Source organism: Vulpes vulpes, chromosome 2, assembly GCF_048418805.1.
Source record: "Vulpes vulpes isolate BD-2025 chromosome 2, VulVul3, whole genome shotgun sequence".
NCBI lineage: Eukaryota > Metazoa > Chordata > Mammalia > Carnivora > Canidae > Vulpes > Vulpes vulpes.
In genome coordinates this window covers 22,638,471-22,705,173 of record NC_132781.1, presented here as the reverse complement: position 1 = coordinate 22,705,173, position 66,703 = coordinate 22,638,471, and the positions used below count along the sequence as shown (strand labels likewise).

The window sequence follows — 66,703 nt, the reverse complement described above, 5'->3', positions numbered from 1 at the left end:
ACTTTAGGGCCTCTTCTTCAGGGAATGGAAGCAGCCGACTGGACCGGGATCGGAGTGTGTGTGAGGGCTGGTGGAGGGGGCGGCGGGCTCCGGCAGCTGGCATTCTTCGGGGGCAGCCTCAGCTGGCACCTCGGGGGGCACCAGGCAGTGGCCAGAGCAGGGGGTCTCCAGGTGCCCAGGGCGGAGGCTGCCCCCACTGTGGGCTGTCCGCTCTCTCACTCTTCTCAGCGGCAGCCTACCTGAGGGCGCCGGAGGGCAGGGACACCGCTGTACTCAGGTCTGCCACCAGAGGGCAGCAGCCTCCACACGTTGATTTCTGCTCCCCAATCCTATCCCGCCCCCCTCCCGCCCCCCACACTCCCCTGCCCCGCCCCCCGCAGTGTGGGTCCAAACCCGGTCCAACGCTGAGCAAGAGAGAAGCTGGTCCAATGCATGCAAGCAGTCTTCTACTCGCCTATCCTGATTGCAATAAAGGTGGCAGTACAGAGCGAGAACTCTGGAGTCTGTCTCCTGTGAATCCAGTGAACCCTCTGGGCAAAAGTTCTGAGTCTCAGTTGCCTAATCTGTAAAATGGAATGATACTAATGAGGATTAAATGAGATAATACATATAAAAGGCCTAGATCAGTGCCCAACACAGAGTAAATGCTCCATATATGTCACCCATTGACAATCTCTATGACTTTGTATTCACCCATCCACTCCTCAGTCCATCCCCCCACAGCACGTAGTGCCTCCTGTATTCTGGGCGCTATGGCAGGCAGGTGATGATGCAAAGACAGATGGTGGGAGGGACACTTCTCAAAATAGTGTGTTAAGAGTTATGCAAAAGAGAATGTTTTGGGGTGATGAAAATGCTATCTGTGTTGACAGTGTATGTTGTTTAGAAATTTCAAAAACTCATAGAAATGCATATTTTAGGGGCTCCTGGGTGGCACAGTTGGTTAAGTAGCCGACTCTTGATATGGCCTCAGGTCTTGTCTCAAGGTCCTAGTTCAAACCCTGTGTTGGGCTCTGTGCTGGAAGTGGAGCCTACTTAAGAAAGAAAAAAAAAAAAAAGAAGAAAAAAAGAAAAAAGAAAGAAAGAAAGAAGAGAGGGGAGAAAGAGAAACCCCAGAAGACTCCGAAGTGAGCATGGGGTGGGAACTAGAGCTTGATCCCACAATCCTGAGATCACGGCCTGAGCTGAAACCAGAAGCCTGAGGCTTAACCAACTGCACCCCCAGGCGCCCCTAAATGTATATTTTGAAATGCTACATTTTATTGTATAAAAACTCTAATCCAATAAAATTGATTTTTTTAAAAAGCACCCTATGTGTGTTTATTCAGTGGGCAAAGGAATGGGTGATGGATGAATGAATGAACGCATGTGTGAATATGTGTGAATGACTGTCTCAGATGATTGCCCACCTGTCCTGATACCACTGCTGTCCTGGCTGAGACGGTGCCCTTGCCCTCTCCTCTTCGTGTCCAAGGGTTTCTCCAGAGGCGGGCCCTGGAATTCGTCCCTCCTCCCTCTCCTGTCTCCCCACCACCAGCTTGGGCAAGAAAAGATGCCCCAGTGTGCCCAGCTAGGGCTCCCCGGCTGCTCGAAGGTTGGTTCCCAGGGCTTCCGGGACCTCCCTTCCAGCTGCCACATGCCAACCCGGCCAGCTCTGCTCAGCTCCGTGGTGCCAAGGTCACGGGTGTGATGCCCAGCTACAGACCCACAGTGCCAGCCGCTCAGCTGCCCAAACCCTGGCCGACTCCGCCACCTGCTGGCCCTTTATGGAACCGCACCCCTGAACTTCAGGGAAGCTGGAAAGGCCTGCAGACCTACCAGGAGTACAGCACCGGCCTGGGGGCTTTACTCGTTTTATCTTATCCAATCGTCACAGCTACCACGTGAGGTGGGCTTTGAAACACGAGGAAGCTTAGGCACAGAGAGGGTAAGAATTTTATCTAAGGTCACACAGCAAATTATAGATGCAAGTTTCCTACCCAGGTCTGTCCAACTCCCAGTGTATGTTCTGTCCACCTGACAGTGTCTTGCTTGGGGGAAGGGAGGGAATATTCTTGATCATCTGCTCTCCCCAACTCCCAGAAGGGAGGCAAAGGCCTCACACTTCCCTTCCAGATTCACCTTCCAGAAAAGGGGAATGTAGTGCCTCTTGTATGCCTTGTATGTGGGGCACCGTGGCAGCAACCAAGCAATGACATGAAGAGACACCATGAGAAGGACATGTCTCAAAATAGTGTGTTTAGACCTATGACACATTAATAGACACACTACAATTTTTTCTTAAAGATTTATTTATTCAGAGAGAGCGAAAGAGAGGCAGAGACACAGGCAGAGAGAGAAGCAGGCTCCATGCAGGGAGCCCGATGTGGGACTCGATCCCAGGTCTCCAGGATCACACCCTGGGCTGCAGGCAGCACCAAACCGCTGTGCCACTGGGGCTGCCCCTACACTACAATTTTTATTTCCGCCTGTCCAAGCAGAAAGACCCGTAGTTCAATCAGAGTTAAGTCAAACAAGGTCTTGATTTTGTTTCTTGGACCCAACTGCCTGTGCTTCTAACTCAAGAATAATAACCGAGGAGTGGCACTTATTTTTACATCTCATTTGCATATGATTAATTCTAAGTCAAAGAGAATGGAGGTCACCCTGGCCCCTTGCTTCTCAGCGCCCCCTCCACCCTGCGCCAGACCCTGGCCACAGCATCCAGATCCCACGGGGCTCCACCACCCTCACTAGTCCTACCCCCCTCCCCTTGCCCCTGACCACATCCCCCCAGCTCCCAGAAGTCCCGTTCCCTTCCTCCTCTGTCACCCACGCAGCCCCCGCCACCTGGCCGCCCACCTGAAAAACTTTTCCCCAAGTTCTTGAGAAGTCGCGTAGGATCCAGGAGAGAAAAATCAAAGTAATAAAACCTCATTTAATTCCTCACGGAGGGCAGAGCTGTGAGCTGCAATTATCTTAATGCTGAGCTATTTTTACTCTCTTTCCATCTCTGTCTCCTGCCTCTCTCCATGGTGAGGCTTTCTTTCTCCCTTTGTCTCTCCATCTCTCTCCCATGTGTTTTCTCTGTCTCTTTTCACTTTTTCCTGCCTCCCCACCTTCTCTCTCTCACCTCTCTTCTCTGCCATCCTTCTTCCCTTCCTCCTCCTTCCTGTCTGTCCCCTATGCTTGTTCCTCTGTCAGCCAGGCTTCCCCACCCCTCCTCGCCCAGGTTTTGCAGCCAGGAGCTGTGCAGACCTGGACAAAGGCTGGGGGAAGAGGGTACAGACCCTCCCCTTCACTCCAACATCATCCCCATCGTCCAGGCCTACTCTGAGGGGGAGCCTGGATCAGGGGAACTTTTCCCTCATGGCCTCCCAGAGTGAGTGCCAATCCTTTTGGCAGCACCTTCATAGAGGAGTCCTCCCTGGTCACATGAGCCTAGTCGAGGGCCTTTTCACCCTGAGGGGCTCAGAGTTGTGGCTGGTGGTGATGCCTCTCTGTCCCTGGCCTCTTGTCACCCACTCAGCTGTCCTCTGTCCCCTTCACCCCGCTCCAGGACTTTCCTGCTTCCCCAGGCACTGGAAACCACAGGCCATTCCCCTTCACCTTGGCTGAGCAGCTTGGCTCAGGGCTGTAATTTCCGGTGCCACTTCTGACTTCCAGGACCTCCTTATTTACCCCCTCAAGGCACTGTCAAAGCTGCTCTTTGCCACTCCCCAGCACGCTCCACCTGGAAAAGGGGTCTAGGCCACGCCAGGGGCTGTCACAGATGCCCACACCCTGGGGTCACAACCTGGCATCTGGCTGTTTGCCTGACAAGCATCTAAGTCAACAAACATGGTGGGTTTTGAACCAGGCCTGGGATGGGGGGGAATGGATCTGAGTGGCCAGGACTCCCAGCTGCTAGAAGCAAAGCTTGGTTCTCCTGCCCCCCTCTGGGTGACACATCACGCCCTTGACCCCATTTTCACAAGACTCCTCTGGTCTCTTGCTCCCTCCTGCCAAGGACCCAGCATGCCAGGGCTAGGAGTGGAAAAGTTGCTGGAGGGGGCGGGGTAGGGGAGTGGTCCTGCCTGTTCCAGGTCTGAGTGTGACCAGGAGAAAAGGCAGCCAACACAAACAGAGCCCCAGGAAGACACACGCTTGTGTACACGTCTACTACACATGCACCCTCTTGGCGCTACAGAGAAGTATTCAGATGCTCACCCAGAGGCCTGCAACAATACTCAGGGCCTGGACAGATAAACAGGGACACTAACCCATAGGGCCAGCTCCTCCCTTTTCCCTTCCAGAGACACACAAACGCCTCTGCAGAAAGAGAGAGGCTCACACCTCAGAAACAAGCACACACACCTCTCCCCCTAGCTCTGCTCCTGAATGCACCAAACTCACACACACGTGATGGCACGTGTACTGGTACAGGCAGCCCCCCAACTCTGTCCCCCTGGGCTGGCTCTGTCTCCCCCACTTTAGATCCCGGGAGAAAAGACAGGAGACACGTGAGCCCAGGGTACATCAGGGCAGGGACACATCACACCCCCCCCACCCCCCAGGATCACAACCTCATCCTCCTCTTCTGCACAGGCTAGAGCTGTGGATACAGCCCCTCCACCCCCTGCAAGCTGCCACACACCAGCCCATCACCTTGACAGCCTCTGACATCCTCCCCCACACCCACACCCTCCCCCAGCACACAGTCTTCCCACACCCTGCCACTCACACCCGCATCTTTGACACTCTGACACACTTACTCACATAGACTCACACACACTCATGCCACACGGAGCCCCCCCCCACACACACACTCCCTAGCTACAGGCACCACAGGACCCTGGCACTCACACACACTCCCTGCCATGATGACTGACACGTGTCCTCCCACACACACCCGCTCTTTCACACTCGCTGACTCTCCAGGACACCCCCATTCACAGCGTGACATGCTGGTGGTAGTTTCTCTCGAGGACCTTCCAGGCCTCCTCGTGAAACTCCAAGGACCCAGGCCACGAAGGGTTAAAGCCAGAGTCCCGTCTCCCCGCGGCCCCTCTCCCCCCACCCCCCCGGCCTCCCCCCATTATCCTCCCTGCTGGACTCCATCAATAATGCAGCTTCAAGTTCTCGGGAGACGGCAGGGGGCCCCCAGCCGGCTCCCCGGGTCCTGGCTCACACTCCGCACCCTCCTCCCGGCCCCGGGAGAACACGGTTCTCGGCGCTCATTGGCCACTTCCCTCTGGGCCCTCCCACCGAGCCCCCGGGCGCCAGTCCCAGGCGGAGGGGAGGGGACGGGCCGGGGGACCCCGAGGCCGGGGCCAGAGGGTGAGACCTGGGAGGACGGCGAGCGGCTGACACAGACCGAATCGCAGCGAGAGGGAGGGAGGGCGAGGGAGGCGGAGACACCCCCGGAGACCCTCCGAGAGAGCGAGCGAGGGAAGGAGCGAGAGGGAGACTCCGGGCGAGGGCCCGAGCCCGCGAGCGGGACCCAGGCTGCAGGCGCCCGGGGACCCGCGCAGGGGGCGCGGCGCGGAGCCCGAGGGCCGGGAGCCGGGAGCCGGGAGCCGGGAGCCGGGGGCGCTGCGAGCCGGCGCGACCCCCTCCCGCCTGCCGCCCTCCCCTCGCGGCGCGCGGTATTTTTATCTGAGCGTGAGCCGCTCGCCTCCCCCTCGCCGCGCGCAGCCCGCGCTCGCCGCCGCGCCCAGCAGCGCCGGGAGCCGAGCCGGGACCGCCGCCCGGGACCCCTGTCGCGCGCCAGCGCCGCCGGCCACCCCGCCCGCCATGGACCCGAAGGACCGCAAGAAGATCCAGTTCTCGGTGCCCGCGCCCCCCAGCCAGCTCGACCCCCGCCAGGTGGAGATGGTAAGGGGCCGCCCCCCCGCGCCCCCCCGCCCCCCCGCGCCCCCCGCGCCCCCCGCGGCGCCCCTCCCGACACCGGCCCCCGGGCTCCTCCCGCGGCGGGGCGCTGCCGGGGCCGGCCCGGCCCGGGGGTGGGGGGACGCGGCGGCTCGGGCCGCCTCGGACACGCGGGGGCGCGGGGCCGCGCGTCAAGTTAGCTGCGCGCTCGGGCAACTTTTTCCCGGGGCCGCAGGAAGCCGGGCGGCGAGCGTCGCGGGCAGGGCCGTCCCGGGCCAACCCCAGGGCGGGCGGCAGGTGCCCCGGCCCCTGCACGGCGGGTGGCCTCCTGCCCCGGGCGCCCACCGGGACCGCGGCGCCCTGGCCCGGCCGGAGCCGGAGGAGGTGAGACCCGGTGCACGGACCCGCCGCACGGAACCGACCCCCGCCCCGCCGCCCCGCGCTCTGCCCGCCTCGGGCCCCCGTGTGCGCCGGGACCGGGCCGCCAGGGCTCGTTCCCACCTCCTCCTGCTGCCAGGCCCTCCGTGGAGCCGCAACATCGGGGTGGGGGCGACCGGTCCTCGCCGAAGCCAGACCTCTTCACAGAGTCCTGAGTTCTCTGCAGAGCCTTCCTGGGGGTCGAGAGGCCTCCAAAGTGGTGGGAGTGGACGGAGGGAAAGAAGAGCCCCCCCCCCCCCAAGTAGCACGTTCACTTGTTGCTGGGCTGCAGCTGACACCCAGCAGAGCAGTGAGAGTGGGGCCAAGTCACCTGGGGGAGAGATGGGGGGGTTATGGGGAGGGGGAGGTTGGGTCCTGGGCCCAAGCAGCTTTGGGTCTGCAGGGCAGTTTGGAGAGCTTGGCAAGGGGGGGCGGGTGGCAGTTTCAGCTTCATTCACCTGATTCTCTTTGTGCATTTCCCTGGAGCTCAGAGGGGACCTAATTAACTGACAGTTGATCTGATTGCCAAGCCCCAAGCGGAGGTGGGGGGGCAGCTACTGGGAGTGCTCAGTGCCTCCCCTGCCCCACACTCTCACTGTTCAGTTTGGCTCTTGGACCAAGGAGGGCAACTTTTGGGGTTTTTTTTTATGAGCACTGGGCCAAGAGTTTTACAGCCTGAGAGAAACTGCTAGTGAAACATAGCCTTCCAGGGACACCTCCAGGACCTGGTGGGTCTGGGGCTCGGGCGCACACCTGAGCCTCCATGTGAGGTTGCAGGTGTCTGCAGAGCCCTGGCTCAGCCTCCCTCTGCAGTGGGATCCAGTTTCTTTGGAGCCCTTGAGCTGACCTTAGGTGGGCAGGGCCACGTGGGTCCCATGGCCTGTGGGGCATCTTCCACAGCCAGCTTCTGCTCCTGAGGTCTGATATCTACAAAAGCAGGAGAGGATGGGCCTCCTTGATAGGGAAAGATAGAAATGGAGATGCCCATTCTGGAGGAGCCATGGAGTGGGATAGGCATGGGCTAGGAGTCAGTGATGGGCTTTTCTCCTCCTTTCTCTGCTGTGATGAGCTGTGTGGCATTGAGCTCTTGGCTGAACCTCTTTGAACCCTGGGTTTTCACCTCTGTAAAATGAGGGGGTTGGGTGATCTATGGAGTTCCTTTCAGCTCTGACAGTCTTTGATTTAAAGGTTCCCTGAGGATTTCAAAGCACTGTTTGTTCCCTGCTGCCTGGGGGATGGGGGTGCAGGTGTCTCTCCTGCTCTCCCCCCCACCCACTTCTTTCTCCATCTCCTTAGATCCGTCGCAGGAGACCAACCCCTGCCATGCTCTTCCGGCTTTCAGAGCACTCCTCTCCAGGTGGGCCCTTCCCTGCCACCCCAGCCCTGGCCCCACCCTAACTCCCATGTCTTCTTGGGGCCCTTGCCAAAGTCCCATGAGTAGGAGACTGAGTGGAAGATGAGGAGGGTGGGTAAGGTCTGGGAGGCCAACTCTGCTGGGTTCATGTATTAACCAGGCACCGTCCAACACCCAGAAGAAGGAAAGGGCACACTTTCCCTTTCCCCAGAGCTTGAGCCTTTGGGGAAAGTAATTCAGATTCTCTTTCTCTCTTCCCTTTCCTCCCCGTCCTCTCTCTTCTTCTCTCCGTTTCCCTTGGTTCATTGGTGGCCCCCCTCAGAGGAGGAGGCCTCCCCTCACCAGGTGAGTTTCCAGGGGCAGCTGGAAGGAGGGATGCTGAGGGCCCTTTGTGGTAGGCTGGACAGGATTATTCCCCACTGGCACAGGGGGCCACCCCCGAGGACACATTAGTATATCAACTGGCAACTTGGTAAGAGTGTCTGGTGCCAGGGTTCCACCAATACCTACGCCTCTGCCCTTGTCTTTCCTCCGCTTGGACTCTGGCTAGGCCTCTGGATTCTGGCCTGAGCCAGGCCATGGCTTCTGGGGGACCCTCCTAGAGCAGGACCTGAGGGGCAGCAGTGCCTGGACCCATCAGTGTCAGCGGAGGCTAGAGCAGTTGGCTTGGGTTGCCAGGGCTGGGGTGGAATGGAGGAAGGGTGAAGGGAGGGGCCTCTGGTGAGCCTATTTAACCTAGCACTTACCCTGGCAGAGAGCTTCAGGAGAGGGGCACCACCTCAAGTCGAAGAGACCCAACCCATGTGCCTACACACCCCCCTCGCTGAAAGGTACTATTCTCCCCACCCCTACCCCCGCCATTAGTCTGGCTGGCCCCTTGACCCCTGGAGCTGGGCTGACAGTGGGGGAGGGAGGTGAAGTGTGGAGCATTTGTCAGTGGGGAAGGATTGGCTTCTGTACTCCAACCACTGGTTAGGGACCAGCTCTTTTTAAATTCAGCCTTGTAGAGAAGGGGCCTAGGGGCTGAAAGGGGTGGCCCTGGGCCTTATAATCAGGTTGCAGGGTTGAAAGAAAAGAAATGGCTGCCTTAAGTGGCAAGTATCATCAACGCAAAGACATTCAGCTCTGTTCCTCCTCTTTGCAAGTGCGTGGCAGACCACCTTCCCCACTCACCATCCCTCCCCAGCGGGAGCACTTTCCCCAGGTACAGCACTTGCTCCCCTCTCCCACTGGCATATATTTGCACAGGTCAGCAAACTGGACACTTCTCGAGTCCTGCTTCTTTCTACATTAAAACACAAGTCTTTCCTGTAGTACTCATTTGCTTTGTGTGCCAGGCCTCACTGGTGGCATTGGGCAAAATCGGAGGAGTAAGTTTATGTGCTGCCAAAGTGAGCACAAATTGGAGTAAGATTTAGCCCAGACCCTCTTGGGGCCTTTTGCCTCAGAGGGTCCTCGGTGAGTTACAGAGGAGAGGCTGGTTAAGCCTGGATTTGAAGGATGAGGAGGGATTCAACAGGCAGGCAAGACATGGAAGGGCATTCCAGGAAGGCCCTGGGCACAGGGAGAGGAGGTATGAAATCACAGAGTCTCTTGAGTCAGCCCGAGACTTGGCTTCCGGCAGGAGGCAGGCAGTGGAGATGGGGTATGGGAAGGATCTCTAACTAAGCCAAAGAAAGCCTTCCACACACACCCCCAACCTCAGCTCTGGCCTGAGGCTCTTCCTGCCCAGGGTGGGAGGAGATCGGAAGGGCTGCTGTGAGCTCCCAATGGGCTGGGTTTAATGAGTTCTCGGCATGGGCCAAGGTCAACAGGCACACCTGTCAGCCTACCTGTCAGCCTGCCTGCCAGGGTTAGGAGCAGAGAGGAGAGGCTGGGAGGAGAAGAGAGAAAGCCAAGGGCATCCTGTCTCACCCCAGGAAAGAAAGAGGAAGGGACAGTCTGTGGGCAGCGGGTAGGGCATGTAGAAGGACTCCCCACCTGTGGGGATGTGGGATAAGGCCAGCCCCCAAAGGAGGCACAGGGGGGTGGTGGCATCTTCTCTGAGAGAACAAAAGATCTCCCTCCCCGCTACTCTGGGCTGGGGAGGGCTGAGTGGTGGTGAGGAACGAGAACAGTCCTTCGAACTCTTGGTCACGAGCCTGGGGCCAAAGGCTGGGGTGAAGAGGCTAGGGCCAAGGTGCTTCCTCGGCACCCTGCAAGGGCTAGGGCACTGCCATTGCCCCTTTGGGCCGCACTGTAGCCCAGTCTATGTTGGGAGAGGTGGGGCAGTCTGGGCCTTCTGGCTTCAAAAGAGAGACTTGTACTGGGGAAGTCCATGGCCCCAGAAATGGGGACAGATAGAGAAGAAGACAGCTGGGAGGGCCAGAGAAAGACCCCAGAGAGCCCAGAGAGGCATGAGGGGAGCACTCAAGGAAGCCAGCACACCTATTGTCATAATGCTCAGAAACTAAACTCTCCTCCCCCAACCAGGGGGTGGGCGGGTGCTCTAGCTGCCACCTCCTCTCTTCCCTTCCCCCCAACCCTCAGAGGACCCTTCTGTCCCTGGAGGGCACTGTTTTGCAGGCTTCAGCCCCTTTCTGGGCAAGGGACAGCTCCTGCTAGGGTTGGGGCTTTGTAAGGGGAACAGCCAATGGCCTCCAGGGGAAAGGTGGACAACACTGAGCCTGAGCTGGGGGGACTCTCCGAGGCCGAGCTCTCTCACACTTGGCTCAAGGTGAAGCTTTGCCGCGTCCCCAAGGCCAGGGCAGGGCGGTTTATTGCATTTTTATTGCCTGGCTAGCTTACCCAAAGCCAGCGGGAGGCACTGGGCTGGGAGCCTGGGGCAGGGCGGGGCGGTGGGCACACACAATGCACCCTCTGTCCCCGTCCCAAGTTGGCAGGAGCGTGGTGCCCTGTTCATTGCACCAGAGGTTTCCAGCCTGGATCTACTCTTCTGGGCTTTCTGAGGCGGGGGTGGGGGGGGGAGTGGGGGTGCCTGCCTACTGAGAAGGAGCAGGAGCAGAAGCAGGAGCAGGAGCAGGAGCAGGAGCAGGAGCAGGAGCAGGAGCAACCCCAGCCACTTGCTTGTCAGCTTCCTGTCTGTGAGCTGTGAGTTCTGCTGCCCAAATGCTCTTAAATCCCACCAGCTCCTGGTGCCCCTGCTGCCTCTGCCCTAGCCACTCCTCAGAGCATCCCCTCTACCCCTGCCATTCCCCCAGAATCCCCCAGCCCTGGCCCCTTTCTCCTAACTCCCTGGGCCTTTCCATCTCTTGGAGACTTCTCCCCAGCTGCCCACACTGTTCCTTTCCTGGGCCCTATCCCAGCAGGCCTTGGTGGTGTTGGGGGGGTGGGTGGTGTTTGCTGCTTTCTAGGTCACCACAGAGGGAGCTGGAAGCTTGGGGATGTGGGTCAAGATTGTGGGGGCTGCGTCTGAGCACGGCACATCCTCAGGCACAACTTCACTGGCTGGAGACCGTTATATTCTCTGTCTCTGAATTGTTTCTGCCTCAGAACCTGGGGCAAAAATGTGTGGAGTGGCATCTCTGACAGGGGCAGAGCCAGGGAGTGGGAACCGAGCCCGGCACAGAGAGGGGGACAGGATCAGGGTAAGCAATGAGCCCTGGGCAGTCTGAGCACCCTGCTAGAAACTAAACCCATAGGCCCTGGCCCCATGGGTACTGTGCCTTCTACTGGGGCTGTAGCTGGTGGACACTGTCTCCAGTGCCGGGTCCTTGGCGAAGCAAGCTCCCCAGTCATGGAATGTTAAGCTGCTGCTGCTGTACCTGCCTGGTCTTGTCTGGTTTGGCACCCTATGGTTCGAGGGAGCTGCCTGGTGCCAGCCTCTGAGGAGGTCTGCATCACCGGACAACCTAGGAGCCAAACATGATTAAGGATCTAACCCCTGCTGCTTCTGCCCTGGTATGGCCCCCAGCAGACTGGCCTGTGACTATTTTATTTTATTTATTTTATTTTAGATTTTATTTATTTATTAGAGAGCAAGCACAAGCAGAGGGGGCGGCAGAGGGAGAGGGAGAAAGAGAGGGGGAAGCAGACTTTCCACTGAGCAGGGAGCCAGATGTGGGGCTCTGTCCCAGGACCCTGGGACCATGACCTGAGCCGAAGGCAGATGGTTAGCCAACTGAGCCACCCAGGAGCCCCTGTTCTGTGACCTTTAGCTTTTGAATTAGACCTCTGAGGGGGTGAGCCATGGCCCAGGCTGCAAGGAGGTTGGGGCTGGGCCACATGCCTCTCCAACTCCATGGGCTGCTTCTTGGCCTGGCTCACCCTTGCCTTCCGGGGTCCCCCTGTGCCAGCCGTGCAGCGTATTGCTGAGTCTCATCTGCAGTCCATCAGCAACCTGAGTGAGAACCAGGCCTCAGAGGAGGAGGATGAGCTGGGGGAGCTGCGGGAACTGGGCTACCCAAGAGAGGAAGATGAAGAGGAGGAGGAGGAGGATGACGACGATGAAGAGGAGGAGGAGGACAGCCAGGCTGAAGTCCTGAAGGGCAGCAGGGGGTCTGGTAAGCTGAAGGGGTGGGGAATCCTGGGTGATACCAGCATGGGCTAGGCGGGGTCCTCCTTGAGAGTCCTGGGGCACCCCTCCCAGGTCGTCCTTCACACATGTAAACTACCATCACACGGTAAGGGCCTCCCCATCCTCCCACCCACAGGTGCCTTACCTGATGATACCTGGGCTGCCCCTATCCCAGTCAGGGTGTCCCTAGTAATTCCTCTCCTCCCTAAGAATTCTGGCAAGGCCACATGAGGTTTGAGGCTAGACCGAAGAGAAGACTTCCCATCTATGGCTGTGAAGGGGGTATGAGGAGGTGCAGAGATAGAGAACTAAGAGGCCCCAATGCCCTGTTACCTGTGTTTTTAAACGTAGGATGTGGTTTCTGCTGGGAGGCAAAGAGCTGGTTGCCAAGTCCTCCCCAGGACCCTGTGGCTGGTTCTCCCCAGTTTAGTTCCTTGGCTGGAGGTGAGAGGGTGCCCTCTAGTGTCTAGATGGAGAATCCAGGATTCAAGAACCAACTTGGTCCTCTGCACTTCCAACCCCAAACTGCCTGGGAAGAGAGGGGCCAAAGAGGGGGCTTAAGACCGCTACAGAAGGCCCCAGATCCAGAAATCTCCACAGAGGGTCCCAAGGCCCAGAGAATTCCTAGGCAAAAGATCTCTGTTCTTCCCACAGCTATTTTTTCCACACTTAGCTATGGAAGGTTGTCACCATATCTATCCCTTCTGATGCACATAAAACTTTTTGGTCTCACTGTTTATGGGGACAAAAAACAGTCGACCACCCCTGCCTGTAGACTTCAGCCCCTGCATCCAAACAAAATGCCTTGGACCTCCTCTCTGCATCTCTGTCAACCCTGGAGCAAAAGCTCCTGTTGGAAGTTGAGTCAGCTCCCACTGAGACTCTTAGGACAGGTAAAGAGGAAGCAAGAGGAGACTCTTCCCTCTGAAAAAGCATCAGGGCAGAGAATCAAATGACAAGACTACCAAGGAGCAATGCCGGTTGCCACCACTCCTGGAGTGCCGCCTCTGGGCTGGTCAGCATATTAACTATTACCTTATTTAAGGCAATCTACAAAAAAAAAAAAGGCAATCTACACGTTTCCTCCTTACCGTCCCCTTCAGAGAGGCAATAACTTATAATAATCTAATAATAATCTATAATAATCTAACTCATATAGCTAGTCACTGGGAGCGCTATCTTGGTCCAGTGTTCTCCATTATACCATGATGCCCTCAGAAAACTTAGCCTCGGCCAGCAGGGAGCCTCAGCTCTTGCTCCAGGACGCCTGAATGGTTACTTAGAGGCTATGTTTTAATCCCTTCATCCCCATCCCCAGCTGGGCAGAAGACAACTTGTGGCCAGGGTTTGGAAGGCCCCTGGGAGCGCCCACCCCCTCTGGATGAGCCCCAGAGAGATGGAAGTTCCAAAGAACAAGTGGAAGACCTGGCACTAAATGGTGAGGCTAGGTAGCGAAGGATGGGGAGGCGGGGCTGGGATTCTGTGGGCGTGGCCAAGCCCTGAGTCCCTCTCCTTGCCTTGCAGAGCCTGGGGAGGGGCCACAGCGCCCCACCCACCCCGAGCCTGGCACATAGGCACCCGGCCTTGCATCTCAGAAGGAAGTGGAGGGGGCATTGCTGTTCCCCAGAAACCCACTCTGCCCCCACCCTCTTTTGTACCCTTCCCTCTCATTCGCTAGGGCTGTGGCTTCTGACTTCTAGAAGACTTAAGGCTGGTCTGTGTTCGCTTGTTGCCCACCTTTGGCTGATGCCCAGACTCCCTGGGCACTTGCTGCCTGATGCCTACCCCTGCCAGTCATTCCCCCATTTACCCAGAGGGAGGCGAGATGTGAGAGAGTTTGCATTGGATAATCCAATAAGGGGGGGGGGGCAAAGGTTTATCCGTCACAATTCTACTCCCCAGACCCTTCTCCTGGGCACAGGAAACCCACAGGGCAGGACCCTAAGATCTGGGGAAGGAGGGTACTGAGAACCTGTATGTGCCCTTAGATCCTTCTCCATCCCCTCTCCAACGGGGGATTCCAAGTTACCACCCCTCTCTCTGGCTCCTACCAGGGCCCAGGATTCAGGCATCCTTCTCCTCAACCTCAACATTTTGGAAATCTTCCCCTTATCACCCCTACGCCCCAGCCTGGGTGCCTGGAAGACAGGACTAGCAGAGGCTGCTTTGTTGCGTTTTGTTTGTGCTTTGATGCCAGGAATGCTGCCTAGTATACGTCCTTAGGGGGGCACACGGTGGGGAAGCCAGGTTCTCCCTGTCCTCCAGCTGCTCTGCCCCCTTCCTCTCTTCCCTGATTCCAGGCCTTGAACCACTCCTGTGCCGTAATAAATAAATCTTTGTAAATAACTGTGCTGACACTTCTCTTTCAGGGGGGAGGAGAGGAAAGGGAAAATGGGTCCCCCTGTGTGGAAGAGCTGGTTGGTGGCTACCTCAACCCTAGTGTCTGGTCCTCTAGCCTGGGTCTTTCCTGCAGACAAGTTCAGAGCACAACTTGGAAGGACCACAGGAGTAGTAGATCCTGCTAGGGATGGCTGAAAGAGGCAGGGAGGGAAAAGAACTTTCTTTTTTAAGATTTTATTTATTTATTTATTCATTCATTCATTCATTCAATCATTCGAGACGCAGAGAGACAGAGGTAGAGGGAGGAGAAGCAGGCTCCCTGCAGGGAGCCCGATGTGGGACTCGATCTCAGAACCCCAAAATCACGACCTGAGCCGAAGGCAGATGCTCAACCACTGAGCCACCCAGGTGCCCCAGAAAAGAACTTTCAGGAGTAATTGGATTTCTCCAAAGGGACCCCTCCCCCAGCCCCAAAGGCCTCCCCTCGGCACGTTCTTTTTCTCCCCTACAGTGACAGGCCTCGGTGACCCAACAGTGATGATGCCCCTGGGCTTCCTTCCCATTTCCCCCTCCTTAAGACCCTCTCAAGCAGTCCCCACGCCCCGCCCCCGGGTGGGGCCCAAGGACTTGGGGGCGGGGACTGAGGCGAAGGGGCGGGGCTGCGCGCTAAGCACATCCCCGTTGGCTCTCGGGGGCGGGCCCAGCGGCGGAAGTGGCGCCGCGGGGAGATCCTGTTCCGCTCGGAGGCTCGGCCGGGGCTGCTGAGCCGGCCTGCGGCTGGGGCAGGAAGACCCCGGGCGGTGGCTGACATGGGACAGGTGGGTCCGGGGGGTCCCTGGGCCGGGTGGTACGAGGGCTGTGTCTTGTCAGCAGATTCCGGCTCCCTGCCCGGTGTCCGTTGTTGGCTCCGTCCGACCCTTCCCGCACCCGCCGCGTCCCAGGTTCCGCCCCCTTCCTCGTCTCGGCCTGGCTCCGCCCCGCGCGGAGTTGGGGGGCGCTCCCGCGCTGACCCTCCGCGCCCTCCCCCCGGGAGCGCCGGGGCAGGGAGTCCGGGATCGCCCCCCCAGCCTCGCTCTTCGCTCTTAGGGGAGAGGCGAGGCACGAGATCGGAGTGTTAGGGGGCAGGAGTTGGCGTTGGGCCGGGGTCAGGGTCTGTGAAAGACGAGGAAGCCCATCTACGCGGTCCGGGAGCTCTGCGTCTCACGGTCACCCTGTCTCCCCCAACTTCCTTTGAAAACGGCAGTGGATGACTTTCCTAACTGACATCAGAAGGACCCTTTAAAGAGTCTTTCTTGAGTTTTTAGAGGGGCGTAACACCAGTGACACTGGTTCCTGGTTGACATAGCTGGCCCGCGCCCCCACCGCCCCCGCGCACCTGGGCGTCTGTCTGCGTCTCCTTGTGTTTTCTTCCACCTGTTCTGACGGTAGAGGTACCGCTTCACGCTCTCGGCTCCTGCCCAGCTCCCACTCCATACACTGAATTGTGATGGTCTCGTCCCCTCTCATGGCTTCAGCTTTACATCATCCAAATACCCGAAAGGCGCTCAGACCCGCCTCTTCCTTCAGCGCAGTCCCTCCCTGGAGCCCCAGACTTGGCCAGCCAGCTCCCAGTGGACAGCACCTCAGCTGCAGCTCACTTGAAACTGGCCAGCACCCCCCCCCCACCTCACCCCCGCAGCAAACGCATTCTCCCTCTGCCATCCCATCCCAGCGTGAGACCGGGAAATTACATTTCCTCTTCTCCCTCAATTCTCCCATCTGTGAGGTGGCCGATCCAGCTGACTTCCTGAACGTGCTGCAAACCTGGTCCTATGCCTCCACCTCTTCTGGTACCATCTTGATGTGTTTCTCACCAGGATCAACTGCAGTGGCTTCCCAGCAACTTCCAGTCATGACTGCCTGCAACCCAGTCTCCAAACTACCTCTTGTGATCCTTTTTTTTTTTTTTTTTTTAAGATTTATTTATTTATTCATGATAGACATAGAGAGAGAGGCAGAGACACAGGCAGAGGAAGAAGCAGGCTCCATGCCGGGAACCCGATGGGGGACTCCATCCCCGGTCTCCTGGGCCAAAGGCAGGCACTAAACCACTGAGCCACCCAGGGATCCCCTGATCCTTTTTTTTTTTTTTTTTAAAGTAAACTCCTGACTGAGCCAGCCAGGTGCCCTTCTTACTCTTTTAAAACTCAGATCTCATAGTGTTACTTCCTCGCTTAAAACACTTTGTTGGAGTCCCATTGCTTGTGGAAAAAGGCTGAATCTTTAGCACAATTTACAGAGCTCTGTGTTCTGATCTCTTTCCTGCCAGTCGCCTAAGTGCACCCTAAAGTCCAGTAACATGGCACGGAAGGCTATGCTTGTCCACAGCTTGCAATTTTGTGTCTCCATACCATTGCACACCAGCACCTCTGCCTGGGAAGACCCTTCTGCTCTTTATCTGCCAGGCTACCTTCTAATTTTCAGTGCTCAGCTCAGGCAGTACCACCTCTGGGTTGAATTCCTTGTTCACCCCATCCCCCGACTCTCACTCCTTCACTCCCTCCAAGACTTACTACTGCCCCCTGTGTCCCTGCAACACTATCCATAATAGAGCAGTGGTTGAGAGTACAGACTCCTGATTCAAACTTTGTGGGTTCTGATACTGTTTTATGACCCTGATGAATAAAGTGCCTCGGTTTCCTCATTTGTAAAAGGAGGTAGCAACATCCCTACCTCAGAGAGTTACTGTGAGAATCAAATGAAATAATGTATGCATAGGGCTTAAATCACTGAGCGTGTGAATGCTCAAAAATAAATGTTAGTGGTTATTGCTTGTGTAAGAACGTTTTAGAGCAGCAATTGTAATTTTTAATTTTGTAAATTGCTTGAGGACAGTTGATGTGTCTGGCTTCTCATTCTGTGCCAGAGCCCCCAAACCTGGCTTTTTGTCAGTAAATAAAATGATGTGTTGGAGAGCATGGGGGGCAGGATCTGGATTTATTGAGTGAGGATTCAAGAACAAAAAAGACTCAGACCTGATGTTAGTCTGCTCAGGAAATGACTCTGGAAATGAATGAATGTTACATGGCAAGCATCAATTCTATGGAAATGTACACAGAGCTCTGGGAATCCAGGGGAGAGAAGGGCCAAGAATGGCTTCCCAGAGGAGCTGACAGTCAGTGAGGGACCTCAGGGCAAGAGAATGAACTTACCAGAGGGAGATAGAGACCAGGGTGGACTCGGAGAATGGGCAGCTGGGTCCTCTGGACAGAGTTCTTGCAGGAGGAGGGCTAAAGTGGGTGGAAGGGCAGAGGCAGCCTCTTCTGCCGAGGTTAGGGGTTCCTTTCCTCACTTGGCCATGAGGAGGTGTCCCCTTGTTTTCAGAGCCTGTGGAGACCATGCCCAGGGGAGGTCTGAAGGCGTGGTGCCTGGTGTTTGGGGTCAAGGCCCCTGGGATAGATAGCCAGCTAGCAGGCCTGTGCTTTAGACCAGAATCTGGGCCTTTGCTCAGGCTATTTTGCCTGCCCGGAATGCTTGACTTCCTTGCCTGTGGTTGATATGGATTCTTCAAGGCCTGGGTCAGATGGCTCCTCCTCTCTGTGGCTTTCCCACCCTCACCCACTGCAGCCTGGGTCAGATGCTCCCTTCTCTGAGAGCCCACGGTCCATTGTTTGTTCCTCCCTGAAAGCGCTGATTACAGTGAGGCACTTTGTTTTATTTATGTGTGAGCTTCCCTCACCAGACCGAGAGCCTCTGAATGGCCCCCAGGGACTAACAAGTGTCTGGCATGCTGTAGGCTCTCAGTTCATATGCTGCATGAAACTGAGCTCTCGTGTACCTAGAACAGGGAGGAAGTGTAGGGGAGACCTCATTTGTCAGCTCATACTTGCTTCCTTGAGTGGTAGAGATTGTTGGCTCCATTTACAGATGAGGAAGCTGAGACTCAAGTAAGGTCAGTGTCACTCAGCATGAATTTCAGGAACTGTCTCTTGACTCCAGGTCCACAGCTGTCTCTGAGAAACTGCCTCGGTCTCCCAGCCCCCCAAGGGGCGGCTCCCACCTCTGTAAGACAAGGGACAAATGGGGCATCCCATCTGACCAGTGTGTATCCTCATGAACTTTTTCTAGCCGATCTAGAGGCTGATCCTGGCATTTGTGTGGTCAGATCTGGTGCTGGGAGGGGTCTGTGCTGAACTCCCTTCTGCCCATGGAGCCTTCCCTTGAATGGGCTGACAGGACTGAGATCTCTCCCGGAAGATTACTGACCTTTTCCAGACTGACCTTGAAAACTTAACCTCCTTAACTCCCAAGTTTTTTGCAGTAGCACTATGGGCGGGTGGGGCCTGACTCACCAGCCCCTGAGTAGGCAGGAAGTAGGGAGAGGGGTCTTGTCATCCCAGAGATGAGGCACCCCCGACATTTAGCAGGGCCTGGCATGTGGAGGCGGCAGGAGGGCTGAGGAGATCTTAGTCTGTTAGGGTTTTTCAGTAAACTGTGCTGCCAGAAAGTCTGGGCTGGTGGGGGCACTGTACAGTGATGAATGTAGTTTCCATTTTGGCTTGACTCTTCCCCTTTCCACTCCTCCAGAAGGAAGGGAGAAATGAAGCCTGTCTTGTGTCATCCTCTCCTTAAACTCCTCCTTCTGCAGGGAACTTCCCAAACTCTCTGTCAGTGGGTTAGGGTAGGGGCCAATAAGCCAGCTGGGCCAGGGCTGATGGCATGGGCCACTGAGCCCAGAAATACACTAGAGCCTGCTCTGTGCTGCCCTGGGTGAGCTCTCTGAGGCCAGGGCCCATTCTTCCATCCAGCAGTGTACGTGGGACCCTTGGTTTGGGCAGAGTGCCGTGTTACACATGCCTGGCCCAGGCCCTGCCTTGAACACTGTACCCATAGCCCCTAATAGTAGTCCTATAGCTGCTGTTAATTGAGCATAGACACTTTGCATGTATTCTTTCTTTCTTCTTTTTTTTTAAGATTTTATTTATTTATTCATTCATTCATGAGAGACCCAGAGAGAGGGGCAGAGACACAGGCAGAGGGAGAGGCAGGTCCATGCAGGGAGCCCGATGTGGGACTCGATCCCAGGACTCTAGGATCGCGCCCAGGGCCAAAGGCAGGCACTAAACTGCTGAGCCACCCAGGGATTCCCCCGCATGTATTATTTCTAACCTTTAGTGGTTCTGTGAAGTGGTCACTATACTATCCCCATTTTATAGGATGAGGAGACCGAAGTTTAGAGAGATTCGGTGATTGAATAAAGGGTTCAGAGCCTAATAATGAATGGTCTCAGCTTTTGACTCCAGGTCTGAGGCCCAGCTGCCAAACTCTTGCCTTTTCCCTCATTCCAGGGTGGACATTATGGACCCATAGAACAGTTAACCTCCTAGAGATGTACTGTGGCCATACACTGTGACCCAGGCCTACGGGCTCCAGGAAAGATGACTCTGAGCCTCAAGTCTAGCTGCTTGATGAGGATAGTGCTGAGCCTAAGTCCTGAGAGCTGGGGTTGGGGGAGCCTGGAGGGTGAGGGAGAGCTTTGGCCAGGAGGTGGCATTAGAAATGGACGCTAGAGAGTCGGTGTTCTCTCCTGGGGGAAGAGGTCACTCTAGAATGCAAAAACAGGGAAGTGAAGGCACAAAAGGGAGACCTGCCAGCCATGGTGTATCCTGGGAACAGCCAGTGGTCAGGAAAGTATCAGAGGAGGGCAACCCCGGTGGCATAGCGGTTTAGCGCTGCCTGCAGCCAGGGGTGTGATCCTGGAGACCCGGGACCGAGTCCCACGTCAGGCTCCCAGCATGGAGCCTGCTTCTCTCTCTGCCTGTATCTCTGCCTCTCTCTCTCTCTCTCTCTCTCTCTCTCTCTCTGTCTCAATAAATAAAATCTTAAAAAAAAAAAAAAAAAAGAAAGTATCAGGGGAGGGGATGAAGGATCAATCCCCATAGCAAGAGAGGAATGCAGGAGGGAGCACGTCTTTCCTCTTGACCTTCCCTATCCAAGGAACTTAGCTTACATCCAGTCTTTTCCCTGTAAGTTGGTGCTCAGGAAAGGGAGGGGAATGGCCCCCATGCCTGAGGTTGTCCAGGAAGCCAGTTCCCCTTGCCTGCTGGTTGGGAAGGTGCCTGGACTCCACATGGGGCAAGACACCAGTGGAGGGTGGATCCAGCTCTGGGAGAGACAGTTTGCACAGAGAGGGGCTGCTCCTTCACGGCTAGGCAGGACTATGTACCCCTGTGCCTGTGCTCATGCTGCTTTAGGGAAGGGTGTATTAGTTCGACACATTACCTGAGTATCTTCTGTGACCCTGGTACCGCTCTGGGTGCTGGACACACAGCATGGAGCAAAGCAAGAGTGTTCCTGCCCTTGTGAAGTTTGCGTTATAGAAGGAGAAGACAGGCAGTAAATGCAGACTAGTAAACGTATACTATGTCTGGGGTGATAAGCTCTGTAAAAGAGAATAAAGCAGGGTGAGGGGATGAAGAGTGGGAGCCAAATAAGTTCAGGGAAGGCTTATCTAAAGGGACATTTTTTTTTTAAAGATTTATTTATTTATTTATTTATTTATTTATGATAGACATAGAGGCAGAGACACAGGAAAAGGAAGAAGCAGGCTCCATGCCGGGAGCCCGACGCGGAACTCGATCCCGGGACCCCAGGATCGCGCCCTGGGCCAAAGGCAGGCGCCAGACCGCTGAGCCACCCAGGGATCCTAAAGGCACATTTACAGAGACCAGAATAGAGGGAGCACTACAGAGACCTGAGGGAGGAGCTTCAGACAGGACAGTGGGTGCAAGGGTCATGGGGTGGGAGGCTGCTTGATGTGTCCAATGAGCAGAAAAGGACCAGTGTGGGTGGAGCAGAAGGTTCCAGGGGAAGAGGCCTGGGAAGAGGGGGCTTGTAGGCTATGATGGAGACTCGGCCTTTACTCAGGGTGAATTGGAAGCCATTGGGGGTTTGCGGTACTGGGGAGCTGTGGTCTGACCTACCAGGATCCCTCTGGCTGCTGTGTTGAGAGCAGACTTGACGAGGGCAAGGAGGTGGTCAGGAAGCTGTAGCAGGTAAGAGGTGATGATTTGGACACAGTGACGGCAGTAATGGTGGTGAGCATTGGGCAGATATACTGGCTGGGTTTTGAAGGAAGAGCCAGTAGAATTTGGTGATGGTTTGGCTTTGGAGGGCTGGGTGCTGGACTCTCTGCGGTTTCTCACTGGGTGGCCAGAAAGCTCTTTGGGATCTTTTGACATCTGGCTCCTTGGCCAGCAGAGGCCCTGGGGTCAACTCTGCCCCATCCTGCTTGGGGAACTGTGGACAGGCCTCTTCCAACTTTCTGTCTCCTCCGCCCCATCTTCATCTCCGCAGCTCCTGGTGGGGGTTGTGAGGAGTAAAAGAGAGGTGTCTGCAGGGTGCCAACGCAGGCTACTGCTAGACCAGATTTGCATCTTGTGTGCTGGCTCCTCAGGATGACCCACAGTCCTTTTTGATCTGCTATCCTACCCTCCCTGAACAGCTCCCTCCCATGCTGATCAGTGGCAGGACACAGACCAAAGCCACCATCTTCCACACCCAGAGCCTCGTCCTCCTGCCCATCTGTGGATTCTCCACTCACCTGGACATTGCAGGGGTGGCTTGACCCAGAACTGTCCTAGTCCTGGCCTGAAGCCATGTCCTGGTGGCAGTCAGAGCTCAAGACTATGTCTTCCTCTAAAGAAGAGAAAGGAATGTCACACTAGCCGATCCTTATGCAGTGATCACTCTGTGTCAGGAACTGTTCGAGGCTATTGTATTTATTAAGTTATTTAATCTTTATAATGTCTGGAAGAAGCGGGTGCCATTGTCACCCCCACTTTACAGAGGAGAAAACTAGACACAGAGGGGTTCAGTGAAAGTACAGCAGGAATCCAGGGTTTGAAGTTTCTCTGGGCTTGGAGTCCAGTTCTTTCTCAGCTTTACTGATTTCTCCTGATTTGTACGGAGATAGGGACCCCACTGGGAAGCCTCCCTGGCCAGTAGGGGTCTAGTTGCTCACATTCTTGAGGAATACAGAGTGAGGGAGATGTTGAGAGCCTGTGTCCACTGTCCCATTGACCTCGAGAGAAGGTTTGGAGAAGCCACACTGCCCAGAAATGTAGGTCATTTGTGGATACAGATGAGACTTGGTCTCCCTACCCTGGGGTCACAGCCTAACTTTGCAGAATAAGCCCTTGCTGGACCTGGTATGGTTTGGCCTGCCTTCTGGAGGTCAGGGGATGGGAAAGGGCAAGGAGCCTCAGAGGCGACAGTGGTAGCAGTAGCCAATATCTGCTAAGCCTTTACTCTGTGGTGCCAGGCCCTGTTCTAGACATTTCAGATGCATCTCTATGGGGCATCCCAGGTAGCTCAGTGGTGCGCTGCCTTCAGCCCAGGGCATGATCCTGGGGACCCGGGATCGAGTCCCACGTCAGGTTCCCTGCATGGGGCCTGCTTCTCCCTTTGCCTGTGTCTCTGCCTTTCTCTCTCTTTCTGTGTCTCTCATGAATAAATAAATAAATTAAAAAAAAAAACAAACAGATGCATCGCTATGTCCTTCGATGCCCCAGATAGCGGGCTCAAGACTGGGTATTCCCAGTTTCCAGATGTAGCCTCTGCAGCTTGTATGGTAAGTACATGGCATAGTTCATATTGTAGGCTTGCCATGGCCAGGTATGAACTGCAGGCAGGCAAGGTGTTGAGCCATAGAGGTGGCTTGAGCTTCTGGTCTGGGCTGTGACAGAGCTGGCGCGGACCCCATCTGTGCACCTGTCCCTTATGAGCTGGGGAAATGGGGAATGGAGGGTGACTGCAGTGGGGCCCGGCACTAGTAGGAAGCAGTAGTGTTGGAGGTCGGCCCTGGTGTTTCCCCTGAGAGCCTGTGCAGGGAGCCAGGACGGCCCCTACATCCTGTTCCCCGCCCCCTCCCTCCCCCCAACTCCTCCTGCAGCCTGGGAATTCACCTGTGCCTGGACCTAGAATGACTTGGTCCATTCTATCCACAGACAGGGAGCCCGGATGCTAGACTTGAGAGAGCTTGCTGGTCACCTGGAGGGGGAATTGTAGAACTCACATTTGAACTCAGGCCTTTGATGATTTCATTATATGTCATTGTAGTGTGTAAGCCCCCCAACACACACACACACACACACACACACACACACACACAGGCACAATGTCCCCCTTACCTGAATGGCTTTACCAGCTACTTGTTCCATCTCAACCACCACTCACCAAGTACCTACCATAATTCTTCTTGACACTTACATAAATGCCAGCCCTGGGAGGTAGTGGTTGTTGCTTTTTTTCTTTTTTTTTTTTTATTGTGGTAAAATATACAGAACATACAATTTATCATTTTAACCTTTTTTTTTAAAAGGATTTTATTTATTTGAGAGAGCCTGAGAAAGCATGAGCGGGGAGTGGGGGGCAGGGGTAGGGGAGAGGGAGAAGGAGAAGCAGACTCCCCACTGAACAGGGACCCTGAGATTATGACCTGAGCCAAAGGCAGGTGCTTAACTGACTGAGCCACCCGGGCTTCCCCCTCCACTCCCATTTTAATTATTTTTAAGAGCATAGTTCCAAGGCATTAAGTATATTAACGTTGCCTTTATTTAACGCATCTGAGGAAACTAAGTCTCAGAATGGTTATGTTTGCTCCAGATTGCTCAACTCATAAGGGCAGACTGAGATTTGAACCCTGACCTCAGAGTCCAGCACTCTTGCCATGATACCAACTGCCTACTGTTGTCTGCCTTGAGTCTGGGACCTACCCGAGAGCTCCTCTTGCAGTCTGGCCAATACTGGCATTTCCTGGGGTAAGAGAAGGCCTGGTGGGCCTGGGGGCCCATGCCCACCCCTCCCCTTTGTCTCAGGAGCTGAGAGAACAGGTGTAATCCACTGTGCCCAGAGTGGACTGCTGCCTCCCCCTCACCTCTCTTTCCCTTGCAACCTGGAATGATAAAACCTCCAAATGTCTCACTCCCTTCCCCAAACCTTAGCAGCTCTGCTTCTCCTATAACACATGTCAAGTGAGTATCAAGTCTACGGCCAATCCCACGTGGACTCCTTCACCCCACTCTTGCTGTTCCACTCCCGACACCTGTGAAGGTGCTTAGGTGGGGCAGGTGACAGCAGGGGCTAGGCTCCATATGAGTATGAGGTGCTGCTCCCAGGGCACCGGGGGTGGCCCTGCTGTCTCCAGCCTATGACACTCATTCCTGCCTCCTTCTCAGGATGGTTGGCACGGTGGGGTGGAGGCCAGGCCTCACTGTTCTGCTAGCAGCTACCACCTTCCTCTGTCAAGGCCAGGGAACCAGAGAACGGGTGCTTTGGGGACCGCTAAGGGCAGTTCCAAACAGATGATTTCCACCTCTTAGACCGGCAGGTGGTCTGATGGAGCTCAGGGACCTTTTGAAGTCATTTAAGCAGAGAGTTTTCAAATGAGGCCCAAGGAGGTGCTTCCGGGGTGACTCTGGGGTTTGAGGAATGGCTGCCCAGTGGGGCTGTCTGTGGCTTCCTTCTGTGGCAGGACCTATAGCAGTCCCGTTTTTTTTTTTTTTTTAAGATTTTATTTATTTATTTATTTATTTATTTATTTATTTATTTATTTATCTATCTATCTATCTATCTATCAGAGAGAGAGAGAGAGAGAGTACAAGCAGGGGGAGCAGCAGAGGGAGAGAGAGAAGCAGGCTGTCCGGTGGGCAGGGAGCCTGATGTAGGGCTCAATCCTAGAACCCTGGGATCGTGACCTGAACTGAAGGCAGATGCTTAACCGACTGAGCCACTTAGGGGCCCTGACAGGCCTGTTTTTTTATCTTTTTTCTATATTAAGGTTCTAAGTAAGGTGTTCTTTTCTATTTTTTTTTTTTTTAAGTTTCTCTTGTTTGATAAAGGGGGTTGGAAAAAAACACTGACATTTTCCCCCAGATAAAGAAACAGGGACTTGGTAAGGATTTGCCCAGTTACTCAGGGTTATGGCTGCCCCAAGACTGGGGCTCAGGTCTTCATTTCACTGGTGCTCCTTCTACTCTACAAGCTCTTGCTTCTTTGGATTCTGAGCAGCTTTTGTGGTGCAGGGTGATAGAGAACTGCCACCCCGCTGCCGCTTGGCCAGCTGCCCCCAACCCTGCTTCAGAGGCCCAGTTCCTGGCTCCCACACACTCCTCTGTCTGCAGCTCTCCCAGGCTCCCCCAGCACCTTTGCTCTCAGCCCCCATCTGTGTCTGTCACTTCAGCAAGGATGTCGGCATGTGTGAGTGTCAGTGCTATTGCTGCTCCAGGGGCATCTCACACCAGGCTCCTGCCAGCAGAGTCCTGTCCCCAGGGAGGGAGGGAGAAAGCTAAGGGAAATGCCAGGCAGACTTGGGAGCAGCCTGGGAAGTAGGGAAGCCACGGCATCCTGCAGGCATCCTGCAGTGAGATAGAGAAGAGGGAGAGAAGAAGAGGGAGAGAAGCAGAGGGGGAGAGAGAGAGAAGAGGGAGAGAAGCGAGAAGAGGGAGAGAAGTGGAGGGGGAGAGAGAGAAAAAGAGAGAGAGAGACAGACACACACTGGAGGAAGGGAAGGTGAGACTGAGCTGGTGGCACTGGAGACAGACTCACAGATGGGAGAGGCTTGGAGAAGACCCATAGAGATGGACGCGGGAGGGGGGCAAAGAGACACGAAGGTGGAAAGGTGGTTTGTGAGAGAGACAGGAAGGAGGGAGAGAAATGGAGACAGGTCTGGCAGCAGACAAGAGGGCTATTAGAGACAGGGAAATGTCACCCGCCCTGGAGCTGTGGCCCTGTCACAGTGAGAGATGCGCTGAGTGTTCTATCTGGCACTAGGTCCAGCTGATGGATGTTGGGGAGGTCCTGTTGTCGGCAGCCTGTCACATCTGCTTTCTGACTGCCTCCTTCCAGAACTGGGCTCAGCTTTCCTTCAGTACCCGCCAAATGAGCTAGGCATGGCGACCCCAAGAGTGTGCTTTGTGGGGGTGGTCTTGTGCTGATGCCTCTACTGAGAACAATCAGCACCTGTCTGTTGGGGCTTGCACAGAGGCAGAGGGATCGACAAACTGGCTTGCTCAGAATCCCCTCCGAGTCACAAATGGGGAGCTTGTTTGGGACCTGAAAGATGGAGGGGCCCCAGAAGGTGATAGACCTAAAAAAGGTATGAGGGGATAGGAGATGGGGGTGGGCGGGTAGAGATGGATTAGGTCTTACCTTCCTGGGATCAGAAACCAACATCCAGGATTTCCCTCCCACTGGCCCCCAAACCTGCCTCCTGGTGATGGCATGAAAGAAGATTCAGGAAGACTCCAACGAAGCCCCAGAAGCACAGGCACCACCACACTGAGCCAGCTCCCCTCTGGCTGTAGGCTGAACCTTTTCTTCCTCCACCCAGGGGACAGGGCCTCTTCAGGCTCCTTGCCAGCACATTGGTGGAGCAGAGACCTTGGGCCTGGGGGCCACATGGCAGGGAGGGAGTCCTCTGGGCCACTTGCCTCTAGAGTTCCTAAGAGTTTTGACCCCATGGTTGCACAGGCAAGGAATGGTTCAGTCTGCTCCCCCTTCAGTCTTTGCTACCTTATCTGTGAAATAGAATGAGCCATCCTGGGACACCTGGGTGGCTCAGTGGTTGAGTGTCTGCCTTCGGCTCAGGGTGTGATCCCGGTTTTCTGGGATTGAGTCCTGCATCGGGCTCCCTGCATGGAGCCTGCTTCTCCCTTTGCCTGCGTCTCTACCTCTGTGTGTGTGTGTGTGTGTGTGTGTGTGTGTGTGTCATGAATAAATAAATAAAATCTTAAAGAAGGGAAGGAAGGAAGGAAGGAAGGAAGGAAGGAAGGAAGGAAGGAAGGAAGGAAGGAACCTTGGAAGGAAGGAAGGAAGGAAGGAAGGAAAGAAAGAGCGAGCCATCCTGCCCTTTGTGGGCATGGGTACAGGATTCTGTGGGCAGTGGAGCTCTGGCCGAGCCTCAGGCAGTGGCTAGTTCTCTTTAAGGTTTGCCCCATCTCTCAGCTGCATAGCCTGGAGCTGAGGACCAGGAGAGCCTCTGGAGCACCTATTTACTCAGCAGGCAATTATTCAGCACCTACTAGGTGTTAGGCATTGTGCTGGGCGCTAGGAGACAGCAGTGACTGTCTAGTGAAAGCCCCACATCTGCAGTTTGCAGAACAAGGAGTAAGACCACTGCAGAGAGTGACAAGCTCAGGAAAGCCCCTAATAGAGCAGGACTACTGCAGGAGGGTGGGGGCTCTGAGAAAGGGAGGGTTTTGGAGCTGATTTTTGGAAGGACTGAGATGGGGAGAGCTAGGGGCGAGGCCTGGAGGCAGGACCAGGCTGCCATATAGAGAGACCAGGGTGGCTGTGCTGGTGACCCCGCCTGTCTTGTGAGAGGAGCCGTCAGAAGAGCTGGCAGGGCTTGGACTGGAGGGCTCAGGCATGGTTAGGCCAGTGTTTGGAAAACCTTTCTCTGGCTGTTGGGAGAGGTGTTGTTGCATTGCAGGGTGAGAGAGGCAGCCTGGAGACTAACCCGTTAGGCTGGTTGTAGCGCCAGGGAGAGGAAGGTGGCTGGGCCCATCATGGGGGTGGTGGGGGTGGAGGTAGAAGGGATTGAGATGTCCTTCCCCTGTAGCTGTCCCAGGCGGTGCACTCAGAGACGCTGCTCTAGGAAGTCCCTCCCAGTTGCCATGGATTAGGGGGTGGGAGGGTAGGGCTGGCTGCTGGGAGGGAATGTGGCTTTGTGCTTGGCAAACAAAGAACAGAGCTTGGGGCCCTCTTCTCCTGGGGGTGGGGGCAGGCCCGAGAGGCTGTTGACAGGGCCAGAGGCTGAACCACGGGGCTGGGCTTGGCAGGAACAGGCGGTGCCCTCGAGCAGCGGGGAGGACCCCAGACCCCTCCAAGGGTGAATTGTGGGGTCGCTGAGCTTTGCAGGTGGTGGTGGTGAGGGGGGATGAGGAAGAGGGATTCTCAAACCCCTCCAGCTCAGAAATGGGGCTGCTGGAGAGAATTTGGGCTTACAAGACCCCAGGCTGCCCTGGGGTTGGGATGGGAGAGAAGGCAGATGTGTTTAGGAGCAAACAGGGTCCTGGGGGAAAGAGGTTAACGGGACCTCCAGGCCCTCAACCCCAGAGACCTGACCCCACTGCCCCGCCTCCCCCAGCCTTGCAGCTGAGGCCCCGCCTTCCCCGCCTGGAGGTGGGGGCCCAGCAGGATGAACAAACTGTCTGGGGAGCTGGCCCGCGACTTGGAGCGCAGCCTGCCAGCCGTGGCCTCCCTTGGCTCATCGCTGTCCCACAGCCAGGGCCTCTCGTCGCACTTCCTCCCACCACCTCCAGAGAAGCGCCGAGCCATCTCTGATGTCCGCCGCACCTTCTGTCTCTTTGTCACCTTCGACCTGCTTTTCATCTCCCTGCTCTGGATCATTGAACTGAACGTGAGTGGGCCCAAGACTGGGGTGGGAAGGGGTGGGATGGGGTGGGGTGGGGGAGTCACCGGGGCCTCACCTACTCTAACTGCCCCCTGGGAGGGTGCCACATGGGCAGGGTGGCTTTCCCAGTAAAAGGGAGAATGGGAAGATACAATTAGCTGTTCTCATCTTCCAAAGAAAGTGGAGCTCAGAGGGCTGGAGTCATTTGTCTAGCAAGTATGTGAAGAAAGGTAGAATTTGAACCTAGACCCTCAAGCTGCAGAGTTCACACTCCTGACCTCTGCGCCAAACTGCCCTCTAGTGGACACTCCTGAGGAAGGAGGAGAGAGCCCAGTGGACTGTGGCTGAACTATTGAAACCTTTGCCTTCTTTCTGGCCGATGTTGCTCTCTGGTTTCATTTATTCATTCATTCATTCACCCATTCACTCAGCAGTTTTCGAATCCCTGCTGTATCCCAAGCACCATGCTAAAAGCAGAAGATATGGTGGGAGGGAACCAGTAAAAAAAACCTCCCAGGTCCTGGTGGTGCCTAGCTCTCTCCCTCCCCATTTTGGACAATCATCCAGTGCACCCCGCAGTTTGGCCTCAACAGTCTTGGTGAGATGCTGCTTAGCAGCCTGGAGATCGAACACCCTCTCAGTGCTGGGTCAACACCCTGCTCCCCCTGTGCAGTGCTTGGCCAGCTGGTGATGGGACCTGATCTCCAGGCATTGACAGGCTAGAGCAGAACCTGACCACAGAGGCAGGAGCCATGAGAACAGAGCATCCCAGGCTCGTCAAGCCCAGCTTCTAGTCTGTATTCACTGTGAGATCACAGCAGGGAACTCGGCTTCTCTGAGCCTCCCCTTGTTTTCCTTCTGCAGAATGGGTCAGAGTTCAGGATAGCAGGTGCCCTTCCTGCGAGTCTCAGTCTCAAGCTCAGGTGACAGGAAAATGATGACTTTGTGGATAGAACTGAGGAGTTTGGTGGAAGGGCTGGTTTAGGGATGAAGAGGACAAGTTTGATTCTGGACAGGCTGAGCTGGAGGGCTCTGGGGGTGACTGTCCTTTGTGCAGAGATGAACTGGCACCTCGCACTAGATTGAGCCATGGGGGACCTTAGGGGCCATCTTTACCAATGAAAAAGCTGCGGCTCCACAAGGTCCAGGGCTGTTTGAAGAGCTTCTGATGTCTTAGGCATTCTTTTTTAACAACAAAATTTTTTTTTTAAGATTTGTGTATTTATTTTAGAGAGAGAGACACACACACACAGAGACGGGCAGAGGGGCAGAGAAAATCTCAAATAGACTCCACGCTGAGCATGGAGCCCAATGCGTGGCTCGATCTCATGACCCTGAGATCACGACCAGAGCCCAAATCAAACAGACACTCAACTGACTGTACCACCACCCAGTTCCTATCCCCCCACCCCTGAGTTAGTCATTCTTCCTTTTGAAGAGTCCCATCCAGCATCAAAGCAAGCACTAAAATTCACCCACAGCTCTCATTCAATATATATTTTCTTGCCAGCAAACAGCTGGAAAAACTTTGGTAATTTTACTTCTGAAATTATCTGGATGCACTGGCTGTAATAGCTCAGCAGTCATCATGCATACTTGGGAATTCTTGCAAATCGGGAAAAGTCTAATCTCCAGATTGTTTTCTTTTCTTTTTTTAAATTTTATTATTTATTTGAGAGCAAGTAGGAGAGACAGAGCAGAGCAAGAGAGCACAAGCAAGGGAAGGAACTGCAGAGGGAGAGGGAGAAGCAGAAGCAGACTCCCCTGTGAGCAGGGAGCGTGACTCCGAGGCTGGATCCCGGGATCATGACCTGAGCTGAAGGCAGATGCTTAACCGACCGAGCCACTCAGTTGTCCCTCCATATTGTTTTCTTTCTTTTTTTTTTTTTTACGTTTTTTTTTTTATAAGATTTTATTCATTTATTCATGAGAGACACGGAGAGAGAGGCAGAGACAGGCAGAGGAAGAAGCAGGCTCCATGCAGGGAGCCTGATATGGGACCCGATCCCGGGTCTCCAGGATCATGCCCTGGGCTGAAGGAGGCGCCAAACCGCTGAGCCACCAGAGCTGCCCCCTCCATATTGTTTTCAAATGTAATGAAAAGTTTAGAATGCTGGACTTAACCACTAGTGGAGGTAGCCATAATGTTTCACTTGATAGACAATTAATATGTGATCAATTTTCAGTTTTGTGATTTTCTTTTCTTTTTTTTTTTAAGATTTTACTTATTTTTTTTTTTAATTTTTATTTATTATAGTCACAGAGAGAGAGAGAGAGAGAGAGAGAGGCAGGCAGAGACACAGGCAGAGGGAGAAGCAGGCTCCATGCACCGGGAGCCCGATGTGGGATTCGATCCCGGGTCTCCAGGATCGCGCCCTGGGCCAAAGGCAAGCGCCAAACCACTGCGCCACCCAGGGATCCCAAGATTTTACTTATTCATGAGAGACACAGAGAGGCAGAGACATAGGCAGAGGGAGAAGCAGGCTCCCTGTGCAGAACCCAATGCAGGACTCGATCCCAGGACCCTGGGATCATGCCCTGAGCCGAAGGCAGATGCTCAACCACTGAGGCATCCAGGCGTCTCGTGATGTTATTTTCATATTTTGGAGCATATATGTTTTTAGTTCTTTTTTCTTTAATTAATTGTTTTTTAAATATTTATTTATTTATGATAGTCACACGCACACAGAGAGAGAGAGAGAGAGAGAGAGAGAGAGAGAGAGAGAAAGGCAGAGACACAGGCAGAGGGAGAAGCAGGCTCCATGCACCAGGAGCCTGATGTGGGATTCGATCCCGGGTCTCCAGGATCGCGCCCTGGGCCAAAGGCAGGCGCCAAACCGCTGCGCCACCCAGGGTTCCCTGTTTTTAGTTCTTGAATAGGCTGGGTGTTGCCCAGTGGATATAAGGGCCCCAGCAGGGTTACAAGAGCAACACAGGGTCTTGCAGCCAGAGGCTGGCAGGGGCTAGAACTTGGCTCCCCTGGGTCAGGACACCGTCAGCAGCTGCACATGCCCAGGCAGAGGGAGACCTCTGTGGGACAGCAACTGTTAGGGGTCAGAGAGGTTGTGGAGCCCAAAAGGGAGCAGTCTGAAGAGTCAGAGGAGGACCAGGCTGGGGTGGGGGGTGGCTCATGAGACTCCATGGGACTCAGGGTGGTCCTGAGGTTGAAGCACAGGGGCAGGGGCATTCAAGCATCGATGAGGGGGCTGCCCAGACTGCTGACTCTTGGGAACTTGATAAAAATTCCAGAGGCTCCTGAGATTTGGACTCAGTGGTCTGAACATCTGTATCTTAATAAGCCCCACCACCTCAATTTGGATCACCTACCAGAGATTAGAAGCTCTAGTCTAGGTGGTCGTGAAGGGTCTTAACTTTCTAGGCTCCTGGGCTCCATTCCTTGGAGTCCCCTTGTGTCCTCCCTCTCCAGGGGCCTGGTGCCCCCACCTGCAGAAGCTGAGGCCTGCCATCCCATTCCTCCTGAGAGGTCAGGCTGCATTCTGGCTCTCGGTATCCATCCAGATCCTCTCTTTCCCCAGCCAAGGTGTCAGGAGTCCCATGGAAAATGTATGGGTGGCTGGGGCAGGGACAGGGGTGAGGACAAGTCTGCTCAGTCTGTCTCTGTTGCTAGCCATTCTCTCTAGCAGCATGATGGATTTTGCCCATTAAGCACAAACCTAATCAATTGATTTGCCACCTGGGGCTCCGTCTGACACCACTGCCCATCCCCGGTCCCCATCACCCCAGATGGATGGTTGGCTGGGAAGATGGAGCACCATAATGGAGAGAGGGACATGAGATTATGTGAGACACAGGCTCCTGGTACCCAGTCTGCCAGGCCTACCTGCCTGCACAGGGCCTTTCACCCCCCCTGCACGGCCCCGAGGCCCTCCAAGCCTCCCCCTTCCCTGAGCAGTGTGCCCATAAGTGTCAGTGCTGGAGGCAGGCCCTGCCCATCTAGGTTGCCTGGGTGCTTGGAGGAATGATAGGAGCGCTGGGGCCTCAGGCCTTTGGCTGAGCTCTCGGTGTTTGGGGGAGCCTCCTTGGGCAGTGGCTCATCCTCTCCAGGTTCCACATGCCCCCACCTCGTCCCCATTCCCAAAGGTGAAGGCACCCCTGGGGACTTGGTTCTACCTGCAGAGCTGTTCGTATCTCCCTCTTCCAGACCAACACAGGCATCCAGAAGAACCTGGAGCAGGAGATCATCCACTACAACTTTAAAACTTCCTTCTTTGACATCTTCGTGAGTGGCCTTCGGGACTGGGTGAGATGGTGCAGGGACAGAGATGGGGCAGAGATGGTGCAGGGACGTGACTCTCTGGCTGGATTCTCTTCTTTCTGCATCATACATCCTAGTCTGATCAGGGAGACTTGTTTCCCATCCTTGGGGGGCCCTCAGTATTCAGAAAGTTCTGAAACAAGGACCTCCCTTCAGAAAGCCCCAAGTATGAGGGGGAAAGCATAGACCCTGGTCCATGACGGTCACATCTGAATCATCCCCAAAGAAACACTGACTCAGCCCTTCTCTCCCAAGGCATGCACTCCCACATGGAGGGAACCTAGGGGAACAGGACAGGGGTGGAGGGGGTCAGCTTTCAGCAGGAGTAGGGGGCATTGGCTTGCCTGTGATGGCTTGTGTGTGCTCCCCCCACCCCCACCAGGTCTTGGCCTTTTTCCGCTTCTCGGGACTGCTCCTGGGCTATGCTGTGCTGCGGCTCCGGCACTGGTGGGTGATTGCGGTAAGACACCCCTCTGCCGGCAGCAGAGGCCTGGGGGCAGGGGTGAGCCCTGGTGGGGCTGGTGCCACAGAGGGTGTGGAAGAGGACTCACTCCCCAGCCCATTTTCCCTCTCCTCTCCCCTGGGCAGGTCACCACACTGGTGTCCAGTGCATTCCTCATTGTCAAGGTCATCCTCTCTGAGGTCAGTGGCTCAGGGTCTGGCTGGTCTGGCCAGCCTCTAGCGCAAGGGACCAAGGGACGGGCTTCTCCTAACAAGGGGCCCTTTCTCTGATTGGGGTGAGGGGGGAATCCTGTCCTTTGATATCTCCAAGGAATCCTCTTCACCGGCTTCTTCTTTGTGCCCTTCTGCAACCCCAAGAACAAAAAGCTGTTCTGCTAGCCTCACCTCAGTTTTTCCTGCTGCAAAATTAACCCCATCTCAGACCACTGCCACAGGAGGTCCCTCCAGCTGGTCCCAGGAGCAGGAGGGGGGTGTGTGGCAGCGTCGGTAGTCCTGAAGTGGGGACTCTGTGTTTGGGATGGCCCTCTACTGTGGAGCTCAGCCCCCTCCCTCCACAGCTGCTCAGCAAAGGGGCCTTCGGCTACCTGCTCCCCATCGTTTCCTTTGTCCTTGCCTGGTTGGAGACCTGGTTCCTTGACTTCAAAGTCCTACCACAGGAAGCTGAAGAGGAGAGATGTGAGTGCCGGGGAAGGGGGTGGTGAGGGTCATCACAGCCCCAGAAGAGGAGAGTTTCAGGCATGAGAGCAACTTCTGAGCTCTCTTGCCAACTTTGAACAGTCTCCAAGAGCCCCCTCCAAGGGTGAGCTTGGAGTGGGGAGACCCTAGGCTGCTAAGGCTTGACTGCCCTTGCTCTGGGACAGTGGCTGTCCATGTCAATTCCCCCAGGGTATCTTGCTGCCCAGGCTGCTGTCGCCCGTGGACCTCTGCTCTTCTCTGGTGCTCTGTCTGAAGGCCAGTTCTATTCACCCCCAGAATCCTTTGCAGGTGAGGGCTGGCAGGTGGGGAACTCCTTCAGGAAGGGTCATTATGAGGAGTAGGTTGGCTGTGTCTGTTCGTTCTATTCCTTCTTTCAGCTCCCTGGGGAAAGCACACAACCCTCTCCCTGTCTATCCCCCCGCAATCTTGTACATGAACCCCACTACCTCCCCACAGTCTGTCCCCATGCCTTCCTATTGTCATCTGTGCTTGTTTTCTGCAGGGTCTGACAATGAATCAGATGAAGACGTTGGGAAGAAAAGCTTCTCTGCCCAGGTATTTGGCAGCCTACTCCCACCTGACCTTTGGAGTGGGCACCCCAGAGAAGGTGTCGGTGCTGGGCTCAGCAGGGTGGGCAGGGGCTTCCCCACAGAGGGTGGACCTCAGGCGGCCTGAAGGCCAGTCAGTGTGCACCTGAGTGTCTGCCCCACCGTCGGTCCGGCCCACCAGGCTGCCTCATACCTGGGCCCCAGAGGGGAGCAATCATGGCCATGGCCCCTGGGGACCCCAAGGGCCGAAGAGACCAACCCAGACTCCATGTATGTGGAGTATGTAGAGAAAGAACTGGCCATGAACAAGGTGGTGGGTGGGCCCTAGGCTGATCCCTTCCTGCCTCTCCTCCCTGGCCAGGAACGGGAGTACATCCATCAGGGAAAGGAGGCCATGGCAGTGGTGGACCAGATCTTGGCCCAGGAGGAGAACTGGAAGTTTGAGAAGAACAATGTAAGAAATCCCTCTCCCACCTGACCTGCCCACATGTGATGGGAGTTTTTGCTGGCTTTTCTGAGGCCTGAGAAGCCCAAGGATTGCAAGGGTTGGAACCGTATTCCTGTGCCAGGAGAGGGGGCTGGGCCCTGGGGTCATCACTTGGCAAGAGGTGGGGCTGGATACTGGATTGGATGTTTCCCTGCCTCCCTGCCCCACGCCCAACCCATCCTCTGCCCCCTGCTGTTCTCCTCACTCAGCTTGGCTTTGAAGGGGAAGCCAGGCTTCTGCCCTGTGTCCGGTATTTTGTTTCATAATCAAAACAACATTATCTAAAGAGATGGCAGTGAGCTTGGGGAATGCGGACGTGTCCTGTCCCTCTGTGGCGGTCCCTCTGGGAGCTCTAGCTTGCCTTGTGGTACGGCAGTGCTTCTGTCCTCTAACTTGATATCGAAAGCCTTTCTCTCGTTGCTGGACGTTTGTCAGAACCACTCTTTTTTAACGGCTGCCTGAGTATCGCCAAACTCCTGAAGTTTTCTACCCTGAGCTGTGAAAAAGCTGCCCTTTTGGGGCACCCATTCCTCCTCTACCGGCCCACCCTGCCCCCAGCCTCCCCTTGCCCTCTGCCCACCTCCCCGTCACCCTTCTTCCCCTGTCACAGGAATATGGGGACACTGTGTACACCATCGAGGTCCCCTTCCATGGCAAGACATTCATCCTAAAGGTGAGTGAGGGAAGCAGGTGTCCTGAAGCCTCCTGCTCTGCCTGAAATTCCAGGAAGGGGCTAAGGGGCCTCCTGGCAAGTTTCTCCCCACCAAGAGGGAAGGGCTGGTATGCCCAAGCACTTGTGGGACCACCCAGGCCTCTGCCCACCCTGCCCCAGACCTTCCTGCCCTGCCCCGCGGAGCTGGTGTACCAGGAGGTGATCCTGCAGCCCGAGAGGATGGTGCTGTGGAACAAGACGGTGACTGCCTGCCAGGTGAGCCGAACCCGGGGGCCCGGCCTGGCCACGTCTCAGGGCGGAGGCAGAACAACACAGCAGATCAGGATGCAGTTGTACCGCAGCAGGACCAGTTACCCCTGGGAACCTGGGTCATATCATTGAACTACTCTGTGCCTCAGCTTCCCTGTCTGTAAAATGGAGATGGTGATAATGGCGCCTGCTGGAGAGGGTCAGGAGATGGAGAGGGAGCATGCATAGCCCAGCCCCAGGCCTGGGAGTGGCTCTCAGTAAAGGGACCTGGGCAGAGAAAGGCTGGTCTGGGGGCTCCCTGAGATGCTGTGACCCTGTCCCTGGGGTGTTCCTGGGCTGGGCTGTCCCCTCACATCTCCCCTGATGCCTTAGATCCTGCAGCGAGTAGAAGACAACACCCTCATCTCCTACGATGTCTCTTCGGGGGCCGCGGGCGGGGTGGTCTCCCCCAGGTGAGTGCCACCAAGCCCCTCCTCGCAGGCAGGCCTCCTGCCCTTGGATCACGGGCTTGGCTCCCTGCTCCCCTCTAACCCTCCCACCCCCTAGGGACTTTGTGAATGTGCGGCGCATTGAGCGGCGCAGAGACCGGTATGTGTCATCGGGCATCGCCACCACCCACTGCGCCAAGCCCCCAACACACAAATATGTCAGGTGAGCCTCACCTTGCCTGGGGGCATCCCAGCTGGCCCCTTCTCTGGTGGCTATGAGGGCAGGGTAGGGTACGGCGTGGACGGCTGGGCGCTTTCTCCTGCTGAGACTGCCTGCCTGTCCCCTGTTCTGCTGGGCTCTGCCCCTCTCAGCCCCTTGCCCTGCTAATCTGCTCTCCCTCCTGGAGACCGTGGGATTAAGGGCTGGAACCACACTGCCCAGGCTGGAGGGCAGCCCTACGAATAGCCTGAAGATAGGGAAGGAGGCTGGGAGCCATGCGGCGGTGCTGCTCCAGGCGACCTGAGCAGAAGGCTCTGTGTTCCGGAGCTTTACTTCCCTGCCTGAGGAGCATTGGGCCCCGCCACCTTGCTTGTCCCTGGGCATCTTCAGGTTCTCCTGATGTCTAACCTTAGATCTCAGTGCTGTAGATGGCTTCCTCCCTGATTGCCCATGCTCCCCATCCTTCCTGAGGTTCCACAGGGAGCAGTGTGCATTGAGTTTGAGATTTGATATACCAGACCCCTGGGTGATGAGCAAGCAGGCCTCTTTCTGGGTGCCAACTTCCTTATCTGTGGAGTGGGCTTGAGGGTGTCTGATGGAACTGTGGGGGAGCTGACTGGTGATGGGATGTGCCCTGCCTGCCTCCTAGGAAGGCACCCCCAGCACCGCACTATTCCCCGAGTTAGGCAGGGGTGAGAAACGCATGCACAACCCACCCCTCCCTGGACAGAGGATGCTGGCTGCCGCTGGGGGTGCACAGACATCGGCAGGCTGTAGAAGGGGCAGTTGGGCATCCCGTGGTACAGGTGGGGGGCTATATCCCCCCGCTGTATCTGGGACACCTGTTCTGGCCCCTGCTCAGGCCAACTGGCAGCTGCTAGACCAGTAGCTCCTTTCCCAATTTCACGCCAGGCTAGGATGAGCCAAAAATGGGGTGTGGGGTCAGGTTGGAGGCCTTGCCTGGCTCCAAGGTACCCCGTTAATGATGCTTTTCTCTTAGGGGAGAGAATGGCCCTGGGGGCTTCGTCGTGCTCAAGTCAGCCAGTAACCCCCGAGTCTGCACCTTCGTCTGGATCCTTAATACAGATCTCAAGGTGGGGGTGCTGGGGCAGCAAGGCTGGCTCAGTACAATAGAGGGGACTTGCTGGGGGACCTTGGGGTAGGGTCTCCTGTCAGGCTTAGGACCTCACCTAGTCTGCCTCCTACCTTAGGCTAAAGTTTGGGGTTGGGTCAAGATGGTCTCCTGAGTGGCTGGAGGGCCTGTACCTCCGCTTACCTCCGACTCTCGAGGCCCCAGGAGTGGTGGCCGACTGCCAAGCCAGCCCCTCCTAGGTCTGTTTGTGTGACGGTGCCAAGAGCCAGCACAGCGTGTTCTTTTCTGCCAGGGCTGAGGGGGAGAGGGGTGGCTCAGGCTACGTTCCAGAGCCGCACCTGCACCTGCTGCTCTGGCCCAGGGTACATACCCCCCACCCCCCACCCCTGCTTCTGAGGGCAGGCCATCCGGAAACCGCTTCTCCCCTTCCCGTAGGGCCGCCTGCCCCGGTACCTCATCCACCAGAGCCTCGCGGCCACCATGTTCGAATTTGCCTTTCACCTGCGGCAGCGCATCACAGAGCTGGGGGCCCGGGTGTAACCATGCCCCCTCGCCACCCTGCAGGCCGGGGTCCTGTCACCACAGCCTTCAGAGCCTGAGCGGGGGCCAGTGGGGCTTCCCGAGGCCCACAGAGGACCTGGCCTCACGCAGTGGGGAGGAAGAAGTGCCCTCCTGTGGCAGCACCTTGGCCCCAAGCTGCCACCCCCACTGTGCTTCGCTGTGCCTGGGAGCCGCGGCTGTGAGCAGGTCGTGAGGTCAGGCATCTGGACTTCAGGGCTTGGCCGCTGTTTATACAGGGACTGGCCCTGCCTCTGGGGGAAGAGATCCACTGGCCCCTCCGTAGCCAGGGGCAGGATCTGGAATGGGAGCGTCAGACTTGGTCGGGGAGGGCCAGATCCCTGAGCCGGACAGGGATCAGGGTGGCCTTGGCATCAGCCTTAAGGTGTAGGAGCCCCTTCGCCTGCCTGCTCTCATTGTGGATTTTTAGGATTATTTAAAGGGTCTGGGACCTTTTTCCACATGCACTTGTAAGGGAGCGGGTGGTAGGTGGGGGTGGTGGGTGCTGGCAGTGAACCTCTGCCACTCCCAGTTTTTCTCCCCTCCTCAGGGTTCCTTGGGGACCTTTGTAATTTGAGCCAATTATTAAAAACAAGCTAAAAAAAAAAAACATAAAAAAACAAAGCCCCTCCTGTCTAGCCTCTTGAGGGAAGAGGAGGGCAGCATTGTGGAGGTGGGGACCGGGCAGGTGAGACATATCCCACACCCTGTCATACCCTCCCAGAGCCAACGGGAGGGCGGAGCCAGCAGGACCCTGTTTCTGGAACCCCCTACTTTCCTGGCTGGTCCAGCTGGACAGATGATTGGTCAGAGAACAACACCCCACCCCCCAGCCCAGCCTCCTGTGAGGGAAGGTCGGTGGAAGGTCTCCTGCCCAGGAATTGGGGGGGAGGCAGGAGAGACCTGGCAGGCTCTGACCGTTCTTGGGGTCCCACAGTCGGCCTGGGGGTAGGGCTGGACTTCTGGGTCACTGAGGCCACGCTGGGATCTCCGTCTCTCTGGCTCCTCACCTGCCCCACCACACTCGCTAGGGGCAGCACAGAGTCAGATCACGGGCAGGGGCCACCACCCTCCCCACCCCGCCCCCCTCCCTGCCAGCCGGCTTCTGGGGGGAAGACTTGCATAGAGCCAAGGTGGGGCAGGGGTCCTGTGTTGGTCCCGCTTAGATACGTGACCCTGGGCAGATCGACCTCTCTGGGCCTCTGTTTCCTGCTTTGTAAAAACGAGACTCGTTATGTTGTAGGGCTGTCAGAAGATTAAAACCAGAATCAGGCCTAGTGTTCAGGAATCAAGAGGACATAGTTCTGCTCCAGGCGGGCACCCACGGGGCTTACCAGCTGCTGGGTGCTCTGCTGTTTCTGCAGGATCTTCTTCTCAGCTCTTGCACAGCCTCTTCCGGTGCCCTTTGCTGTGTCCACTCAGTGATGCCCTTACTTGTCCTCCCCCCATGCCCAGCGCCCTGTGCGCCAGTTCCCTGCACCATGAGCTGCTTCCCTTGAATGCTGGGCTTTCCCAGAAGCTCCCCTGCTCCCCCTGAGTGAGAGCCAGGCCCCTCCCAGGTGGCACAGTGGAGCCGCTCAGGCTGTTGTGAGCAGAAGATGAGGCCCAGAGAGAGGCAGAGGTGGCTTCTTGGTCACCGGGCTATTTACAGCTGGTTTGGGGCGAGAGCCAGATCTGACTCTGCCACTTCTTGGAGCCCCTGGATTCCCATCTCACCTGCCTTGGGGTGGAGTTGGGGATAGAGCTGGGGGCCCCCTCCCACACTTGCTGTTTGCACCCTGACTGGCCTGCCCTGGGAAGCCACTTTTCTGACCACTGGCTGTGGGAAGGCTGACAAAGGCTCATGTGCAGGGTCCCGGTGCAGAGTTAACCACATCATTTCATGCCGCATTTCAGTGCAGTGGTGGCAGTCGAGGACCAGGTCTCGCTGCAGATACCTGAGAGTGGTTACACTGTCCCTTCCTGTCGCGGGGCATGGCTAGGGGCTATGCCCTTGTTCCCAGGCAGAGGAGAGCAGTGGGGGCAGGACCCGGTGGCCTGGTACAGAGCCCAGAGTGGGCCTCAATTTCTGCCACTGTCTGCTCTGTTTTCAGACAGGCCCTTGCCCTCCCTGGGCGAGAGGAAAGGGGCGGGGCAGAGAGCTAGTGCCAAGGTGGCACGAGGCTGGGCATGTGCCTGGCCTCAGACAGTGTCTAAGGAGTGTCAAACACCTGGAGGTGTCACTCTGAGGACCTCTGCCCCCACTGGAGCATCTTGATCTCTTTAGAAGCTGACCGCTGACCCCAGGCGGCAGCTGGAGTCCAGGTACCCCAACCCCCCACCCTGGACCCAGAGTCACCCAGAGTCCCCCATCAGTGAGCCTTGGCTCTGCTTATAGCATCTGACGCCAGAGGGGCTGAAAATAGCCCCTGGAGGAGGTGGAGGAGGGGGCTATTTAAAGGGCCTGGGAGGAGCAGAGCCGAGAGGGAGTGAGCACCGATCATGGCCACTACAGAGCTGAGCTGCCAGGTGTCCGAGGAGGACCGCGAGCGCCGAGAAGCCTTCTGGGCTGAATGGAAGGATCTGACGCTGTCCACACGGCCTGAGGAGGGGTGAGTGCCAGCCGGCTGGGAGTCCCTCTCCCCCAGAACACCCCTCCTGAGCTTCAGGAGGCCAGAGCACAAAGCCCTGCAGAAGTTTCTGGGGGTAGGGACAAGGAGAGGGTACCCCTTCTGTACCCCAGGTCCTGGAAGCCCCAGGGAGCTCCCTGCCCAGCTCATTAGTAGAGGGTAGCAGATTTCAGAAGCTCAGTGTCCCCTCCCGTCTCCTCCCCAGTTGCTCTCTGCACGAGGAGGATTCTCAGCGGCATGAGACCTACCACCGGCAGGGCCAGTGCCAGGCGCTGGTGCAGCGTTCCCCCTGGTTGGTGATGCGTATGGGCATCCTCGGCCGCGGGCTGCAGGAGTACCTGCTGCCCTACCAGCGGGTGCTGCCGCTGCCCATCTTCACCCCCACCAAGATGGGAGCCGCCAAGGAGGAGCGCGAGGACACCCCCATCCAGCTGCGGGAGCTGCTGGCCCTGGAGACAGCCCTGGGTGGCCAGTGTATGGAGCGCCAGGATGTGGCCGAGATCACCAAGCAGCTGCCCCCTGTGGTGCCTGTCAGCAAGCCCGGTGCCCCTCGTCGCTCCCTATCCCGCTCCATGTCCCAGGAAGCACAGAGAGGCTGAGAGGGACAGTGACCTGGGCTCCACTGTGCCCGCCGCGGGCTGGGCCCTTCCTGGCTAGGACCATGGAGGGGAGCTGCTGGCCATGGATGCTTTGTAGTTTGCCCAGAGTTGGGGGCTAGGGGAGGAGGGAGCCAGAGGCCAGGATGCCTGGGTCCCCTGAGTTCCCAAAGGGAGGGGAGCAAAGACAGTGGCCACGAAGGGTAGGGAGCTGGGGGCCAGCACAGCCAAGTGCCCCCCAGCCCTAGGAGAAGGGACAGAAGATGCCGGGGAGGACAAGTGGTCCCTGAGGGGAGTGACCCTGGTCCGGGCCCCGGCTTCAGAGAAGATGAGGATGAGTGTAAGGGGATCTGGAATGCTCTAGGAAGAATTGGAGGAGACTGGAGTGAGGGGGACGTGAAGAAAGCAGAGGGGAGAGTGGAGCCCCCAGCATCCTCTGTTAGCGCTGCAATAAACGCTCAATTGTGTTCCAGACTTTCTGTCTCTTTCCTTATGGGGGCCAGCCCCACCGTGTCCGGCCCTCGGTGCTCACTTCTGGGAATAAGCCTTGCATCTGAGCTAAATATGGCAGAGCCGGTGGGTACACTCCATGCTAGGTGGTGGGGGCAGGGGAGACAGGGACGGAGCTGTAAACAGGGTGGCTGGCTCTCCAGTCCCCTTTCCGTGCCCTGGCACTGGGCAGTCCCCGGCGGGCCAGCTGGCACCCAGGGTTTGTTTAAATGATCTCATGGAGTATTGGGAGGGGGCTGGCAGCAGGACTGTCCTTGGCTGTACCTAAGGGTGTGAGCGGGGTCACTGGCCCCAATGCTGACCTGAGTTCTGAATCCAGACAGAATCCATCCTTGGCTGGGGTCAGGCACTTGACCCACACCACCCAGGGAGCCCAGGGTGGGTTGTGGGAAGCAGAGGGTCAGGTGCTTGTCTGTGATGCCTGTCTCAACCTGGTTGCCTGGTCCAACAAGGAGACATGTTCTCCTTAGGACAAGGTGGGGGCCAGGAAGGGCACAGAGGAGGCTAGGGCCCCCTCTGGACAGGGTCTGAGGGACAGGGACTGGCCCAAAGGGATCCAACTCCAGGGAGACCAGAGATGGGCCCATGGAATCCACTTCCCATTTAGGGGAACAGGAGGGGAGACACTGGCGTCTTGACCTGGAGTGCCAAGCAGGACCTGCAGGCTGGGCCTGGCACGCTCACCCGGGAGAGGGGAATATGGTGTGGGCTGGGGGAGGAGAGGGGTCAGAAACCGCAGATTGATGAAACCCCAATTCCCTTGGCGCTGAAGAAGGCCCAGCCCGCGCCCTCGGGTGACCGGGGCAGCCCGGAGAAGGCTTGAGCCCTCCAGCCCTCCAGCCCTCCCCACCGCCGGCCCCGACCCGGCCATGGCCAGAACGTCCCGAGCCTTCTGCTCAGAAACCCCGAGATAGGCGGCTCTCGGAGCCCGCGGGGCCCGCGGGGAGGCCCTGCTGTGGGCTGGCTAAGTGCATTAGCCCCGCTCGCGTCCCCTATCGCTGCTGCCATCGGCCGGGCGGGGCCCGAGCTCTGCCGCGGGGGCCCCGGGCGACCGCCGCGGAGGCCGGAACGGACTGTCCTTTCCGGGGTGGGGGTGGGGGTGGGGGGGGTGCTGGGGGCCGGGGGTTGATAGGGAAGGACGGAAAAGGGCTGGAGGAGGGGCGGGGGGGCAGCTGGGGTGACCTGACCAAGGGAAGGGGGGGGTGTTGGACGGGGTGTCTGGGAGGAGGAGAGCCGGATGGGCTGGGCCCGGGGTCGGGGACTGGGGCGCTGGGAGAGCGCTGACTGGACCCCTGGCCAGAGAACAGGGATGGCTGGGGCGCCGGGAGGCTGGAGGAGAGCGACGGGAAGGGCTGGGGACTGGGGGCAAGCATCTGAGGGTCACGGGGGCAGGAAGCTGGCTTGGACCAGGCAGGGTGAGGCAAAGGATGGAGGGCTGCTGGAGCAGCTGCGGGTGGGGGGTGCGGAGGGCTGGGGGGGCCGCGTGCCCGGCCGCCCGCACGCGCCCCGAGGGCCTGCCGCTCGCTCGGACACTAAGGGAGATGGATGGCGCGGGGCGCACAGAGCGCGGAGCCCCGGGCGGCCCAGGCGCAGCCGCCGCCCCCGCAGCGGAGGGGCGGGCGGGGGACCCGCGGCACATAAAGGGGCGGCGAGGCGCGGGGGCAGCGCGGGCGGCGGCGGCATGAGCGCGGCAGCCCCGAGTCCCGCTGCGGGCGCGGCCCCCGACGCGGCCCCGGGCCGGGAGGCTGTCGCCTCCGCCTACCAGCACTTCGAGCCGCGCGCCTACCTCCGCAACAACTACGCGCCCCCCCGGGGGGACCTGAGCAGCCCCGACGGCGTCGGGCCCTGGAAGCTGCGCTGCTTGGCGCAGACCTTCGCTACCGGTGAGCGCGGGGAAACGGGCCGGAGGACGAGAAGCCATCGGGGAGCTAAGCGGGCACACGCGAGACCCCGATGGGGACCTGGGGACCGAGAAGCAGAGAGGGGTAGCGAGGAGGTGAAAACAGAAGAGGAGAAGCGCTGTCCCTTAGGTGCAGGGCGGAGGGGAGACGCCCGCGGGGAGGGCGTGGGGAAGTGAAGTGGGGAGTGCGGGAAGGAGACCCGGGGGAAGGGAGACGGGGCAGCCCCACCTACGCCGCACCTACCGGCAGGAATGGCCCCGCAGGTGTGGCCCGTGAATCTCAGAGGGGTTCAGTCCCTCTCCCAAGGCCCGTCAGTGCACGTTCGAGCCAGGACTCTGACCCAGGTTGGCTGGGGCTTTCTCCAGTGGAGTCACACGTACCCAGGAAGAAGGGAGAGAGGCTGCCAGAAGCAGGTAAGGGAGGGAGTGATGGACAGGGCTGGCACCAGGGCCTTCCTCTTCTCCACCCCCCCAGGTGAGGTGTCTGGACGCACCCTCATGGACATTGGTTCAGGCCCCACCATATACCAGCTGCTCAGCGCCTGCACTCACTTTGAGGACATCACCATGACAGATTTTCTGGAGGTGAACCGCCAGGAGCTGGGGCTCTGGCTGCGGGAGGAACCCGGGGCCTTCGACTGGAGCATGTACAGCCAGCACGTCTGCCTCATTGAGGGCAAGGGGTAAGGGGGCTTCCCATGGAGTGGCAGGGGGTGGGGGGGGCGGGCTACAGAACTAAGCGTGGAGTGACCCTGAGCCCTGGTCCTGCCCCTGCACAGTGAGTCCTGGCGGGAGAAGGAGCGCCAGCTGCGAGCCAGGGTGAAGCGGGTCTTGCACATTGATGTGCACCAGCCCCAGCCCCTGGGTGCTGGGAACCTGGCACCCCTGCCTGTCGATGCCCTGGTCTCTGCCTTCTGCCTGGAGGCTGTAAGCCCAGACCTTCCCAGCTTCCAGAGGGCCCTGGACCACATCACCACCCTGCTGAGACCTGGGGGCCACCTCCTCCTCATCGGGGCCCTGGAGGAGTCATGGTACCTGGCTGGGGAGGCCAGGCTGGTAGTGGTACCCATGTGTAAGGAGGAGGTGATGGAGGCCTTGGTTCGTAGTGGCTACGAGGTGCGGGACCTGCGCACTTACATCATGCCTGCCTGCCTTCAGACAGGTGTAGACGACGTCAAGGGCATCTTCTTCGCCTGGGCCCAGAAGAAGGAGGGGGTGTGATGGCCCAGGGCACCCAGTGCTGACAGCTAACATACACACAGATTCCCTGTTATGAGAGGTGGCACCTAATAAATAAGTTCCTCTTGCTGGGCGTCAGCTTTGTCTGTGGCTTTCCTGGGAAACAAGGGCCGGGAGCTCTGTTCGGGTTGTGGGGGTGTGGAAGCCACCAACCCTAGCCTTTTTTTTTTTATTCCCAGAAGCTTCCATGAAGGCAGGTTTCTTTACCACTCGTTCTTCCCAAACTAAAGAAAGTCAAGGCTAGAGGGAGCTCATTCGGCATCTGCTATGTGCCAGGCCTGCTGGGTCCTCACACTCAGCAGGTCCTGTTGTCCTATTTGCAGGTGAAGCTAAGAAAAGTTAAGTAATAGGAGAGCCTACTTTAGACCAGAAGGGGAGGAGAGGAGGATAATCAGAAGACTGGAGTAGACAGTGCAGGGAGAAGGGGTTACAATCCAGGCATCAGTTCCCTCCCCCAGAGACCCCTCATTGGCCCCCCACAGCTGGACTGGAGCTCCACCCAGCTCTGCACCTGCTCCCTGCCATCCTCACCCCCACCTGCCTACTGCCCCCAGCCAGCTGTCTCCTTCCCTCCAGCCCACACCATTCACACAAACAAGCTGAACAAGGGTAGGTGAGGCTCAGAATTGGTTTATTAAGAATGTCCCTTGCTACCCTCCTACCTTAAAATAGTTCTCAATATCAAAAGAAACACAGGCCACCCAAGTCTGAGGTTGAAGTCCTAGCATAGCACTCCTACTCCCCAGGGAGGGACAAGGGCGCAGGGAAAGAACAAGAACCCAGGCTCCGATCACAGAGAGTGCCTTTGAATGGAAAGTTTCTGGAGCTCCATATCCTATCCTTGTGGAACAGGAATGTGCTGGGGCTGCTGGCGACTTGCAGGGGTCACCTTTACCAGGGTGCAGATACAGCGCGGCCCCCACGTGCTCTGGGAAGGCAGGAAACCAGACCCAGCCACAGGCTTTCTCCTCTACTCCCTCACATTGTCCCCCACCCCTAGGGTCCAGACTGAGACAAAGGGGCTTAGCAGGTAGAGCCTAGAGAAGAGGGAGGCCAACCAAGTCTAGGTGAGGAGACAGACAGGAAGGCAGGAGAGGCCCAGGTGATCCCTGTGTCCCTTCCTTCCTCTGCTCTAGAGATGCTGGTTCCGGAGGGTGGTTTGAGCTGTGTATGGACCCTCTGACATTTAGAGAAGTATTGTAAAGTGGGGGCAATGGACAGGAACACACCCATGCGGCCTGGATCCTCGTACCCCACTGGCTCAGATATCCTCCTGGCTCTCTGCCCACCTGGGGCCTTGTGCAGAGCTGGTGCTCAACAGATACTTTTTGGTAGTAACCTGATCCTCCATTTCTCTCCAACCTCCCCTCATGATGTGACACTCACACTCACCTTACCCAGTCTATGCATATTGCCCTAACCCACACTTACCCACCTGTCCTGCAACACACACTTTAAAACCACTCACACCCACCCCACTTTCCCCACATGCTCACATACATTGTCCGCCCCAGCATCTCATACATGCAGGCCCACACCCACCACCCTGTCACCTATGCGCTGTCTAGCTCACACTTCCTTCCACACTCATGGGCAGGCTCTTAACCAGAACCGCAGCAGAGGAGCCAGAGGGATTCCCGTCCTGGGCTCTCTGGGGTTCTTGCCCCAGAGAGGGAATGCCATGAGGCCTCCAGGGATTCTGGCTGAGGCAACCCCCAACCCTAGCAGCTGGGTCCCTCAAGATCCCCCTGGGAGGAGACCTGCCTTGGGACCTGGGCTGCCAAAGAGCAAGAGTCTAGTGCCACCTAGTGGTGCCATGGAGGAGGGCAAGGGGTAACAGAAGGGGACCCCACTGTGTCCCCAAAAGCCTGTATACCGGGTCTCCCAGCTATACAGACAGCTGTAGGAACCACCTTGGCATTGAGGGGACGTGGGGAAGGGGCTAATGGAGAGGCAGAGGCAGCTCTCTTGGTGGAGCTAAGAACACAGTTCTACTCCAGTTATGCTCCAGGAACCAGAGGGGCTGTCCATCCTCCAGCTCCAGATGCTGAGAAAGCCAAGTCTGAACAGACTCCAAGGCTTGTGAGGGCCAGGTGGGGGCAAGCAAGAGGATGGGCAGTGACATGATTCTGGGCCCAGACCCTTTATGTCCAAGTTCAAGATGCTAAAAGGAAGAAAATCATCTCAAGGATTATGGGGAGGAGGGGAACCAGCTGGGAGAGGGCAGGATCCCCAGTGGGGCAGACCCACCCCCAGGCCCTTCAATCCAGCTTGAACTTGGCCTCTGATTCCTTCAGCAGATACAGGCTGTCATCTTCCAGGAAGCTGTGGGCAGAGGGAGGAGCCCACTGAGGTATGGCTCTGAAAGCACCCCGTGGGGGCAAGTGTAGGCAAGCTAGCAGGGGGTGAACCAAGCTAGCAGGGGGTGAGCCCCACAGAGGCCTTGGTTTCCTCAAGGAGCAGGTGAGGATGGACACAAAGAAGGTGCACACAGGGCCGGGAGTAGCACCCACCTGAAGAAGAGGACGTGGACTGGGATGGTGCTGATGTGCCAGATGGCATGGGCATCCAGGACCCAGAAGAAAGGTGGGAAGTCGAGCAGCTCAAGCAGGGACAGCCCCTGTAGCAGCAGGACCACTACCATGCACTTGCGCACATGAGGCAGCCGCCGCAGGTTTCGCAGGCACCAGGCCAGCCACCACACCACGTTCACCAGGCCTGGGTGGGGGTAGGGGTAGGGGTGGGGAGAGGCTCACTCCTGGGACCTCGTCCCCCGCCATTCCCCCCAAGCCTCCCCTATCCTCATGCTCTTTGACCCCATGACCATCTTCAGACTCTCCTCCCAGCCTCCCCTCTCCCAGCCCAAGGACCTCTCTAGAACCTTCTCCAGGAATACCATCAAATCCCTACCTCCACCCCAGGCCAGCAGTTCTACACATGGTCCAGGTCCCTCCCCTTCCCCGCACCCCCGCCCTGGTCCTCAATCCCCGCCTCATGCCTCACCAATAGCCACATTGGCTGCCAGGTTGTAGCCATAGTCGAAATGGACGAGGCTCAGGTAGGAGACATGCGCAGTCAGCATTAGCAGCAGGAGGGCCCGGAAGGCACTGGCCACAGCCGGGTGCTGCAGCCCCACGGTCCTGCCTCGCCAACCAGAGCCGCTCAGATGGAGGGTGGCCCATGCCCAGAACAGCATTCCCTAAGTATCCCTTCATCCTGACGTCAGTATGTGGGGGCCACTGCCCTCCTCCCCTACCCAAACTGGCCAGCCAAGCAGGCCTCCAAACCCCCCAGGGGCCTGGGACCAAGTGCTGCTGCTCCTTGGAAAGAGCCAGGGCCCCCTAGCTCTACCCCAAAGTCCCCATCCAGAACAGCCCAGAGGGTGTGTGTGTGTGTGCCTGTGTGCGGTGCAAGGCCCCAGGGACAACACCCCCAGGGGTGGGCGAGGTGATCATTTCTGCCCCCAGTGCCTGATTTTGCCCCTGCAGGGCCAAAATGGGCTCACCTGACACAGCACAGATAGATTGAGTGTAGGATGACGGTGGAGGCACAGAAGTAATCCATTTTCTGAGGACAGGGAGAGCTGGATGAGGGGCCAGTGTGAAGGGAGGGGGACAGAATTTTGTGTGGGCAGGGCCCTCAGACGACCCTGGGATGGGGCCAGGAGGGGAGTTGGAGGCACAGCTATACTGTGACATGGGAGTCCCCGGGCTACGGGCGGCAGGGTGGAGGTGGGAGTAGGGGTGTCTAGGTCTCTTGCTCCTTGTGCCTATTGCTGTTTCACTCCTGAATTTAACAGCCTGACTCTTGTATTCACATCATACAACTTTTTAAAATGTATTCAGCAGCGAGGTGTTGGAGGCATGGTGGAGGTGCCTGCCAGGACACCAGGGCTCCAGGATGCACGAGTGCCGCAGGACTCAGAGCACAGCCTCGGAGTCCACGGCTGTGGGCCCAAGTCCAGGCACCGCCCTTACTGGCCGGGTGACCCGGGCAGGCGATTTTGCCATTCCAAGGTTCACCTGTCTCATCGGTTAAGAGCCAATAATCACATCTACCTCATAAGGGTCAGGTGGGGCTCAAGTGCACAAATAGGTTAAAGATGCCTAGCACAGAGCAAGTGCTGGGTAAATGGAGTCCCTAGGAAACCCTAGAGGGGCCCCCACCCTTTCTGGGCTCCTCTGGGACTGTCCCAAACAGGAGATGGAGTCAGAGGGCCGCTCACCTCTGTGAGGTCGGTGTCCTTGGTGTGGAAGACTGTGGACCAGAACCAAGCATTGAGGGAAACCTGTAGGGAGGGGCTGGTAAGCATGGGGTCCCGAGGTGGGGAAGAGCCCTAGAGCTCTCAGAGGAGTCTCACTTTGGGGAAGGGGCTCTTTGGAGCAGTGAAACACTCTTACCTTTGGCCCTGGAGCCCGCAGAACAAACCCATGCCCTCAGCTTCCCCGAAACCCTGAACCCCCCAGGCCACGGGGGCTGCAGCCTCCACAGGTTCCGGCCTGGCCTGGGAACCAGTTCCGGCAGAGCCAAGTTCCCTGCTTACTCAATCTCTAAGACAACAGCCCCCAGGGGGCCTCGCCTCCTCCCCCAACTGGCAGGTGATGACAGCCCCACCCGGGCCAGGGGAGCTGGTGACCTCAGCCTCTGGGGGCGGGAATGAAGTGGGTGGAGTGGAGGGGCTCGAGCCAGCTTGGGGTGTGTCCCGAGCAAAGCAAGCCAGGGAGATCTCGAGCAGATCCCATTGGGGCCAAGTCTCTAAGGAGAAGCCTGGCCAACTGAGCCCAGCTTCCTCCTGGGTGGGCCGGCCCAACCCGCCAGACCAGTGTCTGCTGCTCCAGAGCTCTGGGAGGAGCAGAAGGCTGAAGGGGCTGTGGCGGATCAGGGCCCAGGAGCATGTTTGAGGCCTTTTCTCTGGAAATTAACTGCAAAGGGACAGTACAAAACATCTTGTAAATGAATTCTAGATCTTGTGGGAGTTGGTGCTGTGTTCATGGCAGAGACCCAGATCACTGAAAGATGGTGGGCTAGGGTGGAGGTTCCTTCACTGGGCTGGAAAACCAGTGACAACCAGTCAAAGGAAAAAACAGGCAGCCAGAGGTCTGGCCTGGAATGCACTGGAGATAGGGAGGGCTGCTCTAGGGGGGGTGGGGGGAACAAGTCAGCCTGGGATGGGTCAAGGCCAGGAGCTGCTCCTTTGGGTCCAGGACAGCAGGAAACCTGGCCAGGCACGGGCCAGTGGAAGCAGGGAAGAAGCCTCTCCATCCAGTACCGCAGCAGGAAGGCCAGACAGCAGGATGGGTTCCTCATTGCAGGCCCCAAAGGGCTTATGAGAGAATGGGAAAAGCAAAGGTGTGTAGACAGGCAAGGCTCTGTGCAAAGGCAGTCAGCATTAGAAGTCTCTGGAGGCTCAGGTGGCCCCATGCAAGCGTGTCTGGCCTGGGTCCTAGGCTGCATCTCTTGGCTTTTGCTCCTCTGGACAAAGACCCTGCCCTGTGGGTCTTTGCCTCCCCCTGTTACCTTTTTTTCCCCCTTGTAACTAATTGACTAATCAATCAGGGGCTAGCCTAAGTGATCCTTCCTCCCTTTCCAACCCTGACATCAGGCGATTATTCTAGGTCAGGCTACTTGCTCTCTTGAAGACGGCCATCCAGTCCTATCCCAGGCGCTGCCCCTTTCTCAAAGATGGCCTAGGGGGCTTGGTCTGGAGGCTGGAAGATGGGTGGCTTCTCAGACATTGCTCCCATAAAGCCTGTGATGCTCCGGGTCAGCATGGGGAGTGGAGCAGACTCGGGGTTGGAGGCAGGGCCCAGGAGGCCAGGAATAGGGACACCCTCGGGGAAGAGAGTGGCCCTGGAGCCAGCATGAAAGGGAGGTGGAGGGGAAGGCAGCAGGGACTGGCAGCCAACCAGGCCTCCTTGTCACCCACAGCAGGAAGGGAGAGGTGACAAGAGACCTGAGCTAAGTGGTGGCTCTGGCCCTGAAAGCAGGGGTGGGGAGAAGCATGGGACCAGGGCTCAGCTCTAGGGGGCAGAGTGCGAGCTGCGGGGTCCTCTGTTCAACGGCCTCCCTGAGGTACCTTCCACTTACAGTGACCCACCTGCAGCCTGGACTCTGCACCCCTAAAAAGCCCCCTCTACCCCAGGCAGTGTCCCATTATGAGGGACTCCTCTTCTGACCCTCTTTGCAGACTTGGGAGACAGTGTCATTAAGTATGCACACCCTAGGGTCAGATTGCCAGGGTTCAAACTCAGCTCTGCATTTCCTGTGTGTCCTTGGGCAAATTATTTAGCCTTGCTGCGCCTCAGTTTTCTCATCTGTGAAATAGAAATAATCATAGTACTCACAAGGATATAACGAGCAATACAAGTGCAGTGTGTAGCACAGCGCCCAGGACAGGGCAAAACATTAGGTGCTATTTCTTCCCAATTTGTTGACCAGAATGGGACCCTCCCATCTCTCCACAGACCCAAGGCCAAAGAGGCCAAGTGTGCCTCCCACTCTCTCCAAAGGCCAAGGAAGTCCAGGCAGAGTAGAGGTCGTCTCCCCACCGCTGCCCAGGCCCACCCCACTGTTCATGCTGGGGGCAGAACTTCCACAGCCTTCATAAGAAGATGGACCCTGGGTTCAAGTTCTTACTCCCTAAATAGCTGTGTGATCTTAAACCAAAAGAAATCTCCGAGTCTCAGCTGTCTCATCTACCAAATTGAGTTAAGAATAATACCCACTGCATCAGAGAGTCCTAAGATGAGGTCTGCAGAATGCCTAGCAAAAAGAAGCCACTCAGTAAATGGTTGCTGCTACGGCCGCCTGGCACACAGTAGGTATCCCATAAATGCCAGTTTTTCCCCAGGATTCACTGGAGAGATACTATTTCTCTTCCCCAGGAGTTTGTAATCAAGACTCAAGCAAAGGAGACAGACAGACGTGGAAGGAAGGGAAAGGCTCCCAGACACAAGAGTATGGCTGCTCCCGGACTCTTCAGCCAAGCTTGAGTAGAATGGGGGGGGCGGGGGGCAATGGTAACTGGCCAATCAGGCAGGCCAGGAGGGCACTGGGCTTTGTGTAAACACAGAGGAAGAGGGGAGGCCAGGGGCAGGATGCCAACAAGGGTGGAAACGGAGGGGGACAGGGACGGGGGAAGGCTGGGTGAGGGAGAGCAGGAGGCTGTTTCAGTCTGTTGGAAAATAAGAAAATTGAGACAAAAATATCACAGCCGTGAAACTGGTTGGATGCCAAATGAGCCAGATCTGTCAGGAATTCGACCCCAGTGCTAAGCCCCAGTGCTCGGGGCTGTCATTGACACCGTGGCGGTGGGGACATGTGGGGCTTTAAATAGCTCAGTGTCTCAGAAGTGGGGGAGGCAGAATGTTAAATATGACGCCTGCTGCCATCCTGCTCCCCCCCCCCCAGGCCAGAGTGTCTTACCCCCTGCCTTGGGCAGGGCAACCCTGCCCCACTTCACTCCTGAGACAGAAGAGGGGAAGAGGCAGATGGACATGGGAGGAAGATGGCTTTTTCTACCATCCAAAAGGATCCCTTGATTTCCTGCCATTGTCTGTTCCACTGGCTCTCATGTGACCAGCGGGAAGTCCTTTCTGAAGTCTCACCATCATTCTGCTGCAGGCTCAACCTGTCTCTTCTCATGGTTTCCACAGCAGTGGTAGAGCACAATCAGTCCCCACCTCCATCAATCATCCTGTGGGGACAGTCTGGGCTTTCCTGGCACCCTCACTCTCACCTCTACTTCTGAGGACCTTTCCTTACTGGATGAAGGGGCAGGGAACTGGTTTGGCCTCCTGGCTTTGCAGAGGGCAGGGGCCCCCATGTGCCAGAAGTCAAAGGTCTATGGTGTGCAGAGCTTTGGCAGGCTCCCCCAAAGCCTGGCAGATGCCCAGCCCAGGTCCAAATGTCAAGGCGGAGGCTGCCTTCTTGTGCCAAAGCTTCATTAGCCTTGCTGGGGCAGGGTCTCTTCGTTTCCCAGGGGAAAAGACTGAGCCAACCCTCTCAAGACTTAGCCTGGAAAATGCCTTCCTAACCTATCCCAACAGAAATCAGGAGCCCCACTGGCTCCAGAAGACCCAGCCCAATACAAAGTCCACTGCCACACCCTTCATTCAGCTCAGGAGCCCTCCCTCCTGCAAACACAGGCACACAGGACTAAAGATCAAGTATAAAATCCAAACTGGTCATGAAACTAAGTGTGGGCACCAAGACTCTCTCCCTCCAGGACTTTGTGCCAGCATGAGAGGATTCCATGTTCCCAAACCCCATATCCCATAGGATGTCCTAAGACACAGCCTCCAGGTATCCACCTTCTCTCAACCAAACATCTCCTGCTCTGTCCCAAAGGGTCCTCAGTAGACTAGATTGCGGGGTACTGGGAGGCCCGACCCTCACCAAGAAGGAAGCTGAGTGGCCGACCAGTGAGACCAAAGACCCAAGAATCAGGGAGATCAAGACGAGAGCTGTGGCATGATAACTGGCAAAGGCTGGGACCCCCTGGGGTCCCCTCAGACCCATGGGTCTGTCCAAGAAGGCGCTAAGCTTTGTTCAGGCAGTTTAGACAGGGGCTGCCCAGTGCTCGCTAGCAGGGGTAGGGGCAGGGGGTGAAGGCCATGGGCCCAGAAAGCAGTGATCCTGGAAGAACCCCCAAGGGAAAGGGGACAGGTGTACCCTCCTCAATTTCTCTGCTTTCTTGGCCAAGACTAAATATCGCATCCATGCTTAGGACAGGGTATGCAGATGCCAGGCCCCCGCCTACACAAGAGCACCTGCCCCTCAGCACTCAGGGCCCTCTCTGTGCTATCTTACCTCCTTCTACTCCTCTTCACTCAGCCACATTGTGGCCAGGCTGACCTATCCAAGGCTGTCCATGTAGGTCCCATATCCTCCACCTTCCACCCCTTTGCTCCTGCTGTGCTACCAGCCGGAAATGCAGAAATCCGATCTCCTCTCCCCTCATCTGTATTGCGTCTAAACCTTATGAGGCCTGCAAGTCCCTGATGGAGTCTCTCCCCATCTCTGGGCTTCCCCAGCAGACTTCTCCACTAGAGGACATGGTCTCCCCTCCCAACCCTGCTACTCCCAGGGCTCTGCCTACTCTGCCTCCCAGGCCAGCTGGGCCCACCCCTCCCCCTAGACTTAGCTCCTTGGGGCCAGGACCTCAGTTTCCACAAGGACTAACCTCTGTCTCTCCCCAAAGCATATGCTCAACAGACGTTTATCAGTATGCGGAGACAGCCCAGAGGAGGAGCCAAGTGCTCTTACAGCCCAGAAGTCAGTCCTGGATGCCAACTTGTCTCCACCAGTCACTGACTTGTGAGCTGTTGACTTTGGACAAGGCTTTCCATCTCTGAGCCTTGCTTAGAGTTCACAGTGGTATAATGAGGATTGAATGAGAAAATACATGTAAGGTACTTAGGACATGCCTATTATATAATTCCTAACACTTATTATTAATATTTGTTAAATAGAAACAAATTAGAATCAACATTTTCCAGAGGCTGAATGGCCTCCCCCACTGCCCTCCTGATGATGCCCATCTCTTAAGTCTGAGGCTCGGCCTGGACTTCTCAGCAGCCCCCCTATTACCAGTTTTCCTAAGGTCCTCAGAAACTCTGGTGTAGCCAGACCCTGGGGTGTCCTTCAGTTCTCTTGACTGTCCAGCAGAGTTCCAGAGAACAGCTTCTGCAGCACTCCTCCCTGTTCCTGTCCCAGGGCTCCCCAAGTACACAATATCCTAGTTTTCCACTGAGCCCTCCAGCCACTCCTGTGTCTGCTGCTGGCTCATTCTCCTCTATCTAACCTTCATGGTTTACGGGCCCTTCAGGGCTCCATCCTAGACCCCCTCAGCAACTCCTAGTGATCTCATGCACGTGCACAGCTTCTATCTCTCATGAGTGGGAACACTGGGTTGTCCTGGATTGCTCCTTCCTCACCAAACCTACTGTTGCGGTGTGCCAGCACAGTCAAGGTGGCAAGAATGCAGACTCTGGAGCCAGGCGCCTGGGTTCAAACCCTGGCTCCTAGGACAGGTTTTACTTAACCTTTTCAGTCCTTGGTTTCCATCTATAACCTCGGGATGATAATACTGCTAATCTCATAAGCTTGTGATGGGATTAATGAGGTTATAAAATACTTAGAATGGTACCTAACATACAGAAAGAGCTATGCATGTGTTAAACAAATTTTTAAAAATGTTAATCACCTCAAAACATAGCTCAAACATAGTTTTTAATAACCCCCTTCCCAAGACCCATGCTCCTGCCCAGTCTAGCAACTGTGCCCTGTACTAAAACCCACTAGTCCCCTGCATCCACTCCTACCCCTCCAATTTGTTTGCTACACAGTAGCCAGAATGAGTTTTCCAAGCATATCTATTCAGGAAACCTTTTCCCTTTGACCCTCGTTTCTTCCTGACACTTTGAAAATCCAGGTGGAAAGTGTTAATGTGCCCCCAAGCTCTCCAGGGCCTGGCCCCATTCACTGCCCACCTGTGCATCTGTCTCTCACCCACTCCCCGGCTTCCTGTATGGCAGGCTTCCTGGCCTTTCAGGTTCTCACTCTCTCTTTTATTTATCTTTTAAAGATTTAATTAATTAATTAATTAATTAATTCAATTTATTTATTTATTTGAGAGAGAGAGTGTGCAAACGAAAGAGCAGGCACAAGCAGGGGGAGCGGCAGGCAGAGGGAAGGGGACAAGCAGGGAGTCGGATGTGGTTCCATCGTGACCTGAGCTGAAGGCAGATGCTCACCCGACTAAGCCACCCAGGAGCCCCTAGTTCTCACTCTCTTCTGTCTGCGCATATTCTGGGTCTCCTGTATGGATGGCTCCCCCTACTCTCCCTGAACTCATGGAGCTAAGGTTCATTCATCATTCCAATGTTACTTCAAAGGCTCTCTCCTCAGGGAAGCATCCCCGATTGCCTGGCACTGGTCTGGTCTAGTGCCCCATCACACACCCTGCAGCACATCTCTTCCACTGCACTTTTCAAGAGTTGTGCTTTTACATTCAATTGTGTGCTTGTGTGGTTACTACCAGAGGGCAGGAACCTGGTTTTTGGCTTTGGTCCTTGTTAAATAAGCGCTACACCCAACGTGGGTATTGAATTCATGACCCTGAGATCAAGAGTTGCACGCTCTATGAACTGAGCCAGCCAGGTGCCTCTTGTCTGTTTTTACATCCTTTTGGATCTCCAGCACTCAGCAAAGTGCCTGGCACACTGTAGGTGCTCAATACATGAATTACTGCTTTGGTGGCAGGCAGGTGAGTGAGCACAGACCATTTCCCTAAGGCTTACAGAGGGAGCTCTGGTTGCAACTTCTTACTCTCACACCCTCCCCAAGGTTGTCAGCTCAGAGCTGTCCCCTGGCCCATGCTTCTCACACAATCTCAGGCCCTCGATACTGGCTCCACTGACCAGTCACACTGTGAAGCTCAGAACCCTCTCTGGATACCCACATGGAACATTCTTTCAGCTTCTCAGGGATGGTCGAAGACCAGGCTGAGCTCTGCCTGGAGTGCTGCAGCTGCCATACCTCCTGGGCTGGGATGGAGGGGGCTTTAAGTCATCCAGAGGGGTCCCTACCAGCATGCTCCCTACCACTCATCTCCCTTCTGTGCTTGTAAATTGCCCTACTGGGTCTCTTAGTGGCTTCTTCCTCTCTTCCTTCCAAACACCCAGCCTAGGACTCTGCTAGAAAGGTAAGGTCTGATTCAGTCCCTTCTCTGTTTTCTCCCTAGGCCTAACCACCCACAGCTGCAGTTTCCAATCTGCAGAACAGAGAGGAAGGTACGTGAATGGAAGCCCTGTTGGGTGAGAACAGGGATCCAAGAGTCCCTCCTTCCTGGACGAGGGTGTAGAGCAGGAGTCCTGCCGAGTTACCTACCCAGGCAAAGGCCACGCAGGTGGGATACATGGGGGAGGAGGCTGGCACAGAAGTGTGGTAGCGGCAGAGCATCACCAGGCTGGCCAAACCGTTGAGGAACGAGGCCATGGCAGAAGCTGGCTCTTGGAAGAACAGGAACCGGGAGAAAGGCCACTGGAAAGGGAGCACATGGAGAGGGCCTCAGGGGCAGGCAACCCCAGCTACCCCAACCTGCTGCTCCTTGACATGCCACATCAACAGGCCTTCAGCTGGTTGCTTCGCTCTGGACCTTGGCCAAAGCCTCAGGGACAGTCCCTCTTAGGGTCCATGAGCCCTCCTCCAGTCCCTAGCTAAAGGCCCTCCCTCTGTCCTGGCCAGCATTCACAGCACAGTAAGCCTGGTCTCTAGGAAGGCCAGGTAGGCCAGTGTAGATGGCTCATATGGCCTGGTGGAAACAGCATAGACTTGCCACCCAGAAAATAGGTTCTGATATACTCCTCCTCTACTACCCACAGACCTCTCTGAGCCTCAGCTTACTCTGACAAACTGGGGAGAATAATTCTTGTCAACCTCAATAGTCTAGAACAAGATCATTCTGGATGAGAAAGCACTAGTGGGGAAGGGGGGGTAACCGGGTGATGGGCATTAAGGAGGGCACGTGATGTGATGAGCACTGGGTCTTACATGCAACTGATGCATAACTGAACTCCACATGTGAAACTCATGATGTGTTATATATTGGCTAATTGAATTTAAATTAAAAAAGAAAGAAAAAGTACTAGTAAACCATGACTTGGGCAACCTGAGAGTGTATTACTATTTTAATCCAGACCACTACTGAAGAAGCAAAAGAAAGCATGCTGTGGAGGGTCAGGAAATCTATCCTTGTAGCAAGGTGAACATGCCACCACCCTAAGAAGCCCACCACCACTCTCTGAGATCACACAGCTTCCCAGATTTTGTTACTCCAAATCCAGAGCCAGGAGACACTGGTTCTGTCTGATTATATGAAAACCGGCAGATTTTGAAAATAGGAACCTGCCCCAAATACGCATCCATTACCCCACAACTCAGACTGCCTGGACAGTGTGGTCTAACCTAAGGGGCATCTTACCACGCTGTCACCATATCCCTACCCTGACCCTCCAACTCACCTTGCCATGGAACTGAGGCACTTTGTGACCTTCCTTGAGGTAGAGGCCAACAGTGACCCACATACACTCATACTTACAGTCGTCCTGACAGGTCCAGCCTGAAACAGAAAAACATGACCTGGTGAACTCCCCATCATGGGAGGCACAGAGGGAGAGCTCAAGTGGGACCCAAAATAAGAGGGTCTGCAGGTTGGAGAGAACCAGAGGAAAGTCTACATTCCCACTTGGATATATGAGAGATGGAAGGACACACACAAGGGAAAGGTGTTTGTGTATGTGTTTAGGGGATGGGGGTGTACAGTGAGTGAGTGAACAGAGACGTGTGTTCTCCTTCCACCCAGATGGGAACTTTAGCATCTGCTGAACTCATCAACGGCTAGATGGGTTTATGTTTGCTCTTGATGAACTTAGGCTTTGCTCTCACTGGCCAAGGAGGAACTCTTGCCCTCTGACCTCCCCCTCCTGTGAAAATGAAGCCCAAATTCTTCCACTCTAACTTCTGAGGCCCCAAATTGCTTTCCCAACTTAATTTCCCATACTCCTTTTTTTGTGTACCCTGCACCCTGCTCCCTGAGTAAACCAGGCTCACTGTATATGTGCACATCTGCCCAGGGCCTCCATTCTCTTTGTTCCTTCTGGAATGCAAAGGGATAGTCAAGAGAACAAACTTCTAGTCTGACGGGCTAGAACTGGAAACACCACTTTACCACTTTCTGACTGTGTGACTTTGGGCAGGGCACTTAACCTCTCCGAGTTTCCCCACTGTAAAACTGGGTTAAAGGAAACTGCCTGAGAGGGTTGTGAAAATTACCGGACCTGCCGTGACACCTGTGACCCACCAGGTGCCCATTAATGGCCACAGGCCCAAATTTAATGTATCCATCCTTAAGTCCTTCTAAGATGATCACTGCCCCCACCTTTTTAAAGCCAGAAACGACTCCTTCCTCCCCCATATGCTCCGGTTGCCTGACCTAAGGGTTCTTTAGGGCTCAAAGCATCCTCTACCTTGCACTGGAGGCTAATGTCCCCGCGAGGAATGTGACCTCAAATGGCTGGGCACTGATCTGATTTCAGTGTCATTCTAGGGCCAGAACCCAGGGGTATTAAATAAATACTTATTTGACTGAATAAATAAAAAGACTGGCCGATGCCGCTCTAACCACCCTGGGCCTCCGTTCACAGTCATAAGGGACTCCAGGGGAAGCGAAGGTTCAGAGGTTGTTTGGGGGCGCAAGGGGCGGGGCCAAGGCCGAAGGGCGGGGCTTGCCGCGGGGTGGGGCTTACCTGCTAGGCTCATGTAGATTGGCTGGCGGGAGCGGAAGTGCCTCAGAGCGCCCCCAGAGCAGTTCCGCTCCTCGCACCGGTGCACGCAGTCGCGATACACCGGCTCCCGGTCGCCCTGAGAGGCGCTTGCTAGCGCGGCTGCGCCAGCCAGCAACACCAGCCGTGCTGTCCGCCCGGCCATCCCTTCAACCTGGCCCTCCGCCGGCGGAGGAGCTTAGGAGTCTTCACTTCCGGAGTAACCGGAAGTTCCGTGTGTTCTTTAGTCTGATCTCGGGTGACGTCCACCCACTTTAAATTAAAGTGCCCGGATTTCTGTGGGCGCCTGCCCCGCCCCTCGTCTTACCATCATCTCCATATATAGAGGCGACAGGGTTAAGGGAAGGGAGACGCCAGGTGGGTTAAGGAGGAAAATAAACTGGTCTGGTATCAACACGCGCCCTCTTTCTTCTCCATGCTCTCTTTATTTGAAGTACAGGTTCTTTTTCTGTCACCAGACTCCTGGAGATTCGCTTCCTAAGATACCTGGAACTGCCCACTTGTCTCCATCTCCATTGGCACAATCCTGGTTAAAGACATCATCATCTGTCGCTGAGACACTCGGAGTTTATGAGTGTCTCTGCCCCTACTTTTGTCCCCATCCAGTCCGTTAACATTTAAATTGAACTGTGTCACTTTTCTTAAAAAAAAATTTTTTTTTTTTTTAAGATTTTATTCATGAGAGATACAGAGACAGGCAGAGGGAGAAGCAGGTTCCTCGCAGGGAGCCTGATGTAGGACTCGATCCCAGGACCGAGGATCACACCCTGAGCCACCGAGGTGTCTGTCCCTCTTCTTAAATTCTTTATGGGCTCCCCATTACCTCAGGATAAAATCATAATTCCACAAACTCTGCATGATCTGGCCCCTGCACCAGACCCATGGGGCCATGTTTCTCACCCCTACTGGCTCTGTCTTGTCTGTACAATTTGTACTCTCACACCTGCTTATTCTAGTTTGAATTTAAACTCCTTTTTTTTTTTTTTTTTAAGATTTTATTTATTTATTCATGAGATACACAGAGAGAGAGGCAGAGACACAGGCAGAGGGAGAAGCAGGCTCCACGCAGGAGCCCGACGTGGGACTCGATCCTTGGTCTCCAGGATCACGCCCTGGGCTGAAGGCAGGCACTCAACTGCTGAGCCACCAGGGATCCCAAAACTCCATTTCTGACGGTGGTAACACCTGGAGGGTGATATAAGATACAGGTGATAGGTTTTCCCCAAGCCGGGTGGGGGCCTCCGCTGTCTTGTTTACCACTCTACTTCCAGCACTAATATAGAATCTGGCTCATGCTAGACACTAAGAACTCATTTATTTATTTTTCTTTTTATTTTTTATTTTATTTTTTAAAGATTTATTTATTTATTTATTTATTTATTTATTTATTTATTTATTTATTTATTTATGGTAGAGAGAGAGGCAGAGACACAGGCAGAGGGAGAAGCAGGCTCCCTCGGGAGCCGGATGTGGGACTCGATTCCGGGACTCCAGGATCACGCCCTGGGCCAAAGGCAGGCGCTAAACCGCTGAGCCACCCAGGGATCCCCTTTTTTTTCTTTTTAGATTTTATTTTATTTATTTATTTATTTATTTATTTATTTATTTATTTATTTATTTTTATGATAGTCACAGAGAGAGAGAGAGAGGCAGAGACACAGGCAGAGGGAGAAGCAGGCTCCATTCACCGGGAGCCCGACGTGGGACTCGATCCTGGGTCTCCAGGATCGCGTCCTGGGCCAAAGGCAGGCGCTAAACCTCTGTGCCACCCAGGGATCCCCTAGATTTTATTTTTATTTATTCATGAGAGACACAGAAAGAGAGGCAGAGACAAAGGCAGAGGTTGAAGCAGGCTCCCTGTGGGGAGCCCAATGAGGACTTGATCCCAGAACCTCGGATCAACCACTGAGCCACCCAGGTGCCCCTAAGAATTCATTTTTCTTTTCTTTTCTTTTCAGTGAATGAACGTTAATCCAACGGAAGGATTTGGGTACTAAATCCAGGGCTGTGGAATCACCAGTGTGATTCAGACCATGCTGAGATGGGAGAGGTGTAATATTTCAAAGAAAATCAAGAGGAGGACCTTTGGGAATAGGATACTTGCTCTAATATCCACCAGCTCCTCCCTACATCACCACGAGGATACATTCACATACCCATCTCATTGAAGCATTGAAGCCTTGTAGCTGGATGCATAATTAGTGTGTGTAAGATTAATGACAGCTTTTCTCCTCTCCTACTCTCCACCCCGGGTCAACTTTTCCTTTTTATTTCAAGAAGTGGAATGAACAAGAAGTAAAATTGGATTTCATTTACATACTCGTTTAGCAAACATTTCCAGAGTTCTTAGTTCTAGCACCATGTGAGGCAAGGCACAACTCCAGGAGTCACCATTCATATTGTATTTTCTGTGAACGGTGCCTCTTCAAGTTAAATATAATATGAATAGTATCCCCTGGAGTTGAGCACCCAGTTGATAATGATTGGGAAGCTGAAAGGAACAAAACAACCACTCAGCTCTCTAGAAGCTGACCAGAAGCAATCTAGTGCTAATACTACTTTGCATCTGATAGATCAGTCCTTTTCTACTACATTATTTCATTTCGTCCTTATTATAATTCTGGGATCATTTTTTTAAGTGAGCATCCTCATTTGAAGATGAGGAAATTCAGGGGTGCCTGGCTGGCTCAGTCAGTAGAGCATGCGACTCTTTTTTCCCCCCCAAAGATTCTATTTTTACATAATCTCTACACCCAACATCAAGCTTAAACTCAGCAACTCTGAGATCAAGAGTCTCAGAGTCTCACTTGATCTTGGGGTTGTAAGTTTGAGCTCCACATTGGGTGTAGAGATTACGTAAAAATAGAATCTTTGAAAAAAAAAGATGAAGAAATTTAGAATAAAAGAAAATAAAATAGGATAAAATCCTAACAAAGCAGGATTCTCCCTTTGAGAGAACTCTGAGGTAGAGATAGGGCTCTTCTAAAACTTTTAAGTTTCTGATTTTGGAAGCCTGTATTACATCAAACTTAAAAACAAAGGGAAAACATAAAAAACAATTTCATGTAGCCACACATGTGGAGTTATATAATTGGATAATGTAAATAGGAAGAGGGGGTAAGGGAATGAGGAAGGAGAAGAAGGATACTTTGGATTGGGTGGTCAGAGAAGGCCTTTTTGATTTATTTTTTTAAGATTTAATTTATTTATTCATGAGAGACACAGAGAGAGAGACAGAGACAGAGACAGAGACACAGGCAGAGGGAGAAGCAGGCTCCATGCAGGAAGCCTGATGTGGGATTCCTGGTCTCCAGGACCACGCCCTGGGCCGAAGGCAGGTGCTCAACCGCTGAGCCACCCAGGGATCCCGAGAAGGCCTTTTTGAGAATGTGACATTTGAGATGAAACCCTATGTGACCAGAAGGAACCAGTCCTGCTAACACCTGGGGGCAGACTGTTCTAGGCTGAGGGAATAGCCAGTGCAAAGGCCCTAAGGCAAGAACAAGTTTGGCATCTTTGGAAAACAGAAAAGAAGCTCATATGGCTAGAAGGCTTGAGATTGAAGTGACAGCCAAAGACCAGATTCTGTTGGGTCAGTCAAGAGTCTAGGCAAGGCAGCCATCGCAAGGTGTGTTAGCACTCCAACAAATGAGACTTATGTTTAAAACACTTACTTTGGCTGCCATGGGGAAAAGAGTGGGGGTAAGATTGAGACAGAGCAAAAGCAACATGCAAGAGATCAAAGGCTAGTGCTTTTATTTTATTTTATTTTCTAAAGATTTATTTATTTATTCATGAGGGACACACAGAGACAGAGAGGCAGAGATACAGGCAGAGGGAGAAGCAGGCTCCATGCAGGGAGCCCGAAGCCGGACTTGAACCCAGCTGAAGGCAGCCGCCCAAGCACGGAGCCACCCAGGCGTCCCATAGGCTAGTGCTTTTACCCAGAGAAGACCTGACAGAGGCTTAGACTAGCTGGTGGTGGAGGCAGGAAAAACACAGACGTTTTGAAAGAAGAATCGACAGATCTCAGAGAATGACTTGATGTAAAAGCAAAAAGAAGGGGATGCCTGGGTGGCTCAGCGGTTGAGCATTTGCTTTTGGCCCAGGGCATAATCCTGGAGTCCCAGGATCAAGTCCCACATCAGGCTCCCTGCATGAAGCCTGCTTCTTTCTCTGCCTATATCTCTGCCTCTCTCTCTGTGTGTCTTTCATGAATAAATAAATAAATTCTAAAAAAAAAAAAAGAAAAAAAAAGTTTAAAAAATAAATTAAAAAAAAAAGCAAAAAGAAGAATCATTAACATGGGTTCAGTGAATGAAATCATCTGAAACTGGAACTGTCTTCCCAAATCAGGACCTGGTGACTATCCCAGTTTTATGCTTCTGGAAGCTTCCTAACCTCCTCTTCCCCCATTTTTTTTTTTTTTTTAAGATTTTATTTACCCATTCATGAGAGAGAGAGAGAGAGAGAAGCAGAGACACAGGCAGAGGGAGAAGCAGGCTCCATGCAAGGAGCCCAATGTAGGACTCGATCCCGGGACCCCAGGATCACACCCTGGGCCAAAGGCAGGTGCTCAACCAGTGAGCCACCCAGGGATCCCACCCCCCAATTTTTTTTAAAGATTTTATTTATTTGTTTGAAAGAGTGAAAGCCAGAGAGATCACAGAGGGAGGGACAGAGGGAGAAGCAGATTCGCCACAAAGCAAAGTGCCCTATGTGGGGCTCCAACCCAGGACCTTGAGATCCCAGGACCTTGAGATCATGGCCTGAGTGGAAGGCAGGTGCTTAACCAACTGAGCCACTCAAGTGCCCCACCTCTTCCCCAAATTAAAAGTCAGAGGCAAGAGTGTCCTCATTCACACCCCAGTAGTCTGGAGCTCCAAGGGCAAGCCAGGGGAGCTTGGAGTCCTGAAGGGCTGAGTAGAGCAGGAAAACTCAGTGTTTGTGAAACAAAAAATCTGGAATCTGGAATCTGGCAGAGGGATGGCTCAATGGGGCTTTCAAGGAATAAGCATGGGGTTGCAGGAGTCACTGCTCCCACACTGAAGTCTAAAACACTGTGACCAGAAATTATTTAGTCCAACTCTCTCATATTTCAGACGTGGAAATGAAGCATTATTCAAGGCCGCACAGCCCAGCTACTCTCTGAGGAAAGATGCCGAGGGTGCATATTAAATAATAGGCAGCACAAACACATAGCACAGGACACAGGAACACAAACCATGACAGTCTTGTCTGTGTGGGCCAGGATGGAAGCCACGTGTACCTCCTCCATTAAAGCCAAGGAAGGCTGAAGGCACTAGAATGCTTTTGTCTTGGCAAAGCAGCCTGGAGAGAGAGAAAGGCAAACTCCCCAGGCCTTGTGCCTGCATTCCTGAGATGGGGTGAGAAGGACTGAGGGATGTGATCAGCAGGCCCAGGGTCAGCATGTCTGGTATGTCAGTTTGCTACCTAGGGACTTGGGCTAACCCTAGTCCCAAGGAGCAGCCCCCTGGTGGCTAGGGAGCAAGTGTTCTTGAAAGGCCACCTATAGAACGGCAGATTTTCTTATCAGAACCTTCCAAATTCCACTCTCCTGTGGCCCCAGGGAGGCCTTGTGCCTCCTCTTGGGGGACTCCTGCCATGTAACTAATTCACACAGGTGCTTTCCCAGCAACTCATGCCCCAGACTCAAGGCTCTGTGGGGTAGGCCCCAGTTTGTGGCCTGGACCTCGGACTGTGGACCGTCTCCTCCCTTTTTCTGTTTGTTTTCAATCCTCTGACCCCAGGCTGGCTGGTGAGGTAGGCAGGAGGGAGGAGACTCTGGTGGCAACACACACATACACACACATATACACACATGCATGCGCGTGCTCCTGGGTCCCCCAGTCTCAATGGCTGGTCAATGATTGACCAGCATTTCACAGGCTGCTAGTTTTAGACCCCAGCCTGTTGACCCTTAGAGGTCATCTCCCTAAGCCAGAGCCCTGTCCTTCCTGCCTCTTAAGTGCCAGACGACAGACCCTGTACCTCTTCTGGGGAAGTCTTGCATCTGCCCTCCGCTACTCTGTTGGCTCTCCTCCGCCCTGCAGTTCTCTCTCTCCTCAGAAGCTGGCTCCCTCTCCCCAGGCCCATTACTGGACCCTTCTGGCACACTCTCAGGCTCCTCAAGCAGCCCCCTCACTACCCCCGCTCTGCAGGCCCCCCCTCAACCTCTGTCCCTTAGACATCCTCTTTCCTTGGCTCCCCACCCCCCCCACCCCCGCTCCAGGCTCTGCTGGAGGGGCAGTGGAGGGGAGAAGCGAATCAGCAGCGCCCACCCCTGCCCCCCTTCCTCTCCTCTTGTCAAACACCAGACAAGGTTTTTTCCCCTTCCTTCCCGGCTCTGAATGGGCTCATTCTCTTTGGAAGACTGGCCCCTCTGGAGCCTCCTCCCCAGGCGTGAGTCCTGACCCTGCTCCTCCCCCATCCCCGCTCCCGTGGGCCCCGCCTTCTCTGGGTAGCCCACTGGTACTGAGCATTGTATCCAGTCCCGGGGCTTTTGTCCTGGGATCTGGGATTCCGAGAGGGTGCGCTTGTTGGCTGGGTGGGAGTGAGGGATGGGAGCACATGGGATCTTTGGTGGGGAGGACTGGTACTTACCCGGATATCTTGGAGAGCCTTTCTCTGGCTCCCCTATGGGGATCCTGGGGGAGGGTGGGTTCCTGGTACCCTTGATTTCCAGCTGTGAAGCAGAACGCAAGAAGCTAAAACCCTTCTGGCTCAGTTTCTCTTCATTCCCTCGGAATTCCAGGGTTCCTTTTATGCAAAATGAGGAAAGATAACATTCACCTTCTCTGACAATCCCAGGGCTCAGCTATAATAAGCTTGGCTCTAGGACAGACAGGGGCTCAGAGGACCCTTCTGAGAGGGGTTCAGTAAAGGACGTTCCACAGCAGCTTTCCTGGCTGAACAAACCCTCTTAACATCAGGGTAGAGGAG

At 55.5% G+C, this 66,703-nt stretch overlaps 5 protein-coding genes across 10 annotated transcripts; 4 read left to right on the top strand and 1 right to left on the bottom strand.

Moving 5' to 3' along the window:
- The first annotated feature begins 5,399 nt into the window (after positions 1 to 5,399).
- Positions 5,400 to 14,462, top strand: PPP1R1B (protein phosphatase 1 regulatory inhibitor subunit 1B). Of its 3 annotated transcripts, none has more exons than XM_072747328.1 (7): positions 5,400 to 5,835; positions 7,543 to 7,603; positions 7,923 to 7,945; positions 8,355 to 8,430; positions 11,896 to 12,102; positions 13,435 to 13,554; positions 13,641 to 14,462. In XM_072747328.1, exons 1-7 carry the CDS (start codon positions 5,755 to 5,757, stop codon positions 13,688 to 13,690), a joined length of 618 nt encoding a protein of 205 aa, XP_072603429.1. In that variant the 5' UTR covers positions 5,400 to 5,754; the 3' UTR covers positions 13,691 to 14,462. The 3 variants fall into 3 exon arrangements, with proteins under 3 accessions (XP_072603429.1, XP_072603430.1, XP_072603431.1); XM_072747330.1 differs by lacking the exon at positions 5,400 to 5,835 and adding an exon at positions 6,090 to 6,213; XM_072747329.1 differs by lacking the exon at positions 13,435 to 13,554 and having other exon boundaries at positions 13,641 to 14,197.
- A 636-nt stretch (positions 14,463 to 15,098) lies between these two features.
- On the top strand, positions 15,099 to 39,165 carry STARD3 (StAR related lipid transfer domain containing 3). 3 transcript variants are annotated; one of them, XM_025995761.2, is made up of 16 exons: positions 15,137 to 15,274; positions 24,102 to 24,256; positions 28,585 to 28,857; positions 33,014 to 33,091; positions 33,510 to 33,587; positions 33,716 to 33,769; positions 34,147 to 34,264; positions 34,475 to 34,573; positions 34,788 to 34,840; positions 35,195 to 35,287; positions 35,931 to 35,993; positions 36,153 to 36,248; positions 36,615 to 36,694; positions 36,789 to 36,893; positions 37,891 to 37,984; positions 38,419 to 39,165. In XM_025995761.2, exons 3-16 carry the CDS (start codon positions 28,636 to 28,638, stop codon positions 38,521 to 38,523), a joined length of 1,338 nt encoding a protein of 445 aa, XP_025851546.1. In that variant the 5' UTR covers positions 15,137 to 15,274; positions 24,102 to 24,256; positions 28,585 to 28,635; the 3' UTR covers positions 38,524 to 39,165. The 3 variants fall into 3 exon arrangements, with proteins under 3 accessions (XP_025851547.1, XP_025851546.1, XP_025851548.1); XM_025995762.2 differs by lacking the exon at positions 24,102 to 24,256 and having other exon boundaries at positions 15,099 to 15,274; XM_025995763.2 differs by lacking the exons at positions 15,137 to 15,274; positions 24,102 to 24,256 and adding an exon at positions 28,134 to 28,326.
- On the top strand, positions 39,166 to 42,220 carry TCAP (titin-cap). Its single transcript, XM_025995764.2, has 2 exons — positions 39,166 to 41,132; positions 41,356 to 42,220. The coding sequence occupies exons 1-2, from the start codon at positions 41,023 to 41,025 to the stop codon at positions 41,747 to 41,749; spliced, it is 504 nt and encodes a 167-aa protein (XP_025851549.1). The 5' UTR covers positions 39,166 to 41,022; the 3' UTR covers positions 41,750 to 42,220.
- A 1,697-nt stretch (positions 42,221 to 43,917) lies between these two features.
- Positions 43,918 to 45,473, top strand: PNMT (phenylethanolamine N-methyltransferase). 2 transcript variants are annotated; one of them, XM_025996273.2, is made up of 4 exons: positions 43,918 to 44,139; positions 44,421 to 44,501; positions 44,632 to 44,839; positions 44,936 to 45,473. In XM_025996273.2, the coding sequence occupies exons 1-4, from the start codon at positions 43,938 to 43,940 to the stop codon at positions 45,375 to 45,377; spliced, it is 933 nt and encodes a 310-aa protein (XP_025852058.2). In that variant the 5' UTR covers positions 43,918 to 43,937; the 3' UTR covers positions 45,378 to 45,473. The 2 variants fall into 2 exon arrangements, with proteins under 2 accessions (XP_025852058.2, XP_072603428.1); XM_072747327.1 differs by lacking the exon at positions 44,421 to 44,501 and having other exon boundaries at positions 43,923 to 44,139.
- Positions 45,474 to 46,009: 536 nt separating this feature from the next.
- Positions 46,010 to 60,267, bottom strand: PGAP3 (post-GPI attachment to proteins phospholipase 3). The gene is made up of 8 exons (XM_025995760.2): positions 59,705 to 60,267; positions 58,421 to 58,518; positions 57,288 to 57,440; positions 49,621 to 49,683; positions 48,901 to 48,962; positions 48,399 to 48,535; positions 47,909 to 48,113; positions 46,010 to 47,720 (listed from the first exon to the last, which is right to left on the bottom strand). Exons 1-8 carry the CDS (start codon positions 59,883 to 59,885, stop codon positions 47,657 to 47,659), a joined length of 963 nt encoding a protein of 320 aa, XP_025851545.1. The 5' UTR covers positions 59,886 to 60,267; the 3' UTR covers positions 46,010 to 47,656.
- Positions 60,268 to 66,703: the final 6,436 nt, after the last annotated feature.

Excerpts from the sequence above, each read along its gene's own strand:
- TCAP (XM_025995764.2), top strand. The coding sequence starts at position 41,023 with ATGGCCACTACAGAGCTGAGCTGCCAGGTGTCCGAGGAGGACCGCGAG. Across the intron at positions 41,133-41,355 it reads TCCACACGGCCTGAGGAGGG|TTGCTCTCTGCACGAGGAGG; the intron begins GTGAGTGCCAGC and ends TCTCCTCCCCAG.
- PNMT (XM_025996273.2), top strand. The coding sequence starts at position 43,938 with ATGAGCGCGGCAGCCCCGAGTCCCGCTGCGGGCGCGGCCCCCGACGCG. Across the intron at positions 44,502-44,631 it reads GAGCCAGGACTCTGACCCAG|GTGAGGTGTCTGGACGCACC; the intron begins GTTGGCTGGGGC and ends CCACCCCCCCAG. Across the intron at positions 44,840-44,935 it reads TGCCTCATTGAGGGCAAGGG|TGAGTCCTGGCGGGAGAAGG; the intron begins GTAAGGGGGCTT and ends GCCCCTGCACAG.
- PGAP3 (XM_025995760.2), bottom strand. The coding sequence starts at position 59,885 with ATGGCCGGGCGGACAGCACGGCTGGTGTTGCTGGCTGGCGCAGCCGCG. Across the intron at positions 58,519-59,704 it reads AATCTACATGAGCCTAGCAG|GCTGGACCTGTCAGGACGAC; the intron begins GTAAGCCCCACC and ends TTTCTGTTTCAG. Across the intron at positions 57,441-58,420 it reads TGCCTCAGTTCCATGGCAAG|TGGCCTTTCTCCCGGTTCCT; the intron begins GTGAGTTGGAGG and ends CTCCCTTTCCAG.
- PPP1R1B (XM_072747328.1), top strand. The coding sequence starts at position 5,755 with ATGGACCCGAAGGACCGCAAGAAGATCCAGTTCTCGGTGCCCGCGCCC. Across the intron at positions 7,946-8,354 it reads AGGAGGCCTCCCCTCACCAG|AGAGCTTCAGGAGAGGGGCA; the intron begins GTGAGTTTCCAG and ends TTACCCTGGCAG. Across the intron at positions 12,103-13,434 it reads GAAGGGCAGCAGGGGGTCTG|CTGGGCAGAAGACAACTTGT; the intron begins GTAAGCTGAAGG and ends CCCCATCCCCAG.
- STARD3 (XM_025995762.2), top strand. The coding sequence starts at position 28,636 with ATGAACAAACTGTCTGGGGAGCTGGCCCGCGACTTGGAGCGCAGCCTG. Across the intron at positions 34,265-34,474 it reads GGAAGCTGAAGAGGAGAGAT|GGTATCTTGCTGCCCAGGCT; the intron begins GTGAGTGCCGGG and ends CAATTCCCCCAG. Across the intron at positions 36,249-36,614 it reads AGACGGTGACTGCCTGCCAG|ATCCTGCAGCGAGTAGAAGA; the intron begins GTGAGCCGAACC and ends CTGATGCCTTAG.